Below are 72,089 nucleotides of genomic sequence, written 5' to 3'. Positions count from 1 at the left end.
GGGTGGTGAGTCAGAGCACAGCAGCCAGCAGTAGGCAGCTGTAGAGGTTTGACAGCATTACCACAGAGCCATGAACAGGAATCCCACAGAAATGACAAGCTCACCTCAAGAAGAGCTTTCAGCATATTTCCTGTCATATCCAACTTCAGCAGGCAGCGATCAAAGAAGGTCATGCTGACCACTTTTCTTCGCACAGCAAGGATACCAATGCCCTTGAAGGAGAATTCCACCTCCTTGTTGTCTCGGAGGGCCCCAGCAAAGCAAAGCAGGGTCTCATGTATACACTGCTCCACAATTTCTCTGCGGAAATGGGTGTCTGCAGCAATCTCCTCAAAGTCCAGATGAACAATAGGTGTCTCATCTAGGAAACAGGAACAAAGCAACAGCATGTCTCCACTACAGTTCAGCCAACTCCAGGACTAGGGACGATCAGCACCCATCCCTTGGGCAACACTCTGCCAGACAGTGCTCCCCTTTCAGCTTCGACCAGCTCTGTAGAATCAAGCTGGTGGACAGGAGAGGCCAAGTAAAGCTTTGCCTCCTGCTGCAAGCAACCATCTGGAGCTGGAGCACAGGGGGAGCTGGGCAGATGAGACTGACTCCCCAGGGAGGAGAAGGGTGCTGGGCTGCCCTACGTGTGCCCACGCTTAGCACTCTCCAGGTTGGAAGTTCCTTTCCTTGGCCATATCAGAGCTGTTGTTAACAAGTCAAATGCAAGGGCTGTGTAGGGAAAGCATTCCATCTTCTTACCAGGAATTTTGGTCTCATCAGACTCTAGGTTGTAAAATGTCCTGAGAGGCTTGCTCATAGTGAATACAGGTCTCTCAACAGGCAAAACCTTGCCCTCTTCCATACTGGCATGCACTGGGACAAGTGCAAAAGTTCCAACTCCAATCTCCACTGCCTGAAAACCAGAGCAAGAGGAGGGAGCCCTGGCAGGGCTGCCCAGATGCTGCCAGATGACTGGCATGACCCCGGGGATGGCACTTTGGGCCCTGCGCCAGAGGCCCAGAGGGACAGGATGAGGCACCTGCAGGAGGCAATACTAACCCGCTTCTGCAAGAGCTGTCTGTGGATGTAGCGAGATGCTCCAGACCAGACTTTGCAGATTTCTGGAAAGCAAAGGAAAAGTCATGCCATGCTCTGATGCAGCAACAGCCACCATCCCCCACGCCCCTACCCATACAGGTGACAGTAGAGCATTCTCAAGTCCTCCCTGCCCTGGGTAAGCACTCTCAGTGCTGGGGCTGCCCAGCTGCATTTCTGACTCCAGGCTCAAATCAATCTACCCTGTGTCCATGATAAGCCTGGAGAGGAAAGACAGGCAGTGATTTTGGGAAGGGGATTTCCACTCCTCGACACTGCCAGTACCTAGAGGCCTGGACTACTGTGGAATCTCAGATGGGGGCTAATGTATGTGTCTCAAACACACATAGTTGGATGGCTATGGAGCCAACCAAGGATTGTTGGTAATAACAGATAATGATTGTTGGTAATAACCAGGGATTGTTGGTATTAACATGCCATGAGAAATGAAAAGTGTGGCTGGAGAAGGGTGTCATGAGGAAGTGGAGGAGTACTTTTCTGGGACAAACATCCTTGTTGCAAATCCTGGAGATAAGCACAACACAGTACATTACAAGTGCAGGAATGAGACCCAGAAGTGTCCATGGACTGTAGGGGGGAATCAAGACCACCAAAGTCCCCCAAAGCCCTCCAACCTGTGTCCAGAAATGTGTGAATGAACAGGCTGCACATGACAACTAATTTGCATAGAAAGTGAGAAACCTCTTTGACATGAGGAAACTTATCTACAAAAAGACACCCCCACCAAGAACAAGCAATGCCCCCATGACCCTGGATATCCCATCATGTGGGCCAACATTGGAACCAGAAGAGGCCATTCCTTCCTCTTTCCTTCCCCTTCCCCTTCCCTTTCCCTCCCCTTTCCCCTCCCCCTCCCCCCTTCCCCTCCCCCTCCTTTCCCCTCCCACTCTGCCCTCCCCCTCCCCCTCCCTTTCCCTCCCACCCCTCCCCTCCCCTCCCCTCTCCTCCCCTCTCCTCCCTTTCCCTTCCCTCCCCCTCCCTTCCCTTTCCCTTTCCCTTTCCCTTTCCCTTTCCCTTTCCCTTTCCCTTTCCCTTTCCCTTTCCCTTTCCCTTTCCCTTTCATCCAAAACCCACTTCCATATGTTTATATAGTAGGTCAGGGACTAACATAGCAATTTCCATGCCAAGTGTGTAATTTTTTAATAAAATATCCATGGACCCTCTGACTCTGCTCCTTTCTACCATGGGAATCTACACATCTTGGGTGCTCCCTTCCACTTAAGGCTGGGACATCACAGCTACCAAAGTCACATCCAAGCCTCAAGGCAGGGCTTCTCTTGTAGCAGTCTGTGTCTGCCAAGCGGCCCACCTATACCACAGACTTGGGGTTTCCACAGCTCATCTCCACATAATCTTGGCCCTGACAGTGCTCTTGCAAGTGACCCCCATGGCCTTACCACTAGTGCTGAGCTCTTTCAGGGTTGGGAGCTCCTCCGGCCCAACAGAATTAGAGAGCAAGTAGTTCTGCATCTTTGTCCCCCTGCAGTGCAGCAGCTGAGGAAAAGGTGTTTGTCCTGCTACAAAACCCCTCTGCTCCTCTCCTCTCCTTGGTGCTTTTCCCCAAGTAGCATCTCCAATGCTCTCCTAAAGTCTCTCCTTGTCTCCTGGCAGCAGGGCAGCTCCTGCAGTACAGAGCAGGCAAGGTGACTGCCCTGGTACAAAACCGCTCTGCTCCTCTACTCTCCCTCAAAACTTTCAAGCAGTGTCTCCAATGCTGTCCTCCCACAGCCTCCCTTTGCCTCCTGGCAGCAGGGCAGCTCCTGCACAGCAAAGTGCTGGTGAGAGCAGTTCTGGTGTTGTCCAGGCCTCTTCAGAGGGTGTGCTCCAGGGACACTGTATGGAGGGGGAGCCGTCCCTGGGATGTGGGTATCCCACTATGACATCATGGCATGGGACACAGGGCTGCAAAGAACCTGCCACCACACAGCTCCACCCACATTTGACTCCAGCATGAGCAGGGCAGCACCACTGAGCACCTCAGGTTGCTGCGCTGAAAATTCTGCCTGCACAGCTCAACTCATACTCCCCAGCTAGTCACACAGAAACTCCTGGAAGCTGGGCAGGAATGTGCATTAGTGCTGAAGGGGCTTTGTGCACTTAGAATGAGGCTGGAGAGGCCTATGCCAGGTTACAAGGGAATGCAACTCCATGTTTTGGCTCACTGGGGAGCACTCAGCCCCTCCTATCCCCAGAGGGCCACTGGGATGGACCTCCTTCCCTACAGCAGGATCCACAAAGGATAACAACTGCATATGTGCCTTGGAACTGCATCCTCTGTGCACAGTCACGTTCCTGGAAGACTTCCCTCGGTGTGATTGTCGGCTTCCCAAACCCTCCAACCGGCTTGCAGAGATTCTTTGCACCTGGCTACAGGCACTCAGATAAACCAGCCCAAATGGGGACTGATAACTACATACTGGTGGTATAAAAGGTCACCTTCCTTAAGACAGGAAGTGTGTTTGGCCATCTGCTTGTCCTTGTCTCCGTTAGGTATCACTACACTGTTCAGGTACAAAAGGCACAGCTGAAATGAAGAACTCATATGCAAGCATGTGTAACTCAGTCCCTTAGTATGGTGTACCATGTGTGAAGGAACATGGACATGGTGTCTGCTGTTGTCAGGTAGAATATAAGTAGCTACCATGAGGTGATGGCTGCTCCAGATTTTATTTTTTTTTAATATAGGAAAACTAAGCTTAATTTCTGGTTCTTTATTTTTAAACATTGACCAGTCCCTTTATTTAATTTGATATTACTTTAATACCTTGTGAGTGCCTTTTCATTAAAATTTCTTAGACTTTCCATAAAGGTGTGATTTGTGGCCTTATTGTACAACCACACATCAGTGAGATTTTGAATTCACTAAGACTATCTCTGTGAGTAAATATTACTCATGTACATTAGTGGTTTCCAAGTCAGGCAATTAACTTACAAATATTTGCAGGCTCTTTCTTCATTTGTTCATAACATAGTCAGGCCTAGTATTAATATCCACTACTGAGTCTAATAAAATTTCTATTACCTTCTGGGGTTAATAATGAACACAGCAGGGACAAAATCAGTATCACTGTATTAACTATCATTAAATAAGATATCTAAGCATCAGCAACATAGCAAGTAGAAAGCTTCGTGTATATAAAAAATTTGTATTTGTCTACTTATTCAAATCCTAACTTTAACATTAAGCCTTGGATTTTAAAATTAGTAACGTGCAAACACATTGTGCATGGTCAATTAAACCGAACTCCACTATTTCACATAATTGCAAGAACTGTGAAAATCAGAACTAAACTTCATTTCAGCCAATTTCAAACAAGTATTTTAGAATTTTTTTCATTATTGAAAAAACTGTCGGAATCAATTTTAAGTATGGAATTCTCTCAAGGATTTGATCCTACATAAAAGCATTTCAACTTAAAAACTGAATCCATGCTGCATATTACAATAGTGAAATTAAATTTTACTACATTCCTTCATTAGCAGCATGCATCCATGCAATTAAAATACTTGGAGTTATCAAATCTGAGGCATGTATTAAGTCTGGTCTAGCACATGTAAGTCTGTGGTAGAGGGCTTAAGGCATATTTCCCATTGTCTCACCTCAGGCACTTAAGTGCTTGTGTGGATAAGTAGCCTCCATACAACCTGTCAAGCCAGCAAAGAGAGAAAAACACAAACCAGGTAGATCTGAAGTCACCTCCACACATAATAAAATGGTGGCACAATCACATTTGGAAAGCAGGGAGGAAAAAATGTCTTAGAAGGAATCAGTAAAACAGAAGGGTAAGACAACAGACAAGGGACCCCAGCTCCCCACAATCTCAGGGCAGTGAACTCACCTGTGCACTCTCATAATCCCATCAGAACTCTGCTGGGTGAACGGGAGCAGCGCTAAACATCACATGCAGTCTTCTCTCACAACAGACTCAGCATACACATAAAATCACGCAGGCTGCACAGAGTAGACACAACCCAAACTTAGATGATGTGTATGCATGGCTTTTCCCTGGACTATTTTCTGTTAAAAACTTGATGATGAGAGGCACCATATGAGCACTGTTTAACCTCAAAATGCAGAAGTCTGCATGGTTCTCATCTGAGAAAGTTTATTTATGGCTGACCACTACTTGGAAGACCCATTACTTGCACATACTGCTGCAACAGACTGCATCCCCTACAGTTTTAAAGTAATCCTGCTGTTCTTAATGTGAACCACACACTGACACCATAATTAATATTAGTTGGCATTTATTAGCAGTTTGAGATACAAGACAGTCTAAGGGCTTCACAAGCATAGCCTCTTAAGACAGACTTCTTCAGGAAAAAACAGAGTTAGCACAGAAGAGAAATATACTGAGACTTTGCCTGCAGTTTCATAGTCTGTTTTCTTTCCAGACTGGAAGTACAGGTGAAATACACAACAAAAAAATAAAACTTTCATGCTGTACGGTACACATATTTTAATTCCCACAATTAAAATGAAATAGTTTCATCAAGCATCACAATTTATCTTCTCACATAAATGAGAACAAAATTAGTTTTAAATATGTCAGAAGCAAATTTTTTTCCTCCTTCAGAGTCAAATGGGGCTGAAGGACTTTTTGAACAAAGGGACTTAGAGTGAATACCTGCAAGCATCTGTAGCCACATGCATTTCTCATTTCCATCTCTATTTTTCTCTTCTTCCTCAAAGCAATTAAAACTTTCCTTTTGCTGGAAGGCCTGTGGGGAGTAATCAGAGGGAAGTTCTGAGAGTTGACAAGGTCCTGTGGTGAACCATCTTCCTCTGGCTCCTCAGTCAACATCATCTCCACAGTACTACTGTCAGTGCAGTGCTCCCAGTAAAACCTTTCTTGGTGTCACCCCAGTAAGCTCTGGTGGCACATGGAAGTGTTGTTTTCATTGCTCAGAAGACTGAATCTACGTTTGTGCCTCTGCCCAAGGGCTGACTCACTCCATTCACGTCCACCCTAACTGACCTAGCCCCATTTTGCCTGCAAGAGTCAAGCCGTGCTTTAGGTAAGTGCAGCTAAATTTGGGAGATAGTAACTTTATTTCTGCACGTCCACTCAATTAATCTGTTCCTGGACTGTCAGTGATAATAATTCTCTAAGAATTACCAATTAAGTCATAAAATTATTTTCTGAAGCCTCCTATTGCCATCCAAGAACTTTGATGGAGACCCTTGCCATTACAGCTCATTACCCTTCAGCATCATCACATCACATCCAAAATACAGATTTTGGGTTTGCTTGTTCATTCAGAGGACTTTAAATAAAGTGAAGGAATTACTATTTCATATTCTACTTCTTATTTACAGAATTTTCCTTACCTAATCTTCTCTCTGAGACTTTTGTAAACTTCTATTTCTCTATTTTTTATGGTATTTTCTGCAATTCTTCCTCATCTCCATTATTACCACTGAAACTATTCACTATCTTTCCTTTTCAATTTTGTAAAAACCTTAAATTTCCTCCCCCACTCCAAACTGTTTAAGGGCTTTCACTTCTGGTTTATATATGATAGACTAAAGCTCTAGTCTTCTGTTTTGCTAAATCCTAATTAAACTTCTGGCCCACATACAAATGATGCCTATTACCTCTGTGGCAGCTTTTTCTTTTGACTAATCTAGAAATACTAATTTTCCTATATATTTACTACTAAAGGAAGTTGTCTTTAAAGATGAGAAACTTTGCTCTTCAAACATTTAATCAATGTTAATCATGAGAAGGTGTATGTATGTATGGCCAGACTTCACAAACGCAGATTTGTGAGGGCTCTCCCCATGTGGGTGTGCCCTTCGAGCCTGCGCACTGGATTTTTTAGGTGAGGCACAGCGTGCGCAGAACTGGCCCCACCGTTTAAGTCCTAAGGGTCTTTTTGCCATGGCCGAGCGAGCTTGGACAGTGACAGGGAAGTCCTCAGGACTGTCACAGCACCCGGTACTAACCAGGGCTGACCCTGCTTAGCATCCGAGATCTGATGGGATCGGATGGCAGGGAGGCATTTACTGCCAGGGGATGGTCCCCACTGAGACTCGAACTCAGGACTTTGGGATTCAGAGTTCAGAGTGCTCTCCTTTACACCACGGGACCACCCTGAAATGTAAAATCTTCTTTCATACAGTCCTCCCTGCATCAGTCAAGGATGAGGTGTTTTTTGCTTCCTACCAACTAGAAGACTAAGACCATCTAACCACAATGGGACATAAATATTCAGATTAAAAAATACATGACAATTTTTTTTTTAAAAAGGCTGTGAGAAATAAAAAGAGAGGGTTCGTTGTGGGAGGTATGGAAAGAAGGGGTTTTGGTTGATTTGAACAGTTGAATTAAAAGGTTCTGTGTTAATTGCTTTTTGGAAAAGCGGAATGGCCCTTTAAGGGGGGCATTTCTCCACATGCAGGTTAGACAGGTGAATTTGGTGGGCAGTCTGTGAGGCAGCAGCCTCAGCATGGGGGGCTGTTGTCAGGGCCTGCGGACGGTGGTAGGGCCTGATAGGGCGACTGGATGGGCCAATCAGCGTTGATTATGCAGCAAGAAATTGCCCAAAGAAGGCAGTGAAGAAGTGAAGTGATGGAGTAACCTCGAATCAGCGTGCACGGGACCATACATGGACTACGGAGGGATGGACTCCTGGAGGGGAGGGAAGAGGGCGTGGCGTGAAGGAAATAAATGGGGGTGACCTCCCCCTCCCCAGTGTGCTCCCCTGCGACTTTGCTGTGGCGAGGCACCCTGTGCGTGCAGTTTGGCCATTAAACCCTATTATGCTTTGCTCCTTCAACTCATCTCTCTAAAAATTCTTCGAGCCGAGATTTTTCTCACAAGGCAACAAAATAAACCAAGGAAGAAATGAATCCTTATGTAAAGCCAGCTAGTTAAACTGTATTCCTGCTACCTAGCCACCATTAGCCAACTCCTGCAGTTTCCAGATGTTTATTACAGGATATACCTGAACAAATCTTATTTCATAAAAGCTCTTTGACACAAAGACTTTAAACTTTAAGTACCTTAACACAATAGCAGAGCTTTTAAAGGGGATTTACTTGAAATTTTTATATATGAAAACAGCTGGAAGGGGAATAGAATGACAGTGAAGTAAAACAATACTTACAGACAACCACTTAGTAAATCTCCACCTTCTCATTTAGGCACAAAAGAGAACTCCATAAGCACCATGTATACAATAGTCCCATTAAGTTCATGATTTTCTAAAAGTTTAAGGCCTTGACCAAAAAAATAGCAATTTCTGAAATCACTGGAAATCTTGCTATTTCCTTGAACAACTTTGGATCTGGTCCATACTGACTCCATAAGAATAACTGTTCATAGGCTGGAAGAAAACAACTCTGGTAATGACGTCCATAAAAATACAATGAAAAGGAACAAAAGCTTCCTTTCTACTTACTTTACTTTCTGTATTTCTCCAATATAATCAAATTAATTACGTCTGAGGAAGTGAAAGGAGGATACAAAAACAAGGTATGGAATTTGTTACCAATTCTGAGATTTATCATTATTCACAGTGAAAATAACCATTATTTTACCCCTCAGTTTGATGCTGAAACAAAAATTATTTGCCAAAAACTGAGGGGGGAGTGGACATACTTGTTCTTGTCAGAAAATTCTCTTTATTGCTAGTTCCAGGGTCCTGGTTCTGTATTTCATCCATGTCCCAATTACCTACAGGCTTTTCATCACAATTTCATATGTTCATTAAATGCAAGATCAGACTTCTCTAACTGACAGTTATACTTACACTTGTAGGCAGGCGTGCCTGTGCATATGTGTGTGTGTGTATATATATATATATATATATATATATATATATACATATATATATATATATATAGTAGACCAAGGCCAAAAAATGAATATAGCATCAAATGATAAAAACAAGGAATATGATTCCAAAACATTTTAACTAACACTTATGCTGTTGGATACTGATCATTCCTAATTTCAGACAAGGCTTCTACTATTTTGCAGTGAGTGCCAGAGAAAATACTTTTCTATTGTTCCTGTAACAGAAAAAAGAAAAACAAAACCCCAAAAAAACATGACCAAAGAACAGTTGCAGGTTGCCCACTGACTGACAAACACACACAGACTTGTAACACAGACAAAACCATAGCTACAAGCAGGAGCTCATCATACCCCAAATAATACGAAATTGTGTCAAAAACTCCAGTGATTTAAGTGGGCCTAGAACAGATGCCAAGGTCACAATGTTTTTATAGCCCAAAAGGTTAAACCACTTTGTACATTTTTTTCTACCCCCCTCACAGACTGAAAGCTATTACTGCCTAATGTCACACTTGGCAACCAGACGGTACCAAGGAAACCTCTATTCTAATTTCACAGGTATTTTAATAAATTTATTCTAGGTTTTTTAGACACTAAGGTATGATTAACATCTTCTATACACAAGTAGATAGACCATATACACGCTATCTCATCACCCAGCAATAACAAGCTGGGTAAGATGGATCAGGTTCAAGCTAATCAGACAATCCCAGTCCTGGTGGATTAGACAAACCAAGCGATACATACAGAACATCTACCAATTTCTTCCACCTCAAGCCAGATGTTACCTATGATCCAGCATAAGGGGGACAAGCAGTACATTTGCTACTACAAAATTAACTTCTCTTTATATTCTGAAGACATTTGAATAAGTTAAGTGTGTTTATACCAGGCTGTATTTTGGCATGGCCACGGCATTTTTGATTCAACACTGGAAGAGCTAACACTGCATTTTTCATACTGTCAAACCACACCAACTTCCTACAAAAAGTTCCCAAACTTCTGCTGTTTAGGATGCCCAAAGCACACATTTCTATTCCAGTCTCATTTCAGTAGGCAGGCTTACAGAGAAACCTTCTTGGATTAGACTCATGAAGTAATGAAGTCCAGTTCCTCCTGTACAGAACCTTCTTTCTCATTGACTTAATTCACTTTTTTAATGCAAGAGAAATATTATGTCCATTATACACATATAAAGACTGAGGCATGGAAAAGTGAAGCCGTTCTTTCAAATCACCACCACTGGCAAAGCAAGAGCACAATCTTGTCTTCTAACTTTGGTACTACATCACATGGCAATTTCTGCCATTCCCTACAAGCACAAAAACTCTGAGAACTGTTTTATTACAGCAATCACCTCTAGAAATTTTCAGAATCACATTATTACTCAGAAAGTTCATTTTGGCAGGAAAAAAAATACGGTTATATACTCTTTCTTTCCCTAGACCCATTTTTTTTGATTTCTCAGACTAGAGTACCAATGAGGTACTATCCTCCCTCTTCCTACAGGACCACAACACAAGGTGGTTATTTATTATGTACTGAAAATTCTAAAAACAAAATAAAAGGAAATTAAAATTTGCAGTTCTGTAGATAAAGGACTTCTGATGATCCTATAATTTTCTGAATTCTGGTCAAGAATTTTCAGTTAATATTTTTCAATACTGCCCTATAAGCCTCTAGTTACATTGCAAAATCAGTGTATACAATTATTATTTGGCTTTTCTATCTTTGCAGTAGAACTGCATTTCTGAAGCTACTTATCGGAACTTTGGTCAGGCTGTTTCTTCCTTCCTAACTGTGTTTTGTTCATTACTGTACTGTGCAAAATATGGCAAAGGGTCAAAAATATATATCCGTTCTAGCAAATTGAATGCTAGTTTCCTGGCCACCTCCAGATTCTTAGAAACTACAAGAGCTCCCCAGATCCCTACTGCCCAAAATCACAGCAGCAAGGAAGAGCTGCAGACAACTTCTTGACACATTCTTCCAGAAGGAGCTTTTTCAGTTAAAGCCAGTAGTAGAGCACAACCAGTAATAGCAGTGCATTGTTCCAAAATATTCCCACTCTGTTCTCGACTCTGTCTTTTACAGGAAGTAATGGTCCCTTTTGACCAAGTTTCCCCCAGTTACAGGGAAATCTGTGAGAATCACTGAAAGCCAGCAAACTCTCAGATACTTTTCAGAGCTAAGAAATTCCAAACCTTCCTACAACACTTCTGACATCTTCCCACTCTACCCTGTCACATTTACATGGCTCATTCTTCTATTTAACACTTCCCACAACCTCAGTCCTTTCTGTCCTCACTTCCTTTCCCCTCCTTTTCCTGCAAAATCTCTTTACTTTTATGCTTAGCTCATGGAGTTATCACAGGGGCCATGTGATATTTTTCTCTGCTAAACTGATTACTTCGTTAAATCAGCTCTCTGGCTTCTGGAGACAGACACTCCCCTCGTGATCTCACAGCAATGCACTCTACTATACCACAGCACGCTGCATCGCTGCTTTTATTTGTAATAAGCACAGCTCCTCTTTTTGCGCGGTCATTACACGGCTTGTTTGCAACCCAGTTTCTGCCTCCCCCAGCTGCAAACTTGCCGGACCATCCCTTCCAAGCAGCAGGTGCTGCAGCTCGCAGCCTCCGGGAGCAGGGAAGGCTGCAGTTGGCGCAAGGATGCTCTCGCTCCTTCCATCAGCGGTGCCCCGCACCGGTCCTCGGCAAGCGGGGAGGGGCAGCCACCGCGGCCCTCCAGCTCCATACTGAGCTCCACCGCGGCAGGGTGACCCTGCTGGTCATTAGGGTGACATTTTGCTCGCTCGACTTGTGGAGCTGAGAAGTGCATTGAATTAACTCTCTCTAGAGGCAGGATCGGGTTTGTACTGGCCGCTGCTCCTGCTGAACTTGGTTGCAGCTGCATTCCCCTCTCCCCCTTACTCGCACAACTTGCAGTACTCTCATATCTTTCCAAGCTCAACATCAAGGTTCATGTAATTACATATAAGCATATGTATATGATTATATATGCGTGCATTACTTCAAAAAGATTTGCATAGTAAAGCCTGCAAAATGACAAAACACCAGTATTAAAGGAAGCAGGTGTGATTCAGCAGCTTGTTGTGGGCATGTTAGGAGACAGTCACATGTGGCTGCAGATTTCTTCAGTGCATAGTGTGCCAACCCTCTACTTCCTATAAAATCATATCGCCTCCAGAGCTCTTCTCATCATACCCAAAGGTTTCATCCATTTATGACAAAAGACATTTGGCAACACTTTTGTAGTCTTTCTTAAAATGAAAGAAAACGTGGGCATGTTACGTACGTTAACACACACTAACATAGTGTACTCAGTAACTACAGGATCTTTCTCTTCCTTTCTTATGCATTGTACACTATAACAGAAGTCAAAGTGCTGCAGGTAGTAATCAGCTCCCATTCAGCATCAGCAGCACTGCTCATGGTGTGCACTGATCAAACAACAAAAGCTTTCTTGGGAAACATCTTGTCCCAGAATAAAAATCTGGAACCCTGTGAGTCCCTCGCTTCAGTCCACAAAGCGCGGGACAGGCAGCACGGGGAGCTATTTTAGTAGCAGAGCACCACGACGTACAGACTCACTGGAAGCAACAACGTCAGGAACTTTAAAATCCAGCATTCCTTAAGTTTGACTATGCAAGTTGCATACTTTGCTAATCATTTTTCCAAAGTTTTGCTGAGTGAGGTGTATTGTCCCTGTCCCCCGTAGCTGCGAGATCCTGCTGATCAGAGCAACCTTGAAGCTGCGTGAGGCAGCAGCGGCCGGGCCGACACAGCCCCCGGAGATGCCACTGCTGCACCGACTTCTGGTGAGGGAGACAATCTTATGGTTTGTTACTTAATTGAGAAACTGTAATTGTAGCAACACCAGGCCCCAACTTGCATAACGAATAATATGTGCACCACTGAAATCTAAAGCGCAAAGTACTCCTACTTCACCTAATTAAGTAACAGTTCGCAGTTAGGAGCTTTTCCATATGCATATGTAAAACCTACTGATAAAAGGGGAGAGGGAACTCTTAACAGCTTTATTGTTGTTAGGCTGGAGGAATTTAGGAAGCTGCCGAAAACTCCGGTAGAGTATTTAGCTTTGTGGTTATAGGCTGATTGCTTTGCTTTTAAGTCTAAATGGGATTTTTTAGTTTTTCTCTTTTCTCTCTTACCATTTTTTTTGCTCACTTATACTTTTACAGCCATTTCTCTATCCTTTAGTACTTGTGACCTCCTGTTTCTGCTGTTCTATGTTGTTTCATACATATCATTTTCTTTTCCGACTTTCTTACCACCAGTGCTTCCTTACCACCAGTGGGAGTAGCAAGTCTGGATAAGTGTGCACATGCTTTAAATCTGTATCCAGCTCTACAGAGGAGCCTGCAGAATTCTGGAAATAATTATTCTGAGAAAAATTGTGTTCATACTCCACAGCAATTGTGTGGAACATATGATCTTGCACAGTTTCTGTCATGCAGTCCAGCCACTAAGCAGTTGTGAGAAGAGATGCCTAGTTCAGATTTTTCAAGGATCAACTTAAATATTTCTGGGAGTGTGGAAGCGTTTCAAGGAACAGCTTCTGTGGAAGAAGTTCAAGGACTTATCCCTTTGGTGTATCTTCCTGAGAATGGCAACAAGCGCTCCTGAGACCTCTATCTGCTAAAGTCACTATTCCAAAATGTGGAGATGGTAAAATTTCTGAATTGAATATTGTAATATTTTTAGCTTAAATTAAAAAAAGTGTTTTCTTTGATCATTGCCTCCTAAGTGACTAAACTGCTTTCCAGTTGGAGCTTCCTCAATACTGAAATTGAGGATGGTAAGACTACAGAAAAGTTTTCCCTAGGCAGATGCAACTTTAGGAGAAAAAAAATGAGTATAGGGTGTTACTATGGGAAGACTCAAAGAGAAAAATGGAGTTTTAACTGTTGGTAGTGAAAGTAGCTCCACTTAGAATAGGTATAAAAACACAGGTATGTGCAGTCTTCCTAAGTGACTACATATTTATAAACACTTTTGCCATCTTTGTCCTTTTCCTTCCTAGTTGGTGCTACTGTTATCTGTTGTGTAGTTGGCATGATGACTCAGATGACAGAATTATGCTGAAAATTATATATACGTGGAACATTACGTGGAACATACATATACGTGGAAAATTATATATACCAAGAATGCAAAATCTTCTGTGTAAAAATCTAGAGTTTTTCTTTCTTTTTTTTATTTCTTCTGCCAAGCATTAGACATACAGTATTATAAGTCTAAGAATAGAAATTTTATATTTGAACTACTGCTTTCAAGCTAAACCTCAAAACAAATTGTGCTTTAGTTCAAGGTTTGAACTTGCTGTTGAAAAGAAAATCAACTGTGCAATTTTCTATATCATGAGCATCTACATCTACCTATGGCTTTGAGTGTATAATAACAGAATCTGAAGCAACTGGAGTTTTTCCCTGTAGTTTTGTCCTCATTTGCTCTTGTAATCATTCAAGCTTAGCAGCATTTGTTGCATTCAGATACAGGTCAACTGTATTTCAATGAAGTTCAGAGAAATGGGTGCAGCTGATTGAGCAACAGCATAAAAAAATAAATTTATAGAGAAAATAGTGGGTTGATGATGCTTGTCCAGATCAATGTGATCATATTTTGCTTTTCATCTCATTCCATACCAGGTTTCTATCTATGGAGTAAACTATCTTTCTGAAAATTCTAGCTGAATGCTAAGTAATTTGCCTTATTGAAAAGTCTTTTGCTAAGAAATACCTGCTGTGACATAAGTTAGATATAGATGCCATCTCGTCTGCAAGTAAACAGATAAAAGGAATACGTATTTTTGACTGATCACATTGTATAAAGTAATTTTCTTTGGTTTATAATGTATCTGCAGCATGACAATAACCATGAAGTTGAAGATTGTCAGATTTGTCACTAATTAATTCACGAATAAAAATGGGACATGAGACAAGCTTATAAGAATCAGGCCCAGTGTATGTTGGTTACTGTAAAGTCATGTATACAGAAATAAGTGTTTTGAAGTGACTAGGGGCTTGGCTGTTCTGATATGGACACTACAAAAGGCCTGAGTGCTAGGAAATCTTCAGAGCTTAACCATGGAAAAAATTAGTTTTCTTGCATTTATTTCAATGCAGACTTGAATCAGCTAAAACTACAAGTCATCGAAACAGACTGGGATTTTTTTTTATTGTAATAAGCATTATGATAGACTCTGACAGCTGGAGAAGGTGGGATAATAGCAGTAGACTCTACCAATCTATTGTTCCACACTGAGCAGCCTCTTGCTGCTTGAATAGTCACCCTGAAATATGTATCGAATTCTTGGGGGCAAGGAAAAGAAGGCAGAAGCTTGCATTAAGAAATTCCTATAGGATGCATCCATAGTAACTCTCTTTTGGACTGTAGTGTACCCACTGCAATTCTTATTCAGAAAGACTCCCAGCACCTTCTGGAGAGGCTCCATCATATCTGATCACTAGTGCAGTACAAAGCATGTAATGAAGTCACACTTTATCATCTCTTATTAAAACAGCTGTCTTAGGTCATAAATATGAGTTGTTTTTATCACCAAGAGAACTCCTGTAAGTGTGAGGATGATGATTAACGTCGTACCTCCAATTCTGCCTACATTTGCAACCCCATGGCAGATGCTTGGCTCCAGTGCTTTTAAAAAGCCATCAGAAAATATCTTAATCACTGGTGACCTCTGCAAGAACTTTGGTGGCTTCTACATCGATCTGACCCACAGAGTGCTCCTCAGGCAAACGCGAAGGCAGCCTTGTTTTATTGATTAGCCAAATTGTCTAGCCTTCCTGTTTTGTCTCCTCATTGGCAATTAAGAGAGAAATCCATGGAGGGACTGGTGGCAGTGAACCTTTCCCTCTGATACAAATAACCTTAATCAGGCCTCTTAGTTAATTGTGAAATTGTTCTATATCGACTTCTCTTTGAAGGATTTCATCCTATGGCCCCATCAGTAGAACATGTACATCCTTCTGTTAGCCATGCAGGCTTTTCCTAACTGTGTTATCTTTTACTTATTTACAATCCTATTCCCATCATTGATTCCAGTAATCTTTCCTGCACCATGAGCTGTTATTTTCTTGAGGGAAAACCTGGGTGGGTTCTGTTTTTTTAAACCTAGATAATTAATATTAAACCAGGTAATGACAGTCTAAGAGATTGGGGGAGTGGGGAGGAGTCCAATTCTCAGTGTGTTTTTAACATCCAGGGAGTAAAAGGGCCGCAGTGTGCCTCAGCCTAAAACCAAGACTGAAACCTAAAACAGAACTAGATGATCATTTTGGTGACTTAACTAAACAAAGGGGATTAGTTTTCTGCACCCTAAAATAAGATTGTCCAAATAAGGATAGTGCTTGTTTAAAACAGAACACAGAACTTGTGTGTTTCCTTACTTGTGTGACTCCTTTTGTGTTAGAACAATGAAAATACTACACTTTGCTAATAAGAAATGAAGCATTTCATCACCTCTTCCCCAATAATCATTTACTTAACTACTCCAAATGAATGCACTAATCCTTTACCTCCATCTTCTCTATCTGTTTTACACTGTTTATGTAAGGCCAGGACTTGTTTGTCCTTCTTAATGTCAAAGTGGTATTTTAGACTTGTAACCATTGAAATACTTGAGAATGTTCACAGCTTATGTCACTATGACTTCATCTCTGTGATGAAGGGCAAAAGTACTGTGTTGGGGGAGAGGGGATGCCCTGGCCTTGTGGGGCACTAACACAGGCTGGATCTGGGGCTGAACCCCCTCCAGATCTGACAGTTTTCCCCCCTCTTATGCACATGCACTCAGGGGTTTTTTGTGTTGATGATTCACTCTCGCAGCATGTGTGAGTTAAATGCAAAGTTTTTTATCTTTAAGATAATCTGTGAGATTTGGTAAATGGTGGTGCCAGGGAAGTTCTGGGTGAGTGATTTAGCATCTGTTCTCCTTGCTAGAAAATACCCCGTTGTACTTGGGTTGCCAAGAAGGATTTTGGCAGGGGTGAAAGGTTTAACTTACCCAGGTGCCATCCCCGTCAGCATGGGGGATTTACAAACCTGGCATCATCTATTTCCATCTCCAAATCACGGCACGGAGTGAAATGCAGTGATAACGAGATTAGTCTTCATTCGGTGAAGGAATTGCCAAATTAAATGATGACAGATGGAAAAACTAAAGGCCACAGTGTCAGGGGTCCGTCCATAGCCCTGGGCTTTAGGAAGAAGTAAATACACAGAGCTCAGCTGGTGCTGCAGGAGGTACGTGTCCGGTGGAAAGCCAGCGCTCGGACCGTGTATCAAATCGATACCTGCTATCGAAGGGAGCAGTGCACAGCGTTAAGGCTAACCCAGTGTTATTAGAAAATGATATATTGCACATTAGGATGGATAATTCATGTCGCCTTCATCGGCTCAGACCCGTCGTGAAAATCCATAAATCATTTTCTCGTTCATGTATCGCCTAAGTACGATTTGTCACTCGGCATTAGCGGGAGGGCGGTCGCGGATCCCCACCGATTCCCAGGCACGGCTCAGAGACTCAAAATGGAGAGCCGGCTGCGCTTAGACTCGCGGGGGCAGATCGCATTCCGTGGCTGGGGACCCCCGGGGCTGCGCCTGCTGCCAGCGCCGCGGGGAGGGCGGGAGCGGGGAGGTGCTCCCTCCGGGATTGTAGACGTGTATCAGCGTAAATCCGCGTGTCCGCGAGTGGTTGCGCTCCCCGAATCACGCCGTCGCTGCAGGAGCCTCGCGTGGGTATCGCGCGTGGAGCGCGCGTGGGGAGCGCCCCGAGCCCGGGGATGTGTCTCCCTTACCTCCGGAGCTCCCTCCGGACACGGTCACGGGCACGGACGTGGGACGAGCACGGACTCGGGTGGGCTCGGTCCCCCGGGCTTCGCCCGCCGCGCCCGGGCACACTCGTTTCTCGAAGGCAAGGGAGGTGCCGCTCCCGGGGCTCCAGCGGCGGGAGGGGATGGGAGGGCTGGAGCTGTGCTGCCCCGGGTCGCCTTCGGTGCAGGGGAGCAGCCGGTTCCCGATGGGCACCCACCGGCCCCCGGGGCAGCACAGGCACGATCCCCGCTGCCCATGCCCGGAGCTGGCGGCACGCATAGGCAGGTGAGCGGCGGCTCTTCTGCATGGAAAGGGAACGACAGCGAGATCCCCGTCCGCATTCAACGGGCAGCGAGAGCGGTCGGGGGCTTCTGACGAAATCCATTTCTCTGGAAAACACCCACCGGAATCGCCCCGCCGGCTGTGCCCCGCGCTGCCAGAGCGCCGAGGGGTGGGCAGGGGGCCGGGTAGGACAGGACGTAATTTGGGGGCGGGAGGCGGGGGCGCATCTCCCTGCCGGCCGCCGCTTTCCCGCTCTCCCCTCCCGCGGCAAGGCAGTACAGCCTGCCGCCACGCTGAGCCGCACAGCCGCCGCAGCCGCCCAACCAGTATCGGGAGCGCTGCGGGGGACGAGGAGATGCGCGGCTGGGGGATGCAGGGCCGGAGGCTGGGGCCGGGCGGCGGGAGCGGAGGTCCCAAGGCGGGACCGAGCCCCGGTGTCTTCTCGCGGAGCGGGGGCGGTGCCGCCCGCGCGCACTGCGGCGCTGCAGCCGCTGGGGGGCGCCCGCCGCCCGCGAGTGCGGCGCCGTCCGGGGGGCGGGGCGGGGCCGCGCCGGGGAACGGACCCCAGCGGGGCCACGGCTTGGGAATCGTGGAATGCGTTGGGTGGGAAGGTACCGCATCGTCATCTGGTTCTCAGCCCCCTGCCGTGGGCATGGACATTTTCCACTAGACCAGGTTACTCAGAGCCTCATCCAGCCTGGCCTTGGACACTTCCAGGGATGGGGCATCCACAGCTTCTCTGGGCAAACCAGTCCCAGCGCCTCGTCGCCTTAGTGTGCATACCTGCATTTCCGCAGGAAAAACGCGCCTGAGTGTGTAGTTCATTGAGATATGTGGAGGGAGCCGCTCCTGACTGATGGCTTAGAGATGGGGTCAGAGCAGGAGCTGCTCGTCCCTGCTTCGTATTGCTCTTCAAAAACAAAGCAACATTTGGGGCCGGGGGTGGGGGTGGGGGGGCTCACAAGAATTAAAAGTATTTAATTACTTCTGCTTTATTCATTTTGTAGCCCTACGGACGTGGGTCTCTCGGCCAGCACCAACTGCCTGTACTGTAGCGTTTCCCTTCGATTCCTGTGGTTCTCCCTGCCAGTTCCCCCACCCCGGGGGTACTCCCCCCGCCACCCGGAGTACCCAGTAACAGAAGTATTCCCAATTTCCCTCTTTCCTCGTATTCGACGGTCTCCGCTTACATTAGTGGAAATTCCAACATGGAAATCGAAAAATACTGGCGTAGGCTTGTAATACTTTAAATTGGCCGGAGCTGGAAACACTGTACGGATGAACGACGGAAAGTTGCACTCTCTCCATTATCCAACACCCCAATTAGCCAAGGCAGCCCGCCGGGCGGGGAGGCGGGAAGGAACAATAATAATCCCAAGTTTCTCCCCTGTTTATGCTTTTTCTAAAAACGCTACTGGAAAGGAAAGTTGGAGGCGGCTGGTGGAAACTCCCTCTCCAAGGAGCGGGTTGTTTACGTTTACCCGTGTGTGCGCGCGCCGGTGACGAACAGCGATCTCCCGGTCCAGCGGCTGCGGCGGGGCGGGGGAACAGCCAGCCAAGCGTCGGAGGGAAGCAGGCAGGGGCTGAGGGAAGCAGGCAGGGGCTGAGGAAGCGAGGCATCCCCAGCAGCGCCCCGGGAGCGACGGGACGAGCCACCCGAGCTCTGCCTGGCGCCTGCCCGCGCGCTCGCCCAGCCGTGACGCAACCTGCTTGACGCGCGCCGCAGCCAATGAGACACCGCCCACGGGGGCGGTGCTGGCAGCTGACTGGTTGGCAGGAGCCGAGCGCTGCGCAAAAACAGCACAGCGGAGCGGTGCCGGCTCAGAAACCGCCGGCAGAGATCAGAAGAGCCGGGAACGGGACTGGGAACGGAGCCGGGACGCGAGGCGAGCGGCAGCGGCAGCAGCAGAGACAGACACAGAGACAGGGACTAGACGCGAAAGCAGCAAGAGAGGAAAAAAATACACCCTGATCGGCACATCCATAAAAGCAGAGTGATGATGATGATGAACATGCTAATAGCAATAAAAGAAGAAAATGAAAGACCTTTAATAGAAGAGAGAAAAATCTAAAATCCTTAAATTAAAAAAAAAACAGAAAAAAAGAGGAAATCCTAGAGACATCAGGGAATGAAAGTTTTGGGTAGCAAAGCTGTTCTCTGCCTTTTTTGATATGAAATCTTTTTGCGGTTATTTTTCTTTTTTTTCAATTTCGCGGTTTTCTGCCTTTTTCTTGCATCTAAAGAGGGCATGTCCACCGGCTGTTCCAGCAGCATCTACCCCTCCAGCTTCCACCAGGAAGGCAAACCGAGGACAATCTTGAAATACAAAAATTTCCTCCTTGGGATTTGCTGCTGCTGCTGCCTCCGCCGCCACTGCTGCTGCCGCGGTGCAGTGCCAAGACTCTCGGAATAAATAAAAGCGGGCTACTGTGTATCTCTAGCTACAGCCAGCTAATAGCTGTTATTAGTCGGTCATTTATTTCGAAGATCACAGATGAAGTGGGGACGCCTGTCTTCTTCATTTGATCAGCGTGTGAAATAATAATACCCATAAAAAGGAGAGAAAAATCCTAAAATGAATCAGAAGAAATAGTATCTACACACCCCCCTCCCCCAAATCAACCTCTCCCCCCCTCCCCTTTTCTTCCCCCTCCCCCGATTCCGCTCTCCACACGCGTGCAGGCGCGGACACACACACACACACACGCACACACACACACACACAAACAAACACGCACACACATACTGTAGTGTGTATTTTCGGAGGAGGAGGAGGTGGTGGTGGTGGCTTTTGGAAGAGGAGGTGGTGTCGGGGAGGGGGGATCTCTTTCCCCGTTTGGAGATGATTGTGCTATTCCTCTTTGCCTTGCTCTGGATGGTGGAGGGGGTCCTTTGCCAACTCCATTACACGGTGCAGGAAGAGCAAGAGCATGGCACGTTCGTGGGGAATATCGCCGAGGACCTGGGCTTGGACATTACAAAACTTTCGGCTCGGCGCTTCCAGACTGCGCCCAACTCCCGTAGCCCTTATCTGGAGCTCAACTTGGAAACTGGGGTGCTCTACGTGAACGAGAAGATCGACCGGGAGCAGATTTGCAAGCAGAGTCCCTCCTGCCTGCTGCACCTGGAGGTCTTCCTGGAGAACCCCCTAGAGCTGTTCCGGGTGGAGATCGAGGTGCTGGACATTAACGACAACCCGCCCTCCTTCCCGGAGCCCGACCTCACCGTGGAGATCTCGGAGAGCGCCACTCCGGGCACTCGCTTCCCACTGGAGAGCGCCTTCGACCCCGACGTGGGCACCAACTCCCTGCGCACCTACGAGATCACCCCGAACAGCTACTTCTCCCTCGACGTGCAGACGCAGGGGGATGGCAACCGCTTTGCCGAGCTGGTGCTGGACCAGCCGCTGGACCGGGAGCAGCAGGCGGTGCACCGCTACGTGCTGACGGCGGTGGACGGCGGGCAGCCCCAGCAGCGCACCGGCACCGCCCTGCTCACCGTCAGGGTGCTGGACTCCAACGACAACGTCCCCGCCTTCGAGCAGCCCGTCTACACAGTGTCGCTGCCGGAGAACTCCCCACCGGGCACCCTGGTCCTCCAGCTCAATGCCACGGACCCCGACGAGGGGCAGAACGGCGAGGTCATCTACTCCTTCAGCAGCCACATCTCGGCCCGTGCCCGGGAACTGTTCGGCATTGCGCCGCGCACCGGGCGGCTGGAGGTGAGCGGCGAGCTGGACTACGAGGAGAGCAGCGTGTACCAGGTGTACGTGCAAGCCAAGGACCTGGGGCCTAACGCCGTGCCGGCCCACTGCAAAGTGCTGGTGCGGGTGCTGGACGCCAACGACAACGCGCCCGAGATCAGCTTCTCCACCGTCAAGGAGGCGGTGAGCGAAGCGGCGGCGCCGGGCACCGTGGTGGCCCTGTTCAGCGTCTCGGATCGCGACTCGGAGGAGAACGGGCAGGTGCAGTGCGAGCTGCTGCAGGGCGACGCGCCCTTCCGCCTTAAGAGCTCTTTCAAGAACTACTACACCATTGTCACCGAGGGGCCGCTGGACCGCGAGCAGCCGGGCGGCGACGCCTACACCCTCACCGTGGTGGCCCGGGACCGCGGCGAGCCGCCGCTCAGCACCAGCAAGTCGATCCAGGTGCGGGTGAGCGACGTGAACGACAACGCGCCGCGCTTCAGCCAGCCCGTGTACCAGGTGTACGTGAGCGAGAACAACGTGCCCGGCGCCTACATCTACGCCGTCAGCGCCACCGACCGTGACCAGGGCGCCAACGCCAGGCTCTCCTACTCCATCCTAGAGAGCCAGATCCAGGGCATGTCTGTCTTCACCTACGTCTCCATCAACTCCGAGAACGGCTTTCTCTATGCCCTCCGCTCCTTCGACTACGAGCAGCTCAAAGAGTTCAGCTTCCAGGTAGAGGCCCGCGACGCCGGCGAGGAGCCTCAGCCGCTGGCCGGCAACGCCACCGTCCACATCATCGTAGTGGACCAGAACGACAACGCCCCCGCCATCGTTAGCCCCCTGCCTGGCCGCAATGGCACCCCGGCGCGGGAGGCGCTGCCCCGCGGCGCCGAGCCGGGATACCTGGTGAGCCGGGTGGCGGCGGTGGACGCCGACGACGGGGAGAACGCCCGCCTCACCTACAGCATCGCGCGGGGCAACGAGGCGGGGCTGTTCCGCATGGACTGGCGCTCTGGGGAGCTCCGGACGGCCCGCAGGGTGCCGACGAAGCGCGACCCGCAGCGCCCCTACGAGCTGGTCATCGAGGTGCGCGACCACGGGCAGCCGCCGCTCTCCTCCACCGCCGCCGTCCAGGTCGTGCTGGTGGACGGCGCGGGCGAGCGCCCCGGCGGCGGCGGCGGCCCGGGCGCGGGAACGGGCGCGGGGGGTGGCGGCGGCAGCGGCTCCGGCGAGCATCGCCCTAGCCGCTCCGGGGGGGATACCTCACTTGACCTCACCCTCATCCTCATCATCGCCCTGGGCTCCGTCTCCTTCATCTTTCTGCTGGCCATGATCGTCCTGGCCGTGCGCTGCCAGAAGGAGAAGAAGCTCAACATCTACACCTGCCTGGCCAGCGACTGCTGCCTGGGCTGCTGTTGCTGCTGCCCCTGCTGCAGTCGGCAGGCGCGGGCCCGCAAGAAGAAGCTCAGCAAGTCGGACATCATGCTGGTGCAGAGCTCCAACGTGCCCAGCAACCCGGCGCAGGTGCCGGTGGAGGAATCGGGCAGCTTTGGCTCCCACCACCATAACCAGAACTACTGCTACCAGGTCTGCCTCACTCCGGAGTCCGCCAAGACCGACTTGATGTTCCTCAAGCCCTGTAGCCCCTCTCGCAGCACCGACACCGAGCACAACCCCTGCGGGGCCATCGTCACAGGCTACGCCGACCAGCAGCCCGACATCATCTCCAACGGCAGCATCTTGTCCAGCGAGGTAAGGACGGACACCCCTCGCCTCCCCCCAGCCCCCCAGCCCCAGCACTGGGGGACTTCAACCCCGAGCCATCCCCCGACGTCTCCCAACCCCGGGCCGCTTTTCCGAAGCTCCCGCTCCTCCTCCTCCGGCGGAAAAAGGCGTTTTGCATTCCCCATCTTCCTTCTTTCCCCTTTAATCCACCCCTCCGCCTTGTCTTGCCTTCTGCCTGCTCCTATTCGGAAGGCTTTAGGTGGGGCACTTAAAGGAGAGTAGGGGGTTAGCCCCCCGCCCCGCCGGATCCTTCCCGCCTGGGCTCAGCAGCTGTTGCAGCCGAGCCTGCCCCCCTGCCCCCATACTCCGGTGCCTCTGAAGGAATCTGGCGCTGGCCGGGGCGCGGAAAACCCCCAGAGCCAACGTTAGCTGTGAGCAGATCCTCTGTGGGCTGAAGTAAAGGAGATTCTGGCTCTTCCCAGTGTCTCTGCAGCTGGGACTGAAAGTAAGATGGGTTGTAGTCACAGGATGGTCTGAAGCAACATATTAAACCCGTGTCTTTTTTCCTTCCTGAAATATTCGCATGTGCAAGGCTTTGGGGGAAACCCCCTCTGGGACTGTGACAATCTCTACAGTTAGCAGGAGCTTTAATTAATTTGTGAATTAGGGTTTATTAATTGACTTTACTCTATCTGCACAGCTCTTTATACCCCCAAGGCTGAGTTTGCAAAGGAATGCAGCAAAAGTTTCTGTAAAATTATATGCTGGAACTTAACATCCCCTCCTGTCAAACATCCCCTCCTGTTGCCTATGTTATATTACCTGGTGTGTACAGAATTTCTATCAGAACATCTACTCTCTCATATTACTCCCCCATTAATCATTTTGAACTGGGTTATCTTATATGTACTCTCAGTACCTCTCTGCTTATACACTAGTGAAAACATCACATTCTCTTTTAACATAAATACTGAAACCTGAATGCTGTCCAGTGTGCAAAAGGTGGTTTGAATAGAATGTTCTAAAGTGTTCAGTTTTGCAGTAACATTTCTAATACTGAATTGTAAAATTAATCTTGCCTCAAAATCTTTATAAAACTCTATCTTCTGGTACCTTTTTAATGATTTAAGGGTGTCTCAGGATCTCAATATTTTTTTTTCTTAGGGTGCAATAACAGTTTTGTCTCTCCCTATTTTATACATTGGGATTAAAAACAGACTGAGAACTAGATTACAATAACTTTTTATCTCAGACTAAGTAGTCCACAACTCTAGAAATAGTCATGTTAATTTTTTGTGGGAGTCCTTGTGATGCTTAACAGTGTGCTCTGTGAGAAAACGTCAGAATCTCATCCCAAAAAGCACGAGAAAAAATCCTTCGTGTCTTCCCATCTCTATGACTAAGACCTGGGTTTTTTCCCCTTGCATCCTAGAAACAGATTGTGTAGGCCTACTTGCAGCTAAGCATTACCATTTATAGTGAATATGCTGAGCTGCTTTCTTGGTTGGTTACAGAAATACCAAGAGTTAAAATCTTTCTCAATATTTTCTTTTTTTTCCTAGACGAAACATCAGCGAGCTGAGCTCAGTTATCTAGTTGACAGACCCCGACGAGTAAACAGGTAGGAGCTCCTTAGCCTGGGTTCCCTCACACACGCTTTAGTAAGTCTGAATGGGGTGCAGAAATGTGTTCACTGCAGATGTAACATAGTAATAAAGCAGTTGGAAGTCTAATGTCTGTAGACATATTAAGTAAGACAGAGTCAGCTAAACGAGTTGAATTACAGCTTTTCTGAACTGGTTTCAAAACCAGCTGAAAAGACAACAAAATCTTGGTGTGTATTAGTCTAAAACATGTGTCAAATGCTTTCAAACATGCTTCTGTAGAGTATTCCAGAAAACATTGACTTGCTGAGTTAAAATTCAGCTATCCAGCTTAAGTAAATGCTATCAAATTATTTATATCGACTATATGAAACCCAGGTGAAGTAATAATCCTTGCAATCTCTTCCAGCCAGACTCCCAAAGTCTGAAAATTCCTGGTTTTGTTTATGGTGGGGAGAACACCTCTGCAGAAACCGTGCAGCAGGCAGGCATGGGGGGTGCAGCACCGTGTGTGGCCATGTGATGGCGAAAGAATGTTTTACGAGTTCCTCTTTCATGTTTATTCTAATGTAAAGATGTTTCTGTGTCTAGTTCTGCATTCCAGGAAGCAGACATAGTAAGCTCTAAGGACAGTGGTCATGGAGACAGTGAGCAAGGAGACAGTGATCATGATGCCACTAATCGAGGTCAATCCTCTGGTAAGTCTGATAAGAGAATGGAAATAGTAGATCTTTAAGTAGGGAGACTAGAAGGAGCAGTTACTTATAGGTATATAATACAAGAGAGGCATAAATAAGGTGACCATATTGTGTGGGAGGCTGGTTTTAAGTCAATGTGCTGCTACAGTTACCTGAACAAGGAGGCAGTTTTGAACCTCTGTTGCTCATGGGACAGATTTTATTCTATTCATTTGGCTGAGGGCGAGGGTTGGTATGTTATACTGCATCATTCATTATAGCAAAACTTCACGTTAAAACAAAGTTGTTGGTACGTTTTATGGTACATTTTCTTCTGTGGCAGATTTGTAGAATTTCAAAGCATTAAGCAATTTTGTTTAGTAGGCGTTTCAGCTGGCATGGCAGTGGGAAGTGAAGGGGGAGTTCCCAAGGGAAAGAAAGAACCCAGTGATTGAGTGACAGGCAGACTGTAAGGATTTTGCTGGAATCAGTGGAGACACATTGGGTGCTCTGAAAGTGTAATATCTTAGCATTTTTGGAGGATTGTTTTTTAATTCAAATTGAGGTACCATAAAGTGCAAGTGATCTTCATGTTAATAAGGCTAAGGTATTATTAAATACATTTCTTTCCTCCTGACCGGAAAGAAAGTCTTTAAAAGACTATGATGTGAATCACCAAGAAAATACATACATTGCACTGTTATTCCCATGTGTAGGGCTTGCTATCTTTGCTCTCATACTGTCAGTTTGCTTCTGAAAGGGACATTTGTTCAAAGCCTGTGCATTAGAATTCATGCTCACCCTCACACTGCATGTGCTGGGCTTTCTTCCCTACCACAGCCTCCACAGGTCTGGTACATCTTGGTTCAATGCAGTGATTTCTTTCCCCTTGTTTCCTCTGTCCTGTGTCATGTGTAAGGATTTAGTACAAGTGTGTCATACAAAATACTGTCAGTTGTCTTTTTTTTTCCCTTCCTCTGACCCCAACCCATCTTATAAAATACCAGGGCAGGGGACGCAGTACTGTCAGAGCAGTGCTGCCTCACCCGCCTGCTCTGTTAACTTCCCCTGTTTTCTTGCTGCTGTAGTCACTGTGCCCTTAACGATGGGAAACCCAGGCACGAGGGGAAGAAGAGGCTGCCACAGGGCCCCTTTCTATTGCTACAAGTCATTAATATGCAGACCTAATGAGACTTGGGAAGAGCCAAGAGTCTCCGGAGCTCCCTGCTTCTTGCAGGGCTTCATGCTAAGTGAACAGAGTGTCTATTTTGTGTCTGGGAACCTGACAACAAACCAGGACTTGCCAGAAGTTTACATCTGAACACAGAGCCTCTTTCATTTTTGGCCTATATATGGCGTATGATTTATTGTTGTTTTAAAAAGACATGTATTTAGCCTCCCCCTACACTTTCTTTTGCACTGTTTCTGATGCAGCAATCAGTACTACCAAGTTATAAAAAGCTCCCTCTCCTCCTGCCCTCCCTGCATTCCTGTTTTTTTTCCTCTTTTATGCATTTTACTGCAGCAGTCATCTCCGTGAACATTTCAATCAGCTTAGTCCCCCAACATAATGAACCATAATAACCAAACAGGAGAGAAAAGAATAAACATCTGCAGAAGGGGCTGGATTTGACTGATGGTAGGAATATAATCACAGAGTTGCACATCAACTGAAAGCTATTTTCTTTTAGATGCATTCGGTGCTGTTATTGTTGTGCCTCTGCTCTTTATTCTTTCTCTCCATTTTAAAAGTGTTCTGTCTCAGAGATGAACACTTGTCAAACTTGGCACTGGTCCTTAGTGGGGTAAATTCTTCTTCATTTCTATTTTATCAAATGGGGGAAAAATCTATTCTATGCTTTCAAATATTTTCAAATAATTTAAGAATCTGATATGATTTATGAACTGCTATGTCTCCAATGGCAATGACATAGGAAATACTGAAAGCTGCAAGTTAGGCTGGGTCAACTCACAATTAACAGTTTGAACTGAAACCTCAGAATACACAGAACTTCCAATTTCATATATTGGTGCTGTGATTTGAGAATAATTTGCATGCACCATTTTTTAGTGCTAGTTCAAAATAAATACTTAAGCGCAAATCTCTGTAGAAACTGCTTTAATGTTCTACATACGTATTTTATATTTTTCTTATAAGTTTTGGGCTGAATTATGGTGTTCTGGTGTAAAGAATGTGCCTGTGCCCTCAGAGATGACAAGATACTTTGATATAAAAACTTCACTCTTGCTACTAGCTTTTGGTGATGAATGTTATGGGGGAAAAAGGAGCATAAATCTTGTTTGATCTTGAATGGCTAGAAGAAATACCAGAGGGAACGCCATCTCAGTTTTTTAGTTGTTCTGATGCTCTATAATCAATTCTTTTTAAATTCCTGAAGGGATACACACTGATTGATAGCATGGCAGCAGTTTGGGCTGTTTTTTTTTTCAAGATACTACCTGATACTGGGCAGCATCATATTTGTTTTCAAAAGCGTCTAAAATATTTAGCAGGTAATTCACATAAAGCAACAAAACTCATTCCCTACAAGTTTTGGTCCAGCAGCATGTTCCGCTGGCAAAACATGTTTTTACTGTTCTGTACATGACTTCTGTCACCAGTGAACAGTTCTGTGCCATGCAAATAGCTGTTCTGGAGTAGTCCATTGCTATCCAAGCTGGATGTCAAAAGCCATGATCAGTTATTAACTGGGGAGGAAAAGATGCAGGTTGAAAATCTATCACCCTGTCAATAGCTTTATCTTGCACAATTATGTAGTGAAAATTCTGATCTAAGCTGTTCTACATATTATTAGATGTTTTATTGTGTTTTCAAATAAGATTCTAGTTCACCTTTTTGCAAAGTATGTTTTCTTAATACTGATCCAATCATATTTTTAGATGTGCTGGAATGTATGTAAGGGATTCATGTTGTTCTCATTAAAGTACCACATGAATGCCTCAAAATTATTCACATTCTTACCTACCTTAACATTGTCAAAATACTAAAATACTGCCATCTGCTTTTAGCAGGGAATGACAAGTAGTGGGAGGCTCAACAGCCTAATTTTTGTGGATTGAGTAGTTATTTCATTGACTGGGATAGGAATCCGAGCTTTTTGGAAAGTGAGTTTCCAAAAGTGTGGAAGTACAAGAAGTTTTTGACAAAGAGAAGAGGTTTCTCAAACCCCAAGTGCCTGTTCTAAAGACTTGTGCTCTTCTTTGAAAACTGCTGAGACAAAACTTGTTACTTGTAGAACAAACACAACTAATACAACACTACTATCTATTATTAACACACTGTATTTCAGTCATGTTCTGTAGGAGTAATTTCTAAGCATGAGGTTAGTTTATTTCCCATGGTTGATTGAATTCTTGGCCTCGCTTGTGAAATTGCCGGCTTGGGTGCCAATTAATACTCTGCATGTGTGTACATTTAAATTGTATGATTAGACACCTGTCCTGCAAAAATTTGGACTCATGTCATCAACTTATTTCATATGGTTGCTCATTAGCTACTCAGCTTTCTCAAGCAGAGCTCTCCACAATATTATTCTTTTTTGCACTGAATTGGCATGATGTTTCAGATGCACTTCAAGGAGTGTCCAAGATGCGTAGCCAAGTAGATGTGCTGCCATGTACATACTATAAAATGCATCAGGTTTCTTTTATCCTCTTCTTTGTACAGTGCTGGACGGTTTGCATTGGTGACCAGATAAGCCCTAAGATTAGGCTTCCACTAGCGGCCTTTGTGACAGTAATTGATAGGGGTCTAAGACAAAGGCACGGGGTGAAACTTTAGCTCACACCTTTTCAGTGTGGATTAGGTAAAAGCCAAGTTTTGTATCTGTTACTGCAGAAGAACCATGACATTCCAGTGTCTATAAGGAGAAGAATTTGAGAAATCAGAGGAAAAATTTTAGTGATAAAGGGACAGAGAAAACAAGTATTCCTTCTGAGTCTATGGAGAGTGACAGCTAAATACTGTTTTGAAGATCATGGGGGCAAAGAGTCTATCTGGGATAAAGTGGGAGTGAACATGATGGCTTAGAAAAGTGCTTTGACTCAAGCTGAGGGCTGTTTGGTTTTTTTCTCTTCCTTATTCTGCATGCTTAATAATGTTCTCATCTCAGTGGTCCAGATAGGGCTTTGAAGCTGAATATTGAAGATATTTGAATCTTTATTCATGTTCTCATGCAGATGAAGTCAGTTTTATCCAAGGCAGCACACCAATTATTTAGCAAGAAAGAATAATAATAACTATCATAGAGTCTAGTTCTGCAGTAGATAAAGTCTTCCACTAAGGAGGTTAATATCTTTGTCCTTATTTACCAACACAAAACATGAATGATAGGGAAATGAGTAACTTCCTCAGTGATAGTCAAACCAAATGGATAGTTGGTCTGGTAGTGGAGCTTGAAAAGGAGGCCTGATTCCCTGCATCACACCTACCTCACATATGACTAGCACAGAAGGAACAGGAAGTGCCATTTAATTGCAAGTAAAAAGCAAAGTTCTGAAAAAAATTACACATGTTGGAGAAAGAAATCCCCTTCAATAATGGTATTGCAAAACTATTTTGTCAACATTTAATTTGTATTTCTTTATTATATCATTTACTCAGTAATGCATATGAACACGTTGACTCCTTGCTCTAAAAGCTTGATGTATGGTTTTTCTCCCTTAATTAAATAAAGGAAGGAGACATTATTCAAAATTGCATTTAGGCCTGATTTTTGCTTTGACCAAAACTGTCTTTGAAACCAGTTAAAACTCATGCACATAGAAATTTTGAGTTTTCTCCTTTTGAAATATGAAAAGGAAGCAAATTTGGAATTTGCTTCCAAAATGCGTGCTACCAAGTATATGATTCAAACCATTTGACTTCAGGTAATTCAGATACAGATATCAATATTTAACTCCTTTCCTAGTTTTTGACAGCTTTTGAAGGAAGGCCAGTGGTTTGTTTTCCTTCAAACTCTGCAAAGTTAAGGTTGTGTGAGAGCTCCTATTGCCCACTGGCCCATCTGGTAATAAGACTTGAATGAATAGGAATGAACTAGTGGCCTTTGCCATGAGTTTTTATATGTATGCTGCATTTGGAATCAGTGTACTATGCTATCTGTTTGTATCCACAAAGGGCATTTGAAATTCATAATTCAGAGTCACCTTTAAAATCTCAGTTTCTCTGTATGCAAGGTCCAGTAGGATAACTAAGGGGAAAAATACAAAGCACTTTTCTTTAATGTGGGTTTGCAATTATGATGGATAGTTTAGTTCAGAAGGATTACATATATATAACTAGCTTTGTGAGGGAGATGAGATTGAAGTGTTATACTGCTGAACATTCCTTTTTGTTATAAATCAAGAACATGACTCTTTGAGTATGAAGGAGTTCTTTGCTGTGTGACTTCATTTACCACGATATGTCCTTCCTTCTTGAAAAATAGCAAATAGCCTTTATTTGCCCCCACCCCTGCGTTAAATGTGTTTCAGATAGAAACAGAGAATTCTATACTATGACCTACAGGAAAAAGGTGGAGGAGGAATAGCCAGCATTCATACCAGACTGTAAATATACATGGGTGCCCAGGGATTTCGAAACTAGGTTGCTAATTTGAATTTCTTTTCTGTCAAAATACTAAACCCAAGGGCTTGGTTTTGCAGCCATTAAACTCTTAGGGGATGTTGTGACTGGTTCAAGCTGGGGCAATTCCTAACCCTTGCTCTCTGAACATTTTGTTCCCATCCTAAACAAGTATTTACAGTCCAGCTGTGTGTTCCAGCACTGTATATTAAAATTCAGATGTGTCTAAATTTTTTTCTTTTTGCAAGTTCTCATCTTCAAAGGGTAAAAAGTTTGCAATTCAAGCTTGCATTTTATATCTCCTATGTTCATTACTTGTTTATTTAAAATCCTGATTTATAGTGGCTATAACATCTCTTTTATAATAAGCTGTTATATAATACTATTCAGTGCAGTGCAGTAGACCAGCAGTATTCAAAGGGAACAAAAATATAATATTTGGATAGAGACATTTTGCAGTTTAGCAGTTGATGTGAGAATAGTAAAATGGAGGGTAATTTTTCAGGGGAAATAAAATTCCATGAAGAGAAGAGTCTGTATTTGAATATATATATTTTAAAAAATGTTATTGTAGTCTCTCTTTCACCATTGACTAAACAATATAATTTAATATTTATTCTTAAGTTTTTATTTCTCCTGCTGTCTTTCAGGAAAGATTGAATGAATATGATCACTGATACACTGTTAGCAAAATGTAACTAATAATTTTCCTATTAAATGCAGGGCTATTTGTTGTTTACTTGTAACTTTGCTAGGAAGTCTGCAAATTGAAATAACCATTTTGTGTTTATTGTCGCTTAAATTTTTGAATCACAAAAAGATTCATAAAACGTGTCTTTCCTTGCATGAGAGGTATTTTTCTTCAGACGTTTCAATACATAAGATACACACACAGAGTTTTATAGACATTGTTAGATACTAATTTCTTTCTGAGAAGCCTGCATCTAAATATTTCTTTTCAGTCTTTGATTGCTACTGCCACTACAGAATTTATATTTATACTATTTTTCTCCTTGCCTGATCGTCTTCATTTTATTCCTTAATCACATCTGTAGTTCACATATGCATTCTTCAACAGTTCACTGATCAGTAATTTGTTTTCAGACTTCTGCATGCCAGTTATCAATGCAAGTTTCTAATCGAAACTGGACCTGGCATTATATATTGCTTAATTTTAAATTAAAAAGTCATTATAAAATGAGATTAATCTGAGATAAAAATCTTTTATTTTTTATTTCCTCATTTTTTTTTCCTGTCTAAATGTTTGCCTCTAGTACTTGAGCACTTGTTGATAGCTCATAGCAATTCTTCCTTGCTGAAGAGGTTGTTTTTTTCTGGTGTGAGGTATTAAATAAATACTACTAATTTAAGTCAAATCATAGTTCAAAACAGTGGTAGAATTCTTAATACTAATCCTAATACTGGAGATCAAGCAAATCCAGTTCTTTACAATATTGGCTGGTGAATGAGCTACATTACATGAATGTTATTACAGCTGTTCAAATTTTTTTTGATTTCTGTTGCAAGTAGTGTCATTTTTTGTAATTCTAATGCATTGCCTGTAAATGAAATGTTTACAACAGATTTAGTTCGGTTTTGACGTGCACCTAAGAGACTCAGTTCTGTTCATAAATACAAGAAAAGGATGTTTCTTTACTGTTCTGCTTTTCCGTGAGATGTTGAACATTGGATTGGCTTAACCCAAACAACAGCTAAGCACCATACAGCTGCTTGCTCAGTATAATGGAGATGAGAATTGAAAAAATAAAACTTGTGGGCTGAGATAAGAATAGTTTAATAATTTAAATAAAATAGATAATAATAATAATAATAGTAACAAAAAGGAGAAAGAGAGGAATGAAAACGAAGACAGAGAAGTGATGAACCTTACAATTGCTCACCACTTGCTGACCGATGCTCAGCCCTGAGCAGTGATCAGCCCCTCCCAGAGAACTCTCCTAGTTTATATACTGGGCGTCATGCTCTGTGATATGGAATAGCCCTTTGGGCAGCTCAAGTCCAGTTGTCTTGACCATGCTCCTTCCCAGTTATCAACATTATTCTCACTGTGTTATCAACATTATTCTCATGTTAAATCCAAAACAGCACTGTAACAGCTACTATGAAGCAAATGACAAGCTATGCTGCTACTGACTCTTCAGATCGGCCTTCCAAAGGAGTATTTCCTGACTATGAGTCACTCACTTGTGGGATTATACTTGTTTTGAGGGGAAAGGTGTATGAAATCATAGGCATAGAGTAAAATAAATACCAGCATCTCCAAATTGGTTTGTCCTGCTTTTGACTGGGATGGATTTTCAAATCTTAATAGCCTTAAAGGATTTGTAAGTGAACAGTTCCGTATTGGCACGGACAAGTGTTTGCTTATAGAGGCGAAACACTGACAATTGGTTTGATAGAATCCACAGCCTCATCACATCAGACTACGGGTACCTCTGTACCACTAATTGCAGTATTTTAGTATTGGATTCTGTCCCATTCCTTGGATTACTTGATGATAGTAGGGACTGCTGCAATAGCAATGAAAACTATTTCTGAAAGAGTGATTTAACAATTGATTAAAGAAGCTATCCTGATCATCTGAAAGCTGGATTCTTGCTTTGTAACATCTGCTTTTAGTATCAATGGGCTCTATCTGTATACTAACTTACGCACAGATAGTTCCTGTATAGGACTCACTGATACTTCATTTTCATAAATGAAATCTGTGATTCCTAAATCTAGACACGTTATGTCTTTGGTAAGAGATAGAGTTACATGGAAATGGTGAGATCTGCAAGGAATTTTGTGAGATAGAATCACCAATATTATTATTCTTGTGGTATTTTTCTGTGTGTGTGACATTTTTGGCATTTAGTTACACTTTTTAATAGATGTCTTTGACTTCTGAAGGCTGGACAATCAGATTTTTTTTTGTTTCTGTTTTTGAGGAGATGAAACTACTTGAAGAAGTTCTTACAGCATTTCTCTTTGGACTTCTCTTTCCTGGGCATAATCATTTGTGTCTGTCAGCAGCTGTTCATGATGCTGAGGCTTATATCTTTACTTGTCTTTTCTTTCATGCTTGCAGGCATGGATCTCTTCTCCAATTGCACAGAGGAATGTAAAGCACTGGGCCACTCAGATCGGTGCTGGATGCCTTCCTTTGTTCCATCTGATGGACGCCAAGCTGCAGATTACCGCAGCAATCTACATGTACCTGGCATGGACTCTGTTCCAGACACTGAAGTGTTTGAAACACCAGAAGCCCAGCCTGGGGCAGAAAGGTCCTTCTCCACTTTTGGCAAAGAGAAGGCCCTTCACAACAGTCTGGAGAGGAAGGAGTTGGATGGACTGCTGTCTAATACACGAGCGCCTTACAAACCACCATATTTGAGTAAGTACTATTTAAAAAGCTGTATGAAAGTGTTCCCTTTGTGGGAATAAAGACTAGCTCTTTCTACTATTCATGATAGGAATAATACAGGCACAATTTTAGGAGCAGCAGGGTAAAATGGCTTCTCTTGGATTCAGGCACCACTGAAGAAGGCATTGTTCAAAATGCTTTTTTAAAAAAGACAAAACTTTGATTGTTTTTAGTATGACATGATTGTCAGCAACAAAAGTATCAGCTGATATTAGTAGGGGAGTTGCTTAATTTTGTTTTCTGATGCTGGATTATTTTCAAAGTTTTCTTGGATAGATGGTTTAAACATTGGCATTGCCAGGCTAACACTTTCTGAGACTAGAATTAAATTGAGAGAACTGTTCTGGGAGCTTCTTTTTATGATTGAGAAGTATCTTGTGATTAAACAGTATGTGTATTATTTTGAAGTAGCTATTTACGTAGTGTAAGGATCTGGAAGGAAGAAGACAAAACCTTTTGCCTTAAGTCAGATCATCTTTCTGCCTACATAGTATTGACTTGTGTCAGTGTTCCTCCGTGCCTTCTGTCTCATTCCAGAATCTTGCCTCTTTCTTTAGTCACTTTTTGACTATAGTTAGGTGGCATGAAAGAGTGTGATAGATCTCAAAAAGACCTTCCTAATTCCTTTTGGAGTCTGAGCCAGTTGTAGAGCCCTTGAGGAACACTTTGATCTAATATGTCTTTTCATTCCATTTAGCTGCCTTCTCTATTTTATTAGAGACTGTAATCTCCTTGATTTCAGGAGTTTGTGATGTTTATCCAAATAAGCCAAAGACATTAAGATTGCATTACAGACCCTTTTTAAAGCAACAAAGGTCTTTTAGGACAGCAGTTTGGGGGTTAAAAAACCAATGCTTCTGAATGGCATGAATTTGTTTATTTTTCTTAGTTGTTTTGAGAGATGCTGCCTTGGCAGTCTTGATGTTGTGAAAATCTTTGCTACAGATCATCCTCAGCCCAGGCAGCTCCCTTCTTAATTAGCTGTTCTGATATTTCAATACTGCAGCAGTGGGTTTTACCATTTCAGTCTTTTGATTTGCTTTACCGAAAACTTCTAAATTCGACCACCAGCTCTGATATGTGAAAGCCTTTCCTGCAAAACCTGTCCTGAGACAATCAACTTATTTTGTGTAGGCTAAAAATGTCAGGTGTTAATCATCCAGTCGTACTTTGAAGACCAATGTGAAATTTCAGTATGACGTAACAACTCATGAGTCCATCTTTCCTGAACTGGTCTTCCATCATTCACTTCTACAGAACATTCTTTAGCACTAAGTCGTAATTTAACAGTACTAGTTTCATCACTGCAACTCAGTTAAAAATTTAATTTAACAAGTTGGCATATCAGTAGATGGTCTAATGACAACCAAGTTCTGGTACAATATGAACATCACAATGATGATTGTTATCTAGTGACACCACAATGGTAATTCTCTTCTGGTTTGTTGTAGGCTTGGGAGTTTTATTTCAAATGACAGTGACGTATTTATTTTATTGATAGTTTAGGGATTTAATTTTTTACAGTAGTGTGTTTTGTTGAACAATGTCTTTACATAGAAACATCGGTCTACATTTTTTTTTTTTGGTACATGGACATAAAAGCATTGCAAGTAAAATGTCAGAAGTAACCAATATAAATGAGTGTTATTACATAATCCCCATGTGAGAATCCAGATTTAGTTTTGCTTTTCCCCCTGATGCTTAAATTTAAAACTTCTACAAAACAAGAGCAATACTTCTCTAGTTTATTTTCCTGTATTTAGTATTTTCTTTCTTTTAAATTATAATTGTGTAGCAAAGAACAGGAGCAGCAAAAATGAAGTGAGTGCAGTAGTTTTAGCAATGAGTAAATAATTTATTATTAGTAATTTATTCTATGAGTAAGGCAAGTGAATTGTATAAGAGGAAGTTGATTCAGGAAAGAACTTTAGTTGAGCCGCTGGGTAATTGCAATTAAAAATTGCATATAAAAATAAAAATTAAGTTTAGCGTTGAAGACCGTATCACAAACAGTTTGTCAGGAGAATGATTTTTTAAAAGAAGTGACTAAAATGTCTGAAACAGAACCTTTATATTCAGCAAAAATACTGTATAGAAAGTTGTAGCATGTATGAAAATGTCCACATGAAAAATGAGTCTCAAAGAAGAAAAGTACATTGCAGAATGCAAAAAACAGTTTGAACCAAAAAGGTCTCCTAAAAAAAGAACCATTCTAAAACAAAATTATCAGAAAAGAGCATAAACCCTAGCAAGTAAATGTTAGGGTAGTAATTAGGGGACATGAGTGCCTTCTTAAAACAAATAGCCAAAGGTGTGCAAAGATAGACAACTTTTAAGACATCAGGTGTAGTAGGCAAGGAGAGAATTGGTGGGTCTCTTGAGCTGCAGTAGTGATGACAAGGATGTGGCAGAGATTCTAAACTGTCTTCTCATTTGTATTTACCTGAGGAGGGACAGAAAAAGACAGTTGCATCTAGGAGGGCACCCAACCCAGGTAACCGTTTCATATAAATGTGCTAGACTGAGTCGTGAAAGAGGATGTTATTGAAAAATTGGCTAAAACAAATAGAAAGACATCAGTAGATTATGTGTTTCTTTAATTTTCAGTTTCTAACAAAAGCTAGTAACTGAAGAATGTCAGAAGTCATGTTTATCATTAAAAAACGTACTAGAAAACCTTGTAAATTAGAGACCTGTGTGAAGCCTCAGCATACTACCTAAATTTGTAATTTAGGGGTTTTAGGAACAAAGTAGCTGGCATCTGTCCAGGAAAGTCATACAGAAAGACCATCAATCTGTTAGAATTTTGATAGAGTGAATGAGAATTAATCAATAAAATATATTTGAATTGTCAACCCCCCCTCCCCCCCAAAAAAACCCCAAAACCTTTAGCATAGCTTATCTATAGTAGAAGAATCTACTAAAGTAATCGTGTTATCACAGGACAAAGCATTACCAGACTCTCTGTGCCTAAGAGGAAAACATCATAAGGATAAATGGAACATTTCAGCAGAAGCAGAGTTGCCCAAGTGTTTATGCAGAGATCCATGGAGTTTAAAAAAATTAATTATCTAGAAACAGCAGTGAGAAAAAGGGGGTGGTGTTTGCAGATGACATGAAGTGGTTTAGGTCCATTGAATCTGTAATAGACTACATGTACCCATGTTGTGCAGTGAAGTGTGGTCCAGAAAAGCCCGTCTGCTTCTGAGCTACTTTGCTCTGGAATGGGAAGCTGCAGAGCTGTATCAGCACAGTGGAATAGTTGAGCCAACTCACTTGCTAGAGCTGTGCTGTCAGTGAATAGCTGCAAACCGTAACTGGTAGCTCTAAGTGGAGCTTTCAGGGTGCCATATGAGTGTGTCTGCTTGGTGATTCCTGCACTGTGTTCCAATGGGTACGTTCAGTGCTGAAACTTAAAAAAGATATATGAAGGTTTATATTATCATAAGAAATTTGAACTCATCTTGAGAGAAAAGACCATTGAATAATTCCCTGAGAAGTTCCCCCCAGTGTACAAAGAGAACAAGAAGGAAATAAAATGCGAGGTTGTAAAAAGGAATTGAATTGGAAATACACTAAAAAAGTATACAGAACCCTTACACAGAAATGTCACCATGTTGCTTTAGACAGTCTGTTCCTTCCATAGAAACACATGAAATAACAGCAGCAATACTGAAAATATTTCTATGCAAATTCATACCGAAAGCTTAGTACGAATTAATTTAGACAACTTGTTATAGGGACATGAGGTAAAGGAGGCTGCGTGAAAACAGAGAAGGTGAGCTCGGCACTTTTATTTGCTGTTCTCAATAACAAGAGAGAAGCAAGGCACCAAAGCAACTGAAGGACAGCTAGGATATGATCTGATCAGATCATACATATTTGATAAAATAATACCCATTTCACACAAATACAGCAATCTGTTCAACTTACATGGCATGATTGAAACTGAAGGCTTAATAGTGGGCATTTGAGTATTTGGTTCTTTGTTGTTGGAGGTTTAGCTCATTGCTTGGATAAGTGAAAACAGCAGCAGCTATATTACAAATTATAACGTAGAAAAATATATAAATCCTCATACCTGAAAGGGTTTATTAGTGGTCCATTATCAAATTTTTGCCGTGCTGGTCTAAGTATGGACTTATTCAAACACAAATTTCCACATAAATAAACAAATTTTATCTATTATTCTGAGCAGAGTACAATGGAAGTAGATCTTCTTGTACTCAAATAATATATTTTGAAGAATGTATTTTTATATATGTTTTAGGTAATTACTATGAGCACAAGTTATAAAACTGTGATGGGATCTGTAAATTGTAGGGATTTTAAAAACAGTTTTCTCATATAATGACTGCAAGATTCTTCCAACTTGCGTATTCTTCTTACTGTGTAACCAACCCTACTTCTTATTCATCCATGTGGTTTGAACATTTCTTTTCTGTAGACAGTTAAGAAATTTTCATAATGACTTGAACGTTCATAAAAAATGAAAGAGATTCTGAATTTGACTGGAGAAAATAAGTAAAATTACACTGATGAGGAAAAAGAAATGTAGCTTTAAACAATTCCTGTATTTTAAAAATAGATTCTAACCATTTCTATCTAATTTTGATTCAGTGGTGATTATACTAGACATTATTTTTATAATTAATATTACTATAGTCACCAAAACCCCTAATCCAAGATTCAAACTGTGTTGTACCAGATTATGTAGGATACCTAACAGAGACTGTCTTCACAATGAATACCTGATCAATCTTTTCTGCTCTATTTCTAATACTTTGAACCATGTCCTGAGATCATAATAGTGGAAACAGCAACATTGCATCCAGCTCAGGAGTATTTTGGTTTATAATTTCTAGGAAGTAGCTTTAATTTTTTTTAATGTAACTGTGATTTATTCTAGATGGACAATTCTTTTAGACTACTTTAGAGCTTTCCTCAAGTACATACTGACACTAGTGATAGAATAATTTGCTTTCCTGTTCAGAGGTTAGGAATTTTTTAGTATATTAACACTTGTCAAAAATTCCCATAATACCTTAACTTGCTATGTAGAAATGCTTATTTTGCTCTAAAACATTACTTTGTTTCCATGCCTTTATGGCATGGAATTGAGTGTTTATACAAAGAGACATACTGTGTTATTAAGTAGCCCCCTAATTAGCTCTGCAATATATTCTACATACACTCAAGCATCTTAATTCTCACTGATGGAACTGTATCATTATCGTGGTAATTATTGCCAACGCCATCAACATATTTTAAGTGTGAACCAGGGTTTTACCATGTTAGGTAGGACATAGAGAATAAAAAAGCTGGTCCCTTCCCCGAAGAGTTGACACCTCAGCAAAGTGAATTGGAAGAGGGGAAAAAAATCGCTTTATTTGGACATTATGATTTGCGTGGCCTGGTTACTAAACATCAGCACTCCCTTTGATAGATGCAGAGTCAAATGATTTGGATGAGACTTGTTAGTATTCTCCAAAGAACTTAAAGGTGAGCTTGGCCTCATTCCATGCCTCTGCTTGTTATCCTGGATCGCCATTGACTCTGCAGCAGAGGTACCTTGGAGGTCTGAATGCAGCTGGGTCTGTGCACAGGTCCTTGTGTTTCTGTGAAAGTACAGATGTAACCTAATGTTTTCCTTCCACAAAACACTTGTCATCTGCTGAACTTCACCTATCCAAGTCAAGTTGGTTTAAAAATGAAATTAAAAAGCTTTCAAAAGTCTTTGCACAGTTGAATGTTTAGGAATTGGACCATCAATTTATTTCAGTTACTCTACCACAGAGGTATCACAGAGCACAGTTTATAACTTAGATCATTATACATCTCCCTGAATTAGGTTAGAATAAATGACCTAGAAGAGTAAAATGTTCATGTCTTTATACCAGGACAAGAAGTGCCTCACAATGCTTTGATTATTTTTCAAAGGAATAAAAAAAGTGCATGTAAATATTTATTGTGTATTTTGATCTAGTAAGGATCATAAAGACTTATTTCTGTATGCCAAAATATGTAACATGACATTTTCCGCTGATGTTTAACATAAATATGTGAAAAGATGTTTTAAGCAAGAAGTCTTTACTGTCTTGAAACAACTTAAAAAATAAAAAAAAGAGAGAAGGAAATCACAATTTTGTACATTTGATATGATGGAAGAAGGATTTTCTTTGGTTTTTTTTGTTTAGTTACATGTCATTTCTGAAAATAACTGGGGTAGTCCTTTGTGTAGTGGTCTATCACATTATACTATTTCCTGTGCATAAAGATCAGTAACAGTTATTTTGAATAGGACACTTGATTAATTTTTAAAAATTAAGCCTGTCTACATTTTTGCTTTTAAAATCAGCTTACTTGATACCTAATACAAAGCAGGTATAAATTTGTGACCTATCTGATCTTTTCATTAATCATTTTTTAATTCAGTTTGTGATTTTCAAAGACTTGAAGTAAAAAGGCATGGAAGTAAAGGCAAAGAAATTAGCACCAATAAGTTGCATGTACATTATTACAGTTCTTTGGTCTAAGAAGAAAAAAAACATTGCAATGCTAGATTAAAGAAAAAGAAGTTGTAGCGAAACAAAGTTTTTATTGGCGTAAATAAACAAATGATGTGTGCACAGTCAAAGAATTGTTCCTTTGTGAATTGTACAGTTTTGTGCTTAGAAAGAATATTAAAATTGTGTGGATATCCTGCATATCCTGCCACAGACAGTGAAACTCCGTGCTTATATTCAGGAATTTATCTGTGGGATAGGATACAGCTCTCGTTTCTGCACAGATGAAAATGACTTTGCAGATACAAAATTGCTCTGCAGAAATGGAGGCTGAGATGAAAAGCCACCATGTAATAGTACTAAGAAACCTAACTGAAAACTTTTCATTTTTTAAAATGTCTAACAGAGCATTCCCATTTTTGCTTCATTTGAAATGCTGATATTTATTTGCTTATACCTCAAGTTTGCCACTACAGATACATCCTCTCTGTAAGGTAAATATTAGGTAAATAAAGCTTACAAAAGAAAACAAACTCCCAAACCTGAAAATGTAATAGCAGGAGAGCAAGACTGTGATGTATTTTTCCTCATGATTGTAGGTACTCTGTGGTCTTGAATAAACCACTTCTGATGATTCACTGTTCAGTGTTTATTGCATAACCTCTGATAGGTATTTTTATCTCACATTCACGACTGGTTTACATTCTTCATCCAAATGTATTCCTCTTGCAGCTCTTGCTCAAGGGGAAGAACACACACAGAGCAGTACTGCAGCAATAGAAAGCAAATGGACAGTTCAGATAGCCAAATTAGATAGAAATATATAAATATGAAAAGATAACTTGGCTTTAGCCCAATAAAACCTATAAATCACACTATTTTAATGAATTTTATGGAAATAATATAAGAAAAAGAAATAAACATTCTTCTTTTAATTTTAAAGCACAGGTGAAAGGTCTTATATTAAAATGCTATTTGCTTCAATCTCTGTGTAACTTTGGTATTGGACAGAATTAACAATACCCAATACTGTAAAAAATATGGATTAAAAATTGTGCCTTTTTTTAGGTTTATATAGCATCTTTTATCTTCAGTGTCTCTAGAGCTCTTTGCATCTACAGTGCAGGAACATAAGTGAAAAAGTTAAAAAAAATCTTTTATTTGAAAGAAAATTATATTTTTAATTTGTCCTAAAAATATACAATTTGAACTATTTCTTTTCCTCTAATAGCTGTAAAAGTCTGTTTTTGCCAGTTCTGACTGGAACACATAGAAGTCCTGTATATCTTAACTGTCTCAGACTGGTGCTATATTTATTCATTTATGTCAATTTTGAGAGTGCTTATGTCTGCTGTGAATATACCATCTGTGGAGATGTGGTTTGTTTTTTTTTTAAATGATGAACTACCATTTTCTGGATTCCTACCAGTGGAATATGAAGATATGAAAAAACCAGTAGAGAGATTTCTTTAAACTTTAGAGTAATTTTTAAGATTACTCTGTTATGCAGACTTAAAATTAAAAAATGCCTCTTGTCCTATAAATCTAAATCCTATGACAAAAGTAATTTAGCCACTGAGGGACATGAGTCTCTTTGGAAAGCAATGAGATGTGTGCAGTTAAAATTTCCAAAGGCACTAAAGTTATTTATTTTTGATAGGCAAATTCTATTCATTATGAATAAATGCCGTTCTTCAATGTACAAACCTCCTTATTGTGACAGTCAGGATATGGAAAACTGAATATGTGCCTAATCTTGAGTCCATGCACAGCAAAGTGTTTTTCCTCATGAAATTACATGGAAATTACACTTTTTTTGCTCTTTTGCTGTACACAATAACTAATTTCCACAGCCATTTACTCCTTTAATTTTTGAGGACCTCCTTTTCTTATTTTTTCCCTTCACCAAAATAGGAAAAATGGGGAAAACCATTTAAAGAATGCAACAAATAGCCAGGAGGAGAGGAAACTACATCTGTTTATCGTGTTTGGACAAGCACGCTGTGGGGATCTCTGTTGCTGTTTATCTGGCAAGGCTGTAAACAGCTCTGTTTGTGCACTAGCCACTGAGAATCCACAGTTCCATACTAGCAGTGGAATGACTGCTGCTGGGATGTAGCTGTGAATATATTTGTTTTAGAAACATTACAGTATGGTGAGGTCAGAAGAGTGAAAAATTATGTATTGGTGCCTTCCTGTAAAAGAAGTAGGAGATACAATTAGAACATTATTTTTAACTTCAATACCTTGTAAAATGTTGGAAGAACTAAATACTATGTGGTTTCACCAACAATCCAGACTTTTCTGAGGTGATTTGATTTGGTAGGATAATAGTCTTCATTGGTTGAAGAAAATACAGTGGGCAGGGGGAGACAAATTTTCAAAACTTTCTCCCTAAATTCTGCCTGAAAGTTACATGCATGTATGAGCTGCAAGAGTAAATATGCATTTCTTGCATACACTGATTCCTTTCATATGTGTAAATGATGCTATTTTACATGATATTTTCACTGGCGATCAGAAGTAATGTGGATTAGAAAGGAAAAATAAAGGATGGAGAGTAGATTCACCCAAGAAGTTACAGGGATGACAGACTCCTGTTCTTGCAAGTGAGCTGAGTCTTCTGACTTTATCTTTTCACCTTCAGCATCATGGCTGCATTCAGCCCTGGAAAAGAATCCATTATGAAACTGCTTGAATGCAACCGTTCTTTATTCATAAGGAATTTTATAGATTCTGATATTGTCGATTCATCTTTTGTCAGAGTAAAATTCTGTCACTTTGTGACTTTTTTAGTTGGGTATTTGGGCTTTAATTTGACATCCATGTATTCTCAATTGGAGCTTAGATGACAATTGAATGGAGCTGTGCACAGCTGTGGGCATTGATAGGAATTGAGATCTGCCAAGGTTCTACCTTACAAATGAGATGCAGTAATAACTTTTTTTCTGACCTGCATGAGATAAAAGACTGTGTGCTTTGTACTTCCAATATTCTTTATGACTGCTCTATTGAATTAAATAGGATCCTTCTCACCACTGGAATGTTATAGTTTGTACTCTTACACTCTGGCCTGCCTTTAGCCTCTGTCAGTAGCTTTCTTCCCTAGGAAGTCTGGGACATGGTGCCAGGGACCATTCCTGAAAGCAAATTGAATATGGTTACACTCTATGGGTCCCCATATATTGCTCAATATGGCTGAGAAATTTTAATAATGTGGATATAAATCATTCCATTCTTGTAGTCTTAAGTGACAAAGAATGGCGATGAGCCAGCTGTATTTACCAATAAAAACCAATCCAATATCTGTTTTTGAAAAAGAGAAATTTAGAAAGGCTTGTGAGAAGTTACATGATACACTTAAGTATGTTATCTTGGTAAATGGGGAAGGGCTCTGAAATGAGAGTCTATGCTGCTCATGAAAAGCAGTGTCCTTTAGCAAAAAAAAAAAAGTAAAACCTTCATAGAGTGGGAATGTACCTGTTAAGTCCTAATGTCACCTAATGCCTGCTAGGAGAGAGGAGTGTTGGAAAAAACATCATGCAATGATAATACACAATGTGATGCTGATGTAATACTGTAATACATGTTACCTCATGTAAGAACAAGTAAATTTGATTATTTCAGACCAAGTCCAGATTGAATAATTTAGGCACCTCTGAAGGCCACCAAATGGTGATCTACATGTCTGCTTCTTCCTTGAATCTGTAGGGAACTTAGGCTCTGAAGAGCAGTTTAGGAGGAATGGTTCATATCCCTTCTGTTCTCCCTAGGGCACTCAAAATTTTAAGTCACATTTTAGCCAGCCTTTAGTGTATTCTGCATTGGTTAAGCCTCAAACTGACATGTTCATTTTGGGGCTTGTCAGCTTAAAGAGACGCATGTTGTAGATTTTGGAAGAGTGCACTAAAAATGATGAATTTTGAAAAAAAACCCAGAAACACATAGAGGAAAAGAAGATAGAGGAGAAAAAATGATTGTTGCATGCAAACACATTAGCATTTTGTATTAAAAAAAAGCAAAATATTGGTATTACTCATGATAGTACAAAAATTATTAGCTTGTAGTAAATTTGGAAGAATGTGAATTTGCTACTAGAACATATATGCAATTAGAATTAAGTTGTTGATTGACAATTTTGAAATATTCTTAGGGAATATGCTCTGTGCTGTAAGTTTGACATACATCAGGGGTAATGTAGGAGTTATTTCATTGGTCTTAACACAGTACATAATTATAAGAACTCTTACAAAATTAAATGGTGATGTCATATTTTTGTATAGTATTTTCAGGTAGATAATATGGTTATAATAGTACAGAAAGATAAAGATGCTTTATTCCCACTGCATCTTGGGGGGAAAACTGTCTTTTGTATTTTTATAATACTTTACAGAATATAGCTTAGCACTTTCTGTGCTAAAATTGTAGTAACTACAAAGCATTGTTTCGGTAGTAAATAATGGCAACCAGAGATAAATCAAATCTGACATCTGCTATGCCACTGGGCTGTTGCTGGCAGTGGAAAAGAAAATTGTCAGCATTTAGAACAGAAAATCAAATGCACGTAACAGTATCTCATGTTCCACAGAAGATTGATGACAAAATCCAGGACTTGATTCAAACGATAATCCTTAGTCATGTGCTAATGTCAAGCACCTGTTGGTTAAGGTCAGTGCTTAAACTTAAGCCTATGCCCCAGGATAGTCCTCAATAGAGAGAAATTTTATCTAGTTCTTACACAAACTGCTACTTGGATAGTTATTCTTAAGAATTGAAAAAATGTATAGGTTTTCTTTTCCAGAGGATCACCTAAGTCCAGGAAGCATATAAATCTCAGAGCACTCAGCACTCCAGAAGTATTATTTCAGTGACTATCATGACGTGCCAGCATTTATATCAGGCATCCCACTTGCTGTATGAAAGTAGTTACCAAGGCATGTTCCAAACATCAAAATATCCTTTAAATACATATTTGCCAATCTTGAAATGAAGCTAATAGGCAGTATGTGTAAGCAATTTGGTCAACAAACTTCTTTCAAAGAAGAGTGGTATCTTTAAGTTGTTGGTCTAGAACATGATATTCTAATTAAAAAGTGGCAGTTTTGCACTTAAGTGCAAAGGACAAATCTCTTTCCTCCTTTTCCTGGAGTTAGTAACGTTGTTTGTTGTGTTCTTTAGGTTTCGGCCAGTGAAGCATCCAGCACTGTCAAATTTTAGCATAGTTAGGTATTCTTATTTCTTGAACTGATTTCAATTAATATAATCATGGAAATGCACTTAATGCAAGATAAAAGAAAAGGACAGTATATGTGGTTACATACAAAAAATAGGGGGGTTTTTGCATGATCATATTTGTTCCAGAAGTTCTCTCAAAGGAAGGAAAGCTTTTAATGGTCTGTGGGGGTTATTTATTTAGCTAAAACCAAGCCTGTTTCCAGAAATGTTTCAGTGCAACAATTGAAAAATTTTCCATTTTGTCCCACTTTAATTTATTCACAGCCTGAAGACCTGATGCTTACAATTGAGTTTTTGTTTCACATGAAATCTGAGTAATTGTACCCATCAGTCCAAATGCTCTTGGTTTATTTTAGAAACAATGTTTATATCGTGAATTTCACAGATCCCAGAAGGAAAGTTTCAGCCATACTGAATTCCCTATTGTTATTAGGGACAAATTCTGCCCTGGGGCAACTGGCATGTTCACATGCAGGAGCTTCTCGTGCCTCCCCTGTCCTGTCACATGCCAGAATTGGACAGGCAGAATGTGCTCTCATTCTTGCTAAGACCTTAGTGGCCTTCAGGACTCTTCAGACATATACATAAAGCACACAGACAGGGGTCACCAGAGCCAGCAGACTCACTGGCATTAGAGGAGAGCTGATCTTATTTGATTATTTATATACCTTTTTTTCAAGTACAAACTATGTTCCACCTTTTTTTGTTGTTTTTGTTTGTTTTTTTTTTGTTCCCAACTAGGTGATACAAGACGGAGTTAAAAATCCATACTAATTGTGTAAAATGTAACATGGGCATCTGGTATGCAAGCTCTTTTATCCCAGTGTGCTTTACAGAATACACAGATCAGAAGCGCAAATTCTCTTCACTAAAGCCTTGAAAGAAAAGAAGAAAAAAGTTCCCCTTAAACTAATTCATGAGGAAAAGATATATGAAAAAAATTCTATTTTCATATTTGTGTACCAAAGTTTATTGGACTGGATAAGATGATCTCTTTTTATAGTGCCATAAATAGAATTTTCATAAAACATTGTTAGCAATGCTTTAACAAACTTCTTTAAGTAATAGCTCAATTTAAAAATGAAAAAAAAAGGACTTTATGGATTGCAAAAGATACTGAATTGACACCTGCAATGACTGGAATACTTTTTTATCCACAGAACATGGGTGGCAGCAGAGTAATCCCCATCCTACATCCCCCAGCCCCAGCCCCAGCCGTGTGTCTCACCCTTTACCTGGATGCACCGCTACGAAGGGTGAGGGAGCTATGGTAGTTTACTCTGCCTTCCCGTTCACTTGTTGATTTCTTTCCAAAAAGATACAGTTGCTGATATCTGAACTTGAGCTCCAAGTTAGTTGGAACAGCCAGGTTATTTAGTAGAGAATACCTTCTAGCTCTGCCGAGGTCCTGGTCTTTGTTCAGTCAGGCTGAGTTAAAGCAGGAATGCTGAATTTGCAGTCTGTTGGTTGTCACTAGAATTACCCATTTCTGCCTCTATTGAAGCTAATGGGACTTACAGAAGGGGCCTATTTCATCTACTACAGTTAACATATAGACTGTAAACAAACCATCAAAATAAAAAGATAGTTAAAATTAATAATGCACATTTAAAACCAACATCGTCATAATGCATATGAGGTAATTAACTTCTCTTGAAATTATAGCTCACTATAAGGGAAGCCAGACTAGCTGGGCTGTTTCTGAATGAAACACAGGGGATTACGGCCTCCTGTGTTCCTTGTACCAGTTGCTGTTTTGTGGGGAACACCTGATTTGGGTGGCATGGTAGGGCTCATGGTTTTTACAGGGGTCCCACAAGAAAAGACAATGACTTGATTGCTTGCATAGAAGTCCATATGTGAAAGCCTGTATGAAGACAAATACTGCTTGCATACTGTGTGAACACAAAGAATTTGGATCTGAAACAGCAAGATGACAGTTTACATACTGGCTTTCCCTCTGTTCCCCTGTTGCGTAGCTTTTTTACTTCTAAGTGAAGGAGGATCAGGAGTCTTTCTGTAACAGCAGCAGCTGCATTCCTGGCATTTGATATTATTTGGAGATTTTATTATCTAGACGTTCATTTCGATCTTTAGGCTGTTGGTACTTGGTGGGGGACTCAGCAGTCATTCTGTTAAGAACAGATAGAATGGTGCGGGAGTTTATGGAGCTCTTAAATATAGTCCAGAGGAAAAATGACAATAATTATAAGAGGTATAGGATCTGTTTTCTTTTGCTGCTTGTGTTGCCAGATGTGGAGGGAAGCAATGGGCCCTTTCTCTGTCCTAGTTGGATTAGTTACCACTGCTATGCAGGAACAAAATTTGATTTGGAGAGTTTGAAGGTGTTCCAAGTACAGGCAATCCCTCCTAGGCTTTGCCAAAAGAGGAAATGTACCTGCCTGTACTAAATGGCTATAAAGTAGTAATCCAACATCAAGTTTGGATGCAATGGGATTATTCACGACAGGGTGAAGGAAAGATTTATTAAAAAGACTAGAGCTTTACAATATTTTCTGTTCATTTCTCATCCATAAGCCAGGAATAATACCTGCATTCTTTATTTTCTTTCCTGCTTCTTATGTTAGTGTTTTAAATTTCTTTTCTCTTCTACCACTGATGCTTTTTCATGTCTTCTCCTATCAGTCTACTAGTTCACTGTGGATAGGAGGCTTACTAGCGTGTGCTGAGCAACAAATGAATCTTAATATGTTTTTTTCTGGGTTTCATTTTGATTTGATTTGATTTGATTTGATTTTATTCCATATATACTTGATACATTAAGCACTCTTACTGTAACATTCAAAATCTTTGTGAAGGTGTTTTGGAAAGGATCAATAGTACAGCACAAATCCCATACCCTAAGTACTTTAATTGTAATACAGTATTAGAATATGTGTACAAATATTAGCAGAATTATGAAACTGCTTATTAATAAAGCCCTCTTTCTGACTAGTACACATACTCACACAGACTTGAAGCTTCCCTTTGTACTAGTTTGAGATTTTGGAACAGGAGATAAAATAGGGATGAAAGAGAGAGCTGTGATCTCAGAGGAGATATTAGGCACCAAAAATTATGGTGTTCTTGTTCCAGCTCTTACACTGACTCTGATACTTCCATTTCTATAGCACTTGCCATCTCTGGATCTCAAAGTGGATTATAAAGAATAGTGATTTAAACCTTCCTGCACCTCTAGGAGATAGGTAAGCAATATTATTCCCATTTTACAGATGGAGAAATTGTGACACAGAGAGGCTTAGTGTTTCTTATTAAAAGCTTATTTATGACCACACATGCATGCACACACACAGAGCCAGAAATAGATGCCAGAAGTTTCATTTCCCTGTGTTTTAAGCTAAGTCCATCCTCCTTTCCATTTAACCTCTCTGATTTATATTCCCCATCTGTAAAAAGACGGAAACTGGTATAGGCATGGAGAGATTTGCTTGCACATAAACTTCTGTGCAGAACCGGAAAAAAACCCAAACAAACATGGAGGACAGAATTTGTCTTTGAAATCCAGTATATTTTATGTGTTGGCAGAGGATATTTTAGGATTTGGGACAAGGATTTTTGTAGGTGGGGAAAGTAGCAGGTGTTCTGCAACCTAATGCACAATATTTAGTTATTGCTATGAAAGGGTCTGATTGTCTGGTAATATAAGCATATTAACTGAAGATTAAAAATTTCAAAATGCATCCATTTACATGGCAAAAGGCCAGACACAGTCAGTAACTCAATATCTATATTTGCCACATCAACACCACCGAGGCACTGTGTCAGACAGGAGTAGGACAGTAGTGCTGCGTGAAAGCAGCGATTGCCCCAGCTGCATCTCTGCATATCTTTCTCCCATCAAAGTCCAGCTGTGTCTGTAGTGCAGCATGAGTTTCTCAGTGGCAGACACTGATCTAGACAGCTAAACTTAAATATTTACAAGAGAACTTAAATTATTACTGAACTTTTAGGAAAAAGTTTTTAAAGATCCAGTGTAAGTCCTGCTATTTTTATTACTATTATTTTAAAAATTTTTTCATGTAATATTTAAAATATATTTTAAATTTTGTCTAGAAACTTGATTAAGCTGATCACATACTACATCCAAATATCATGAAGATTCTAATCTCATTAATCTTTACTACAGTGTTTAAAAAATACCTTGCAGAAACTTTTAAAAGTTCTTTCTAATTTTGCTACTAATTTGCTACAGAATTTGAACAGTCAAAACATCATATATTAGATGCTTTAATTTTAATGCTAATAACACATCTGGCAACTGTCTGTATGTTGAACAGAGAGCTCACACACAAATGTTTTTCACATTTTCCTGTGTGCATCCTATGCCATAGTCTAGATTAGATGAACATGCGGCACCCATGGTAACATTTTCCTGTAACTAACTTCCCTGTGATGCCGTAGATAGATTTCATATCTTTACTAGTGAGTATGTATAGGGAATAACTATGGCTAATGCATATGTTTATGTTAAATGGAATGGAGACTGGATGTGTTTATGTGTCGACATGCAGACATCAACCTATATAAATGGATGGCTTGATTCAAAGAGTCATTTGGAAGTTAGGATTCCTTTTTGTTTTAGCTGTAACACTTCATGCACAGAAATGGATTTAATTTAAGGTAGAGATTTAGTTGATTTGGAGCTAAGGTAAAATCTGATTTTATTATTACAAACTTTACTAAATATAAAGATGCTGATGCTAATAGTAATACTTAAGCAAGTGAGTTAATTCCTTGTTTTCATGTTTGACTGAGATCAGAATTTAACCTGGGGTCTTCCTGTATTCTACTACAAATCATTTGTTACCTCTGCTCCCAATTACAGTCAAAATAGCCAGTATCTTGAGGTAATAGAGCTACTACAGCTGGTGGATTAGGATATGGCTTTGCTAATGCATTGACCTTCTTCATCTGTGTAACACAAGTTAATTTCCAGCCTGACAGTAAATGCTGAAATTTGAATTGTAGCACTAATGCAACATTTTTTCATCTGTCAAACTAGACTAAAGGGTCATTTGGTGATGAGGATAATGGTTCACTTTGAAAGAGAAGGAAAACCAGCTTCTGAATCTTTGGGGGAATTCTGGGTCTTGCTTCAAGTAACAAGCTGAACTAGGGAAAAAATTAGGCTGTGAAATTACAGTAATATTGAACCTGTAAGTCTGACTATTTGCCTTGTCTTTCTACCGATTCTGTACAGGCACATTGCAATACATGCCATGACATGTTAGAAAGAATAATAAAACAGCCTATGGAATTTGGTATTCTGGCTATCAAGCCTCAAAAAGACTTTTCTCTGAAAAGCAACATTAAACTGTTTGCTATAATGGGAATTTCAAGCGACAAGTTTTGATTGTTTCTATACCCTCTAAGGCATACTAAACATAAGAACTGTTGGAGACTGATTTTTTTATTATTTTTTTTCTCTCAGAAGTGTCTTTCTTTCTTTCCCGCAGCACGGAAAAGGATATGCTAGTCACTTCTACAGGACTTACCTGAAGCAGCATGATTTGCACAAAAGTCGACCAACAAAAAGCATCAACTTTCAACTTCATTATCTTGGCCATCCAGTTCTGTGTAACTGAAGGATTTGTGTGCTGTTGGAGACATCATGGCCAACAATAGGACCTAATTGCTCTCAGCAGGCCTGAGAAATGAGTTGAAATGTGTAGAACTGTAGAAACTTCAGAGGCAACTGATCTTGCCTCTCTGATCAGTGTGTGCCTGTTTACAGCACTATATATCTTTCTCTCTCCAAAATGTCACTGAGCTCTTTAGATGTTTATATTCACCACAAGAAGCCAATCGTACAGATAAAAGAGATGTGCATTATAAATGCAATATCACTGTTTTAAACTTGACTGTTTTATATTATTTTTGTGTGATCAAGTGTCCCCCAAACTATTCCAACTTTACAAGAGAGATTTGTGATCATGTTCTTTTCACCTGTGGGTCATAAAAATGTTGTTAATGAAGACCCACAAAATTATCAAAGACATTCTGTAGTTTATACACCGTGTTGCAAAGTGTTTACTGTACTATTTCAAAGCTTCTAAATAAATATAAAATATATATATATTATATTATATATAATTTTCCGGAAATGTGGTACAACTTAGTTGATTTTTAAATGGATTCATACAGTCTACACCATACACTAAAATGAGAAGACAATTCAGGGTTCCTAAGCTATCCTTGCTAAAAGCAAAATAAACCTTTAATAGTACTTCCCCAATATTCGTATTTTGGTCAATCCTGTTTTTCTTGTTAAAAAAAAAAAAAAGCTGTAAGCAACAACATTTTGTCTAAAAGTTGTAATGAATTTTCAATGCCAAAGATGCAGCTGTCAATATTACCCGAATGAGTGCTATGTACTATCAGAGGTATAAATCACTCTCCATTATTTTGATTATGTTTCTATTGTTTTTAATTTGGATCACAAAATCTTTTACAAGGCTCTATAAATTCACCTGTATATGTTGTTAAAAAGAACACTGGGTGTCTGTACATTTTGCAATGTAAGATATAATGTAAGTGAAGTTTAGTATTTTAAGAAAATCATCCCAAATTCATAAATATGCATACATACATACATACATACGTACATACACACACTGAAACACCCACATATCTCTCTTTGACATAGTTTTGTGAAACTATACAAATATATTGCCTAAAAATATTTCTCTTGTGGCTAGGAATAGTTGTTGATAGAATTCAAATGACAAAGTATATGCCAAACTATTGACTCTTTTATCACAAAGGAGATTTCCAATTAGGAACATGGCACATTCTCAGCTGAGCCCCTCTCCCATTGGAGTTAAAATGGTGTTGGCCACCATCTTTGTTGGGATAAGGATTAAGACCTTGCATATAATCTTTATGTTCTGTAATAATACTGTGGTCTGAAACGGTATCTTAGAGCGTTTCTTTTCTATGAAATATTAAAAAAAGTAAAATTTCAAAGGTAAAGTATAAAATTACTTTCATGTCCATGGAATTTAAGTACCATTTACTAAATGTAAAAATCTAGTAAAATGTTTTTTGCTTTTTTTTTTGTATTGTGTTTTTTTCCCCCCCACTGTATCTTAGTATGTCAAATAACAAAAACAAATGAAAACACACTATGTTATCAACCAGTGTTTAGCCAAATTTGAACTAGTTCCTAGTGATGATTGTGATGATTCAATATTAAGTAAGATGAGAGAAAACATCTCATTGATTGCAGTGGAATTTGAATCATGCCCTTATATAAGAATTCTGCTGTTCCCACCAACGCTGCCACACCATGAATGTGTCAGAAGCCACTGCTATGTCATAGCAGAGTTTGGGTTTCTTCCTTTTGTTTGTTGATTTTTGTTTTTCCTGTTGATTATAATGACAGTTTCTGTTAGATAGGCATATATACGTCACCTAATGGAAACTGTCCTGCTATGGATCCAAACAAACTCCTGATCAAATTGCAGGAGTTCTTTGTACAGCTAGTGGACCAAGCTCTGAAGCTGTGAATTTAATATTCCAAACAAAAAAGCCCACACGCTCATTAATTTTAATCTATACATCTCGCACATTTGTATAACTACAAATTGTTTTATGTGATCCTTTAAAAATATATATATTACACAAAACACACAAAAAATCCGCCAAAATAACAACAATAGCTATTGATTGAGCAGACACAACAGTGAAATGTTCCTCAAGCTGTAGGTAGTGGAACTTGTAGTTTCCTACGGGCTTTGTTAATTTTGTGATGAAAAGCAATGAAATTTGTGGCAATATTCCATTTAAAGGAGTTTGTTAAATTCTTGTTTCTGTTTTTAAAGCAAGGTCCTTGCCCTTCTTAAAACTGTTTTTTCTTTGTTTCTAAGTAGCTTTTTAATATAGACATATATTGTAAATTATGGTTGCTTTCAGTCTTTGGAAGGAAAAGGAAATGTTTTTCCTTTCTATTTCATGAACAGTCAAAATGTTTTTATTTAATGAAACTCCCTTCACATTTTTCAGAAAAAATTAACCATGTCATACCCTGTCACTCATTTCCAAACTGAACTCTTTCCATCAACAGTGTGGTGTACATACATATTTATTTTTTTATTTTTAATTTAATGTTAAATACCATAGACACTGGTCCATGTATACAAAGAAATCCTTTTGAATTTACTGGAAGAGTCCCAGAGGGAATCAGGTTAGGATGCAGAACTGTCAAAGAAAAGGAAGACTTTATACGCTACAGCCTGAGCTCTTGAGATAAAGTTGTAGCTTTTGTTGATTTCCCTAGCTCACTGTGAATTTTGGTACAATAACATGTCATGACACAAGCTTTAGGACACATTAAAAAACAAATTGAGCAGTACAGGGGCTCAATTTCTCACATTTCTTTGTTTTAGTGGGAAGAGACCTGTTGCATCCAGCCATCTCCCACTGAAATTGTCTTGTTCAGCATCTCCCATGTATTCCATCATGCTACTAGGTGCCTATCTGCAGGGATAGGTATGTAAATGCCTTTGAACATCAGCTTTTGTATTTGCCTCTTCCTTTAAGCATATGTCATGCAAATGTTGAAGGACTCTGATTTGCATATTGGACACAACCATGAACTGAAATAATCAGGAAAGGTTTAGATTGGATATTAAGGGGGAATATCAATACCCATAAAACTGGCATAAAGAAGGTTCTGAAACCTCTATTAAGGTTTTAAAAAACAGTTCAAAAATACCTGTCAGGGATGATACAAGGGTATTTGAACTCACCTCAGAGAACAAACATTAGGCTCTCAGTTCTGTTGTTCTGTAATGTTCCTAGTAGGGCATGCTAAGCTTTGGAGGATGTGATCTGTGCACAGCTGAAAGGGTAAGAATGTTCTATCCTTCCATTAGATATTTGAAGCAATATTTATTGTCTAAATGTGCAATTTATGAGCATAATAGAATAAGCTGTCTGTGTGAAGAACCGTTTTTAATGGAGTTTAATTAGAGTTCAAGCACAGAAGACAGGTTCTTATAAAGGATAATAAAATGGAATCAAGTTTGTAAATCTTTTTTTTTTCAATTCCAGATTTAGGAATGTAGCAATGGATTTCTAAGCAGCTTGCCTATAAACCAGACTTTTGTTTCTTCCATATTGATTATTCCAAAACTTTGAAATATTAAAACATTTCACTACCTGAAATAAAATTATTTCATGCAAGTTTTTACTAATCTGCCTGTTGATAGAAAGAAAAGAGGTGTTTCCATGAACAGATTCTCAAATTATTTGAACAAGGAGTAGTAATTTTTCCTTAGTATTATTGCAGAGTTAAGTGAAATGAAAATACACAGATAAATACAATTTGTAAACATTCCCACATATAGCCACTATATAGTTGCGAGGGGAGATATGTGTGTGTGTGTGTGTATAATTCAAATTCTGGTAAGTTACCACAGGGTTTTTTCTTACAGAAGTATGCTCTTATCAGTAAATGCAAACAGAAGGGTAGAAACACATGTATGGTACCACAGAACTAGACTTGTTTCTTAGTGACAATGGAGTTTTGCATTCAAGAAATAAATCCAGCCCCTTCTTCATGCATTTAGACCTGTCACCAAGCACACAAATCAGTTTTTGAATTCCAGAATGCTATGTGTTCATAGAAGGGTTTTTTTCATTATATTTCAAAGTAACACCATTCCTCAGGGTAAAGGGTGGATAGATAGTCTTCCTAGGCTGATAAATTGCTATTGCAATTTTGCAAGGCTGTTAAATATTTGTATTTCTTAAATGGAGAGAGTTGATCATATCCTGCCATTGTTCCATGTTCAAGTCTCAAGTTTTCTGCTATTTAGACTTGTGAATTAAAATCTAGACATAGGCATAGAGGCCAAAATAAGCATCTTTGATATACATTTAGTTATTGTAATTTGATTGCATAACATTGGCATCGGATGTCTATAAAGAATAGAAAGTTGTTTATTCTATTTGCTGTAATGTAAAAGGCAGCCAGTAGGACTTCATTATAATACTGTGCCATGAGAAATTCTGAAACTGTGAGTTAAATCTTTTGCACTGATCCTTACAATCAGAGATCAAATTTTTCTTAAAGAGCTCCTTCATCTCATTTTGTCTCTTAAGAAATTGATACATATATATAAACAAATACAGCCATTACAATCAATTGTTGAGCATCTGTGCTTTTGTAGGTAACCTCATATGTAAGAAATGAGCAAGAACTAACTTGGACAGCTTTCTTGAATTTAAATTGTTTTTGAATTTGAATTTGTTAATAAAGTTCATGATATTAACGGACATCAAAGAAAATGAAATCTCTGTGGGTATAGTTCTCCAGAAGGCAAATGCTTCACTTAGGAAGCATCCTGTCAAAAATGTATATAAATGCAAGTGCTGGAAATCTTGCTGAGTCGAGATGAAACACACTATGCTACAGCTTTCTTGTTTGCTGTGTCAGCATTGATTAAAGTGTCCTCTGGATGTTAAGCAGAAGATATCAGAAATAGCAAACAGGATTCAAATAATGTTTTCCATTCCTACTGAGACAATCGACAATAGATGAACATATACTACAATACTGATGTATCTTATATAATATGGAAAAAACATTAAGTTAAGCCAAGCAATTAAGGAAACCATATGCTTTAAAATACGTGCATTTCAAAGATTAAAGTTCATTTGATGCTCAACTTAGAAGCATATTTTGGATAACACTTCTTTGAGTTTTGGCAAAGAGCAATATATTGTATAGCAAAGCCTTATGACAACATGATAAAGGGAATGTAACTAAATCAACCTTAAGTTTTAGAGGTCTTGGACCCAAACATTCAGGTTGCAAAATTGAGCTGGACTTTATATGCATCAGAGCTTAATTCCATTAAAGGCAATGGCCCGAGCTGCAGTGATCTGAAGGAGAGCAAAGGGAAGCTTTCGCTTCTTTATGCATTTTTAAGCAAGAGCAGCTTACAATAAAATTATTTGATATCAGAAAAAGGGAAACTTTACTAACTACTTTTAAAAAGCTGCACAATGAAGTTTGGAATTTTAGACATCTCAAAGCAAAATAACAGAAGTTACATGGTATCGCCGTTCAGAATTTCTAATAAAGCAAAGACAGAAATGCAGTCCTGAAAAGATAAACTCATGTCTTTACTCTCCAGAAAACTAAAAATTCCTTGGAACAGAGTATTCTTACACTGCCATACTTTTGGTTCAAAATGTGAGCAAAACAAGTACAGAAAATACCAACCTTCACAATGAATGTTTGGAAAGTTTTGCTCTGGAAGGTAACAAACAGGTCCTAAGCACATTATCTCCTTTCAGACCTAGACTGAAAGAACTGTCCTGTCTGTCATCTTTTCTGGTCTAACTTTTACTTGGAGTATAAAAGCAGTCCTCTGAAGGATTTGCATGTTCACCTCAGTGGAGGGAGGGTATTTCCATTTGTTGAAAATAACATGGAAAAAAGACCTACATGAAGCCTGATGTCAAAATTACCCGGTAATTCCATCCCATCACTACAGCTTTTCTAGACAAGTATCAGAACTATTCAGGGCTGAAACTTTATGGGATACTGAAGGAAAAGCAATGGTGTGTCACTGTTCCTATGTGAAGAAGAAAAAAGAATGTTCTCTGCTTTTCCTAGTCTCACAGATGACATTAATTGGTACTTAAACAGTGCTTTGTTCAGGAACATAAATATCACAAAAGAGAAAGATTTCACTATGAGCACAATATATTTGTTGTGGCTTACGCTGTCTAAAAAAAAAGATGAATGCAAGCAAACATTCACCTGCTCAACCCCCTGAAGATGAGGCTAAATGATGCCCTTGGAGCTCACAGCCATTCAGTTTTTGAGAGGCTTAGTTTGATTTATATTCTGGCTGTCAACAAAGAAAGAGAGACAGAGTGCTGGAAGTAAAAGATAGTTAATTAATATAATTTAGGGAGGAAATGCAATATACCTTGTAATAGTATCATTAAACCTCACTTAGCTGCTGGAAACTATCTGATAAAAATTAAACAAACAAAATCCCCCAAACAAAAAATAAATCTGCCTCTTGGCAGATTGTATACTGCCAAGATGTATACTGCCAAGTATACATTTTTATTAGATCAATCACAGCTAAGTTGAAAAATGATGGCAATTGAGGTATCATATTCTTTGTTAGACCAATTCCCACGGGATGGGAAGTAGGGGCAGCCCTAGCATCCATCATCTCCCTAGGGAGAGAGATGGAGTGAGGCTGAACCAGACTGTAGGCACATGGATAGGGGTCAGGATCAGGATAAGTGATGGGGACCAGGGTCAGACCTGGCCATGGCCATCTCACAGCTCTATGCCAGAGAGCCTCACAGCACACCCCCAGAAGGACAGAGCCACCCTTGGCTGCACTGGTTCTGAGCCAGCCCTGAGCCCCCAGAGTAAAACATCCTGGAACATTCCTTGTACTGTTGTGAAAACAAAAATTTACAAAGTTCCTTCACAGATATATTACTGTATTCTACTTCAAATACTACTTTTTAATGGATGATTTATGTCAGCTATTTTTGAGGGCTTCCTGGCATTATGAATAGTTTAATAATAGACTTACCAGTCTTTTAAATTGTACCTTTTTAATTATAGGTGGAGTTCAATTAGCCCTTATCATATAGAAACTAATATTAAGGGTCCTGAGTTTAGTTTTGCTACTTTAATTCCAGCTATCACTTCCTGTCTTATAACACAAGAATTAATTTAATTTTATTATTAATGAAAAAATGTGTTCTATTTAATTAGTCTGATCCAAGAAGTACTACTTATCTGGGAAAAAAATCTAGGCAAAATCAGGTAGCTTACATTTTTTCTTTTTTATATAAATAAATTCTAGACCTCCCACTGCTCAGGAACAAGGACTTGAAATGCAGCAACAGAAAATATTTCAAGTCTGCATGCTGTTTTACTGGACTGAGGAAATTGCTTTCCTGTTTCCATTCTATCTGGAGTAAACTGAAAATCACCATTTGCATGCAAACTTTTTAGATGTTAATTCACAGAGTGAAATCTAACACTTTACCGAACACATTACTGATATTTATAGATCTAAAGCTTCAGGGGAAAAATAAAATAAAAAACCAAACCAAAAAAATATTATGATTCATCCAAAAAACAACCTTGAGCACTGGAAAATCTATGGAAATTGAAAAAACATTTATTTTAAAGATAGATTTTTACTGACTGCTGTTCTCTGCATTTTTATATCCTTTATTAGTAAGCAAAATATACTCTAGTATTATGGCACATGCCTGCATCACTATCCTTATTTTTCTGAAGCATAACTGAGAAATTTATAATGCAATTTATTGCAGAGGTGGAATGAGAACCTAGTTCCTAAATCACAATAGGAAGAGAAAAACCACCACACCAGTGATTATAAAATAAAATACTGTAAAAGCACATGGGTGCTACACCACTGAGCTCTCCCCATATGCAGGTTAATGAGCTAACTAGTAGTCTACAGAGCAATATGTAATTTGGTGCCCTTGGTCTCTCTGTCAAAAGAATACATAATTATTCTTTGCAAAATGGGACAGCTTCAAAGAGAAAAATGAAGAGCTCCTCATCTTTCCACTCAAAGCCTAAATCCTTTTGGATTTAATGACTAGGGAGGGTTGGGAAAAGGAAATTGTGTTTAGATCCCATCATATTAAAGAAGCATTTGTCCTCAGCAGCTAACATTATGAGCAAATGCTGTGATCAGTATGGCATAACAAGTGCCTCTATCAGCATTTCTCTGTTTGGTAGTTTTCTGTTCAATACATGTTTTCTGCAAACACCTAAAAACAGGATTTTGTTTTGTTAAGTTTGTTAACATGTTAAGGACTGAGGTTTCCTGAGCAGATGATAGGAATTAGGAATACTTTTTCAGGATGTGAAAAATCTATATTTAGTTCTTTCCATCTCAGATAATTTCTGCATCCACATCCATCCTAAAAGAGTTTCTAAACAGCAAGTTGAAGGATTATCTCCTTTTCTGCTATTCTGGTCTACAAAAGCTTTTAAACATCTCTTGGTGCAGGAACTGGCCCCACGTGACACCTTCCATGACTTATCACTGATTAAATATAGACTCGTTTTCTTGCTCTCCAGTGAGTGTTTAGTATTGTATAAAAAGCTTTGCTCGGGAGGTATTTGTAGATGACACAGAGAGTGGCACTAAGCATGGAACAAAATCATTAGGGAGTGCTCTCTCCTGCCAAAGGGAGAGATCAAGACAGCAAAGAACCCCTGACATGTAGATGAATGTCTTATCAGGAGATATTTGAACATAATGGTGGTAAGGGCAGCCTGAAAATCGTACACTAACAGAATGCATTGCTGGGAAGGACTTACTTTACCCAGCAGATGTGGAAAAGTTCAGAGATTCTGGACAATTGGATATGTTTCTGGAAGGTAAGTCTTTCCTGAGTCATCCTATTCATGACAAAATTGCCATATCAGTTTAGTCAGGAAACAATACTTCACAATTTCCCTGGGATAAGTACTTACACACTAGCATCATAAACTGCAAAGACAAAGAGAAGATATAAAGTAAGAACGTGACTTACAGAACAGGTAGTAGAAAAAGAGGATTTGCCCAGCCCCTAGATTCCCGTGGAGTACTTTGATGGGCTTGGACATTCTGGGGCTGCATCTCACTTGGTTCCCCTCACCAGGCCTGATGCTGACCTCTACCCATGGGCCAAAGTTCCAGCCCTTCTTTGTGCCAGCCCTGTCTCCAGGGAGGTGCTCAATGCCCCGGGCTTGGGCTGTCTCCATCTGCTCTCTGCTTGGGCCAGTGGGATGGGTCCTGTCCTGATGCCCCTGGGGAGCTCTCATCCCTGAAGCACGCTGACACCTGGAGGTCATTGTTCCCAATTCTCCTGCCTTGCTTAAGGTTCAGCACTTTGAATGCCATTACCAATACCTGCTTACCTAACAGGCTGTACAAATGCAGGCACAGCATGCCTCTGTTGTAAAAGAGAGATGGCAAAGAGGATGGAAAATATTTCATTTTGAGACGCAGTTTTGTTTTGGTAATTTTATTGCCTTGATGTTTTGTTACTGTGAAATACTAGAGTATTTAGACTGCAAAATAATAGCAGTTTCAAATAAATAAGAATATTTCCTGTGCATATGTTTTCATTAATGTTATTCAAGTTTTATCTTCTTGGTCTTGGCTTGCTCTCACAAAGAAAAAACTTGGACCTATAATATTTCTGTCTCTCCCTCTTTCCCCAGTTTCATCCCCCTCCAAGACACTTAAATTAGTCTGCCAGTACCTTGAACAAGTAAGGTAATGAGAGATGTATGAAAAGAAATCAATTTGAAGCACTTTGTGCAGTTGTTGGTGTGCAGGTAAAATCCTACTTCAATTCCAGTAGTCTAAATAAACCAAGGAACATAAAGACCTCTTCTTTGCCCACTACAAGTGAATATCTTGCCCTTCCAGGGCCATTGTAAAGAGGGTAAAACTGACCCATTAATCAAAATACCAAACACCTATGTAGAACTACACTTTTATAGTAGAGTGAATATACATAAATAATCAATGAATGCAAACTGAATTAAAAAGTTACGTATGCGGTTGTCCCTCTGAAAGTCATAGGACAGAGCTCACAATTCAGGGGAGAAGAAATAAGCTAATATAAAAGTCTATCTGAATTAATCACTCTGCATTCTTCAGATAAGCTGATTGTACCAGAATTTTGTCAATTTATTAGCCATCCAACTACACTGCTTCCAGACTATATTGCTGAAAGTGAAGATCTGTCTCTGCTCCTATCCTATTCCCAGGATTTTTTTTTCCTTAGGGCTTTCAAAGAATAAAGAAGAGAGCAACAGAGACTGTTCTATCTTGCTGCTGGTGAGAATACCTCTCTGGATTGATCTTGCATTTTAACACCCTGTTGTATTCCCCCTGCACTTATTCAACATATAGAAGCTAAATTGGGAGAAAACTGCTTTCTTAAAAGATCAAAATCTCAGTAGGCTTTGAACCCTTAAATAATATGGAAGATCACAAGAAGCCCATTCAAGTTAGAAGAATCTGCTTATCACCTTGAATTATATCAGTACTGTCCTTCTCTTTATTGCCCTCAGAGTGTGCAGAATCAAAGACAAAATGGCATAAAAAATTACACCCTGTGGACTGCTGATTTCTGTCTGCCATTTTTATGTTAACATCAGCAGCTGTCATGATGAGAAAGAGTGGTAGTCTGTCTTGGAGGGGATAAATATACACAGACAAAAATGAGGGTCTGGTTCCTTAGGGGAAGAAGGCAAAATAAAATAGAAATGGAGTGCTACAGACAGTACTGGTGGTGAATTACTAACTAACAATGCTGTCCAAGGAATATGGGACAAATTCTTTATAAGGATCATGTACTTCTGTCTGCATTTGTATTGTGTATTGCCTCTCAAAAACTGAATGGAAATTAATTTTAAATGTCAGGCATTTTTATTAGGTTTGTTTATGAGTGCTTATGTCCTACAATAGCTACTACAATGAGCAATGAGCAAGAGTTTGGAGTTTCAGAAGGCTGCAGCTAACTGTCCTGTTTGGGGGATAACACCATCTACTTAGCCCAGTGAGCTCACTTCACCCAGACTTCAGCATGTAGCCTCTGTTTGGTTTCCTTTCTTTGAATGAACCTGGAAGCAGATCGCTCCTATGGAACTGCCCCTTGGTCTGTACTCAGGCTGAAGAGTGGCTCTTTTACACCTCAACCAAAAAAAAGTTAGCTGTTGAATGTAATTTTTTTCTAAAAATATTTCCTGGCTGTCACAGTTTACGAATGGTGTTCTCCAGTTTCGTGTTTCCACTGAAACCATTCCAAACTATGTGCTGCTCACTCACTCCCTTCTCCCCTACCCCTCTCTCTTTTGCAGACTGGAGAGGAGAACTGGAGGCTCAAAAAGTAAAGATCACAGGTTGAGGTAAGAACAATTTACTGGATACAGAAATGAGATTAAAACCCCCCAACTGTAACAGCAACAGTATTAATAACAAAGTGTACAAGAGAGGCAAGTGATTCATATGCAAATGCTCACCACTATACCACTGGAACCTTCCAATCCCCAACTGTGCCACACTGCTGTGACCAGGAAGGGAGCCCTTCCCCTCTCCCTGGAAAATGACATGAAGTGGTACAGAATAACCTCCAGGTCCTGGCCATGCCCCCTTCTGCCTACTGCAAAAAATAACCCTGTCCTGTCCAGGACAATGTCTCCAAAGAATAGTTCAAAAATTTCTGAGCAATCAGGGGTCAAATGTTCCCAGGTATATTCAATGTTTTTCAAAAGCAAGTTACTACATTAAATAAGAGCCCAAGTTCTGTCTGCCATAATTATGGATGCAACATTTCTATCATCTTTGTTTCAACATTAAGCTTTCTTTGTTCAACAAACAGAAGACACATTTACAGATGTCTGCTGGGAAGGTACAGTGAATTTTTCTTCCTCCCTTAGCTGCATATTTATGCAATCCATGCTGAGCACTGTTCTGCAGGTAGGAACTTATGCATGAAACAGCATTGAATTCCTCTTGTTTTTAGATTGGATACCTTTCAACTGATGGAGTCTCATCTGATACATCTGTTAGCACTTCACTGGGAAGTGTCTTTCCTTGATGGCCTGTCATTCTTCAAGAAGGATCCTTCCCTTTTGTTCCTAATCTCTGCACAGCATTGCTTTCTCTTTGTTAGATGGATCACTGCTTCAGAATTCACCGTCTTTATTAAACACATCATTGACAAAATGCTTTCATCCATTCTTCAGATTTTTTAACATCTCTAGAAATTATTTTGTGCCTTCTATGTGTTTTGCATAAAGCTGTCAGCAAATCTGTTTACCTCATTGTCAGAGAACTAAAGATTTTACTTTCTAAAAAACCCCTTTGTTCTTCTCCTAGCTCAGTAACTTCATCAGATGGCTTGCACTCTTTGGTGCTGCTTTTTTAACCACTCACCGTGATAACTGAATTGATCATGCACAAGCCCAGGGCTCAGTTATCCTACTGCTATCAGAGTAAAAGAAAAATCTAAGACCCAGATTTTTATTATATGCAAAATACTTGCAGCAGAGTCTTGAATTTTTATGTTTCAGTGTGTGTTACAAATTGATGCCATCCAATGTCCCCATAAAAATATACTTGGCATTCTGTAGTATATATAAAAAGGTTACTCACATGTATCATAAAAATTATGCTTCATATTGTATGTGATTTGCTGATTAATGAAATTAATACAATGAATCATTACAAAGACAAATATCCTCTCTTTCTCTTACTTGGGTGCAGATATCAGATTTTTGTTTATCAGTATTAGTAAAAAAAATAACACATAGGACACTCACTTGTAACAGTTTAATTATTCAAGTCTCTAGCAAGATTTAGACAACCAGAGGACCACAAGGGAAAATACCCAACAGTGACAAGTGAGAACCTAATCTATAAGATACTGAAATTCAGTGGTACTTCATAAAAGACATAGAAAAGATGGCCTGGTGGCAGTTGGTAAGAAAGGATGAAAAAAATTTGAAGATTAGAGCTGTTCTCCACAGAAATATTAAGTCTGGAATTTTAGTACTTGTGTGAGAACAGAGATCAGTCTGGGGACTCACAGACTTCAGAACTAATGAAGACAAAACACTCAAGTTCAAGTGTGGCTGACCTTTTGGAACTTCGAAAGTTTGAATTGTGGTTGCATGTCTAGCCTAGACTGATCCCATCCAAGCTGAGACATCAACATTAGGTGACCTCATTAGGATATGGCAGTAAGATGATAAATAATAGAGAGAAAGAGAGAATTGTATCAGGGAAAGTTGAAATTGAAGCAGCACTGAAATGACTTCTGGTGCTGCTTACCTGGCCAAGAGGCAGCTCAAGATAAAGTAGACTCCAGATGCTGATGCTTCATTCAGGCACCAAAATTTCACTGCAATAAACTAAATCCTAGGAGCCACAGCTTCTTAAGTCCCAAGATAGAGAGTTCTCTGAGGCTGTACATTGGCCAGAGAAAGCTGTAGTTTTAAAATCTTGGCGAAACTGAGTAATTGTGTTCATACACATCGATGAGATCATAGAATCATAGAATATCCTGAGTTGGATGGCACCTAAAAGGATCATCACATTCCAACTCCTGGCCTTGCAGAGGACAACCCCAAGAATCACACCATGCACCTGGAGAGTGTTGCCTAAAGGCTTCTTGAGCTCTGTCAGTCTTGGTGCTATGACCACATCTCTGTGGAAGCCTGTTCCAGGGCCCAAACACCCTCTGGATGAAGAATGTTTTTCCTAAAATACAACTTAAACCTCCCTTGACACACCTTCATGCTATTCCCCCAGGTCCACTTGGACCTTATGGCTAAACTTTGCCTTATGCAAAGTCTTGTTTTTCGACTAAACGAGAAAACGCCATTAAGCAATAGATCCTGAAGAGGCAGGGGTAGCAAGTGTTTTTATGCCAGTCTCTTTCCTGCACTGTGAGCCACCACTGCACAGCCAGAGAAAGAAAGTTCACTCAGGAACTTTGTTTGGAAGCTTTGTCCAGGCACACCTGGACACACAGACGCACATACCCTCCCACCCTCCAGTGCTGCCAGATTTCAGTTTCTTCCAAGAAGACTGTGTATGCCCAGAACTCCTCTTGAAGGAGGTATTAGGGTTTCTACTGGAAGAACTAGAGTTATAGAAACCCAAATTTTTGGTGTATATGTGGGCCTCCACTCCCAATGGACCAGGACTGTGTATTGCAAGCATGGACAACAATCAAACCACGAGTGGTAATATCTATTTCTTTTTCTCTCTGTCTTCTTTTGCCTTTACAGTTTTCCTCTCTTAGGGTGGTCATACATCCCAGGATGGCTATCCACTTCTTTTTCAATCTGTTACATTTTTTTCCTGTTAGTTTCAAAGCAGCTGTTCTAATAACATTTGATGTTCTATCAGTTATTTAGCATCATTTTGCTTTAATCCACTAAAAGGGATCATTTAACTATGAACCTGGTTGCCCTGCCGCAGAGTTGGGTCAGAACAGCCCTGTCACTGGTCACCAGGGGGAAGAGATCAGTGCCTACACCTCCATTCCCCTTTGTGAGAAAGTGGTAGACAGCTCTGAGGTCACCTCCATCTCTTCTTTTCCAGGCTGAATAAGCCACTCCCCATATGGCTTTCCTTCTAGACTCTTCATCATCTCTGTAACCCTTCTTTGGACGCTTTCTAATAGCTTGTAGTGGTTTAGCAATGGTGTTCCCCAATTTAGTGTTCCCAATGAAACACTCCAAACCATGTGCTATATGATCTTGGGGTAAGGGGAACATTTCCTGCCTGTCCTCTGGAGCCGGGATGCGTTGAAACAGAGGTCTTTTCAGTCCAGAGGCAAGTGGTGAAAACGAGTTTACTGCGAAATCACGTGGCTTTTATGGGGTCCTGAGGGGAAGGTACTACAATTGTGAAAAAGATTGGGCAAGGGCTCCAGAAGGGGAAATGACTTCCGTGCTCAGCTAGCAAAGGGGGAAATGGGAGGATCAAAGACAATAGAAAACTAGGGATTGGGGATAGACAGGTGAGATAACTAATAGGGTTAGAACAGGGTCGGAAGCTGGCAGGAGCCGCAGCCATGCAGCCGCGGTCTGCACCAGGGACACGAGGCAGGGGGGGGTCCCGCGGATAGTGCAGCCCCTGCTCGGACCGGTGGGCTCAGCCCCAGGGTGTTTCGGTGGCTGCCGCCGTGGCAGTGCAGAAGGGGCTGGGGGGGGCCCCCTGGATGGGGCCACAGCGGCTGGGGGAGAGACAATGCTCCTGCCTAACGAGCATGTGATGACTCATTTGGAGAATAAAAGCCTTTGGGGAACACAGGGGAGGACTGGGGGAAGAGTGGTGACAACACTGCAGAAAGGTGGTAACAAGGCTGGGAGAGGGGAACCAGAAAACTTTCTGAACTAAAATCCCATCCAAGTAAAACGCATAACTTTAAAACTTCAACAAGTCTTTAATGTATGTGGTTAGTAAGGTCAAGATGTTTCCCAGTGCTGTCCTCCATCGAGGTCCACAATCAGAGCTTGTTCTTTCCGTATCTCATAGTCTGGTCTGTTTCCCACAATGTGCCACTCAGTCCCCACTCCCCCTCTGCTTACCCATGTGGCCGGACGAAAAGGAGAATTGGCAGCACTAAAGGTAAAGATCATGGGTCGAGATAAGAACAATTTACTGGAAAAGGCAAATGAAATAAGAAAAACCAACAATAACAGCAGCAATATTAATAACAGAGTGCACAGGAGAGGTGAACGATTCACATGCAATTGCTCACTATGCAGAACCCAGTGCTACCCTGACCCCTCGCTTCACCACTGCCCGCCCCGTCCATCCCCTGTGCATGGTGTGAGGTTGTTTAGAATAACCTCAGGGTCCTGGCCATGCCCCTTCTGGCTACTGCAAAAATTAACCCTCTCCTGACTGGAACCAGGACATAGCTTTATGTATTCCTTACATTATGGTGCCTAAAATTGCACACAGTACTCAAGGTGAGGTTGCATGTGAATGTTAATGCCAAAGTTGGAGTTCTTACCTGGGAAGTGGCATGTCCATTTCTGTGTAAGCACTGCTTAGCAGTAATGAAAACATTCTTGACTTGTCTACAGTCTACGGCAGAAATCCAAAATCACAGCCCCATACCAGCTACTGTGAAGAAAATTAACTCTACCCCAACCAAAACCAGTAGAAGATTTATTATTTTTTAACATCTTAATTGCTTCTGACAGTTATTATAAAATAGAAAATAACAACTAGAGTTTTAAAACAACAGAAACTCAAGTAGTTACTGCAGTTCATTATTAGCTTGGAAGAAAACAGAGCAGCGACTATTTCCCTAATTGTCCTTAAAGTCATTATTACATATGCAAGTACAATTTGGTACTCTCCAGAGTCTTTCCCTCATTACACTGTGTGATTCACTAAATTACACGATTGTGATTAGTGCAGCAATGGGTGTCCAAGTGGTATCAGGCAACTACAGGGCTCCTTTTGCGGAGGTCAATTTAATTACATTGTGCATGACAGAAACCAGGCCAACTGAGTATTGCCTTTGCCACCAGCAATTGACACCTGAGTGTTAATGAGCTGGTAATTAAGAGCTGGCACAGACAGGCACATTTAAGTGTTTCGGACTGGGATTACCATATGCTTCAATGTCTCTATGTTAAAAGCCTGAAGTTATCCATTTTCTAAAGTGTACAGAATCATTTTAAAATAAAGGTAAATTCTGGCATTTGCAGATAGCAAGTAAGAAAACACTTTTAATCAAGATTGAATGCGGCCTGTCATAAACATCTGAGAAATTCCCTTTTTTTTACTTGTAATCATTTTGCCAGCATTTTATTTTTTTGTTACCCGTGTTTACCAATACAGGCTTACACTGGAATTGCCTATAATCAAAAGGATGCTTTAAAGTATCATTGTTATTAATTTCACTACTGTTGTTTGGCCAAGAAAAATTTAATCAGCGCTAACCTATGTTGAAAAATCTTTCTTACAATTCAATCAATGCAATATATTTCTCAAAGAAAAGAAAAAAGTTGGCAAACATAACAGGCATGCCTTTTATTACTAAGAGGTTATAAATACAGAAAGGTTTGTTCTACATTTCCTTGTGTTTTTCTTTACTAATTTCCCTAAGTTGTTACAGTATCCTTGCAATTATTAAAATGAAATCTTGTGTTCCAGTCTCTTCACAATATAGCTTCATGGAAAAGTAATGTATCTGTATTTCTAAAAATCTAGGATGCAAGTTGTTGAATCATTGATATCGCTGATAATACTAGTTTTAACTTTTTGTGAGGCTTTTCTCAGCCAAGCAATGATTACCAGGCTCTTCCTAGAAAAACAGACAGGCATAGCTTTGTCTACAGAAGGAGAATAGAATGGCTGGCTCCTTTTGCAGAAGGTAGAGGGACAGGCAAAAGGCAGTTCTGCTGGAGTTGCTTTCACAGAGCCTTTATGCTCCTTTGAAAACAACCTCTACAGACTGTCCAAATTTATGAAGAAGAAAGACAATGATGAAGGAGGCTGATCTTAAGAAAAACTGAAAAGTGACTGGCATATATGAGAGTGGATGACAAGTTGGGAGCAGGGAGGTGGGGAAGGAGACTGGAAAATTAAAGAGAAGGAAAAGCTATGTGGTATGGAAATCACCTCTGAAACATAATTCTAGAAATATAAACCCCAGAAACATGATTCTTAGGAAACATAATCCCGGCAAAATTAGAACGTTGGAGAGGGAGAAGCTGTGTGGTAGGTAAACCACCTCTGGAAAATAATCCCGGAAAATCAATACTACCAGCATTCATAATTATGTTGCAAATAGTCCAATATTAATTTATGGTAATGTTCCTCAAGTTCTGTGACTCTTCGCAGCTCAATTTTAAATTTAAAATTATATATATATTTCTAGCTGTCAGAGAGATTTTAAGCCAAATACATAAGCCAAGTGAGGTAAATCAAAAACACTCCAATGATTTTTAGCATTTTTATGTTTCATGAGGTTCACACTGCATGTTCATCATAAGGAATGTTTATTGGGGTCTACAAGGCTCTGCACCCTGGCCTGCAGCAAGTTTTAAAGCTGTGGGTCCCTTGTAGCAGCTACAATTTTTTCATGTACGCAGACTGACTCAGTGCAGTGGCTTAGACAATTTTCTGGTAGCTTTGCAAATCCACAGAGTGTTCACATCAGGTGAAAAATGTATTAACTTTACTGAATCTTAGTTGTGGGATTTACTCCTAATTTTCTTCTGTGGAAGAGTTTGCTTTTTTTTTAATGCAGCTGAACCCTCTGCAGGACATACAGCCTTTTATATGCAGATTGCTATAATTATCCTTTGAAATAGCTTTGAATTCCCACTAGCTTAAAGGAGAACATGAAAGGGCAAATGTTAGGCTGAGCTGAAGGATATGAAAGTGGCATGTATGTCCGTCTAAAATGAGATATAGGGACGAACAGCTTTTTACACAGCAACACCAGCACTTGACAAGTTATTGAAGGATCTTTGCAGCCAGAGGCTGTCTTGGGCAGCACAGGAACACTATCTGGGGACAGCTTATCAACTTACATTTTCCTTTTTTAATATAAAAAAGTGAGCAGGTGCTAAGTGAGGTGGGAGCAGGAGCCCACCAGGAAAGCTGCAATCCACCACTAAACCATGTCCCCAAGTGCCACATCTACATGTTTTCGAACACTTCAAGGGACAGGGATTCCACCACTTCCTTGGGCAGCCTGTTCCAAAGCCTGATTACCATTTCAGTGAAGAATTTTTTCCTAATACCCAAACTAAACCTCTTCTAGAGCAATTTGAGGCCCTTTCCTCTTCTCCTATATGCCCTATTCCTGCTATTTTAGCAGCATGAATACATTACATTGAGAAAGTAGTTTCTGTCCCCATTATTGAATAACCATGAAAATTCTTCCCATGAATGGAAATACACCAGGTCCCTTCATAAGTAAATTGTTTTCTCATGTGTATGTTTGAATGCAGCCTATTAGATTATGAGCATATATATTCCATTTTTGTTTAAAATATATTGTCTATGGAATTGTTAAGGTGAGGTGTTTTTTCCCCTGTTCATGACAGGCTGATAGAGTTGGGGTTGTTAAACCTGGAGTAGAGAAGGCTCTGGGGAGACCTTATAGTGCATTCCACTACCTAACGGAGCTACAAGGGATCTGGAGAGGGATTTTTTACAACACCATGTAGTGACAGGAGAATGGCTTTGAACTGATAGAGGGCAGGTTTAGTTTAGATATTAGGAAGAAATTCTTCCCTATGAGGGCAGGAAGCACCAGCACATGTTGCCCAGAGAAACTCTGGATGCCCCATCCCCTGGAAGTGCTCATAGTCAGGTTGGATGGGGCTTAGAGGAACCTGGTCTAGTGAATATTTCTATTTGGGCCTTTTTAAAAACTTAAATCAAGGGACTTAAATAGGTTTGGAGCAATGTAGGGTGGTGTTCTGGAATGTTACTGTGGATGGGTTTTCCTTTAAAGCAGCATCAAGCATTGAACTTCAGCAGTGGGCTGCTTTTTCGGTTGATAGACAGAAGCCAACTTCTGTACTCTGCTTACTGGTGTGGCTCTAAAAATAGAGGCATAATGAATAATGAAATGGAGCTGAGCAGAAAATAACTGCTCTGGAGGTAATATTGTCAGAATCTTCAAATTTTCTATGTATATTGATGAAAGCTGCTTTTTTTTAAAAAAAAAAAAAGGCTTAACAGTAAGAGATCTGCATTGGCTAAAGACAGGCTGAAATCTAAGAGCTTAAGAAACTTGCTCTGCTGTGTTGGAGTGGTGGTGGTTGTATACAAGCTTTAGAAGCATTCCTCCTTCATTTTAATTCAATCTCTATGGAAAGTCTCTGCCTTGATCTAGTCAGTTTGAAGACTGTAATAGACAGACCAGTTGAAAACCTTCATTTTCCTCCAGTACTTGAAAATGAACTTGAACTCCTCAGTTCACATGTTACAAACAAACAAAGAGAAGACTGAA

At 40.7% G+C, this 72,089-nt stretch overlaps 1 protein-coding gene across 4 annotated transcripts; it reads left to right on the top strand.

Annotated features, from left to right (window-relative positions):
• Positions 1 to 19,849: 19,849 nt before the first annotated feature.
• LOC139672161 (protocadherin-10) lies at positions 19,850 to 53,599 on the top strand. Of its 4 annotated transcripts, XM_071555739.1 has the most exons (7): positions 19,850 to 23,517; positions 25,053 to 25,111; positions 25,686 to 25,792; positions 34,450 to 34,755; positions 47,687 to 47,782; positions 49,658 to 49,732; positions 52,004 to 53,599. In XM_071555739.1, exons 1-6 carry the CDS (start codon positions 20,917 to 20,919, stop codon positions 49,690 to 49,692), a joined length of 3,204 nt encoding a protein of 1,067 aa, XP_071411840.1. In that variant the 5' UTR covers positions 19,850 to 20,916; the 3' UTR covers positions 49,693 to 49,732; positions 52,004 to 53,599. The 4 variants fall into 4 exon arrangements, with proteins under 4 accessions (XP_071411840.1, XP_071411843.1, XP_071411842.1 ...); XM_071555742.1 differs by lacking the exon at positions 47,687 to 47,782; XM_071555741.1 differs by lacking the exon at positions 49,658 to 49,732.
• The last annotated feature ends 18,490 nt before the right edge of the window (positions 53,600 to 72,089 follow it).

This window comes from Pithys albifrons, chromosome 5 (genome assembly GCF_047495875.1).
Source record: "Pithys albifrons albifrons isolate INPA30051 chromosome 5, PitAlb_v1, whole genome shotgun sequence".
Lineage (NCBI taxonomy): Eukaryota > Metazoa > Chordata > Aves > Passeriformes > Thamnophilidae > Pithys > Pithys albifrons.
Note: the sequence above shows the minus strand (reverse complement) of the source record. Positions and strands in the feature narration are given on the sequence as shown.

Coding starts and splice junctions, on each gene's coding strand:
- LOC139672161 (XM_071555739.1), top strand. CDS start 20,917: ATGATTGTGCTATTCCTCTTTGCCTTGCTCTGGATGGTGGAGGGGGTC. Junction 34,756..47,686: donor TTACAAACCACCATATTTGA/GTAAGTACTATT, acceptor TTTTATCCACAG/AACATGGGTGGCAGCAGAGT. Junction 47,783..49,657: donor TGGATGCACCGCTACGAAGG/GTGAGGGAGCTA, acceptor CCATTTCTATAG/CACTTGCCATCTCTGGATCT.